General features: G+C 41.3%; 1 protein-coding gene across 1 annotated transcript; it reads left to right on the top strand.

Moving 5' to 3' along the window:
* The first annotated feature begins 26,721 nt into the window (after window positions 1-26,721).
* Window positions 26,722-43,461, top strand: LOC126335194 (uncharacterized). Its single transcript, XM_049998202.1, has 2 exons — window positions 26,722-26,752; window positions 42,528-43,461. The coding sequence occupies exons 1-2, from the start codon at window positions 26,738-26,740 to the stop codon at window positions 43,242-43,244; spliced, it is 732 nt and encodes a 243-aa protein (XP_049854159.1). The 5' UTR covers window positions 26,722-26,737; the 3' UTR covers window positions 43,245-43,461.
* The last annotated feature ends 28,628 nt before the right edge of the window (window positions 43,462-72,089 follow it).

Genomic DNA, 72,089 nt, shown 5'->3' with positions numbered 1-72,089 from the left:
GCCATCCCTGTTTAGCCATTTTGCACTTCCTGTCGATCTCATTTTTGAGACGTTTGTATTCCTTTTTGCCTGCTTCATTTACTGCATTTTTATATTTTCTCCTTTCATCAATTAAATTCAATATTTCTTCTGTTACCCAAGGATTTCTAGCAGCCCTCGTCTTTGTACCTACTTTATCCTCTGCTGCCTTCACTACTACATCCCTCAGAGCAACCCATTCTTCTTCTACTGTGTTTCTTTCCCCTATTCCTTTCAATTGTTCCCTTATGCTCTCTCTGAAACTCTGTACAACCTCTGGTTCTTTCAGTTTATCCAGGTCCCATCTCCTTAATTTCCCACATTTTTGCAGTTTCTTCAGTTTTAATCTACAGGTCATAACCAGTAGATTGTGGTCAGAGTCCACATCTGCCCCTGGAAATGTCTTAGAACTTAAAACCTGGTTTCTAAATCTCTGTCTTACCATTATATAATCTATCTGATACATTTTAGTATCTCCAGGGTTCTTCCACGTATACAACCTTCTTTCATGATTCTTAAACCAAGTGTTAGGTATGATTAAGTTGTGCTCTGTACAAAATTCTACTAGGCGGCTTCCTCTTTCATTTCGTAGCCCCAATCCATATTCACCTACTATGTTTCCTTCTCTCCCTTTTCCTACACTCGAATTCCAGTCACCCATTACTATTAAATTTTCGTCTCCCTTCACTATCTGAATAATTTCTTTTATTTCGTCGTACATTTCTTCAATTTCTTCATCATCTGCAGAGCTAGTTGGCATATAAACTTGTACTACTGTAGTAGGTGTGGGCTTCGTATCTATCTTGGCCACAATAATGCGTTCACTATGCTGTTTGTAGTAGCTTACCCGCATTCCTATTTTCCTATTCATTATTAAACCTACTCCTGCATTACCCCTATTTGATTTTGTGTTTATAACCCTGTAGTCACCTGACCAGTAGTCTTGTTCCTCCTGCCACCGAACTTCACTAATTCCCACTATATCTAACTTTAACCTATCCATTTCCCTTTTTAAATTTTCTAACCTACCTGCCCGATTAAGGGATCTGACATTCCACGCTCCGATCCGTAGAACGACAGTTTTCTTTCTCCTGATAACGACATCCTCCTGAGTAGTCCCCGCCCGGAGATCCGAATGGGGGACTATTTTACCTCCGGAATATTTTACCCAAGAGGATGCCATCATCATTTAATCATACAGTAAAGCTGTATGTCCTCGGGAAAAATTACGGCTGTAGTTTCCCCTTGCTTTCAGCCGTTCGCAGTACCAGCACAGCAAGGCCGTTTTGGTTAATGTTGCAAGGCCAGATCAGTCAATCATCCAGACTGTTGCCCCTGCAACTACTGAAAAGGCTGCTGCCCCTCTTCAGGAACCACACGTTTGTCTGGCCTCGCAACAGATACCCCTCCGTTGTGGTTGCACCTACGGTACAGCCATCTGTATCGCTGAGGCACGCAAGCCTCCCCACCAACGGCAAGGTCCATGGTTCATGGGGGGAGGCTGTAGGGATTACATTTCCAAAAATACCGAAACACGTGTCTCTTTTTCTGACCGAAGAACCAAATATCCAAATATCAGTTTTCATATGTCTAGTTTATAAATTGCCTTAACAGCGAAATATTTTCAAAAAACTTTTCATCCCCTATTTCACCCCCCCCCCCCCTCCCCCTAGGGATGAAATATGAAAAATCTCTTCTTAAGCGACGCATACGGTATAAATTCCACACCCGCTGCAAATTTCTAGTTTCTGTTCTTCTTGGTTTGGGCTGGGCGTCGATGAGTCGGGAGGGACATTGCCTTTTACATATGGAGATTAAAATACCTTTGTGATTGACAAATTGCAGTGGTGGGAGGCAGTGTTGCCTAGACGCAGCCAGCCACACTCGCAAGCCACTGCACGTCCGTACAAAACAGACAACACAGCGAACACGTGACGCTCGAGAAGCAACTACGATTCGCTGGCGGTTGGTCCCTGCCACTCGACTCGGTGAAAAGTCAATCACAAAGTAATTTTAATCGGAGTACAGATGGTAGACAACAACAGTCGGTGAGCAGGCATACGAACTTGAATTAATCTCTCATTAAAGGGTACAGGATTCATCGCCCAACTCATGTACCTCTGCTCTCTATACGTCATAGGACACAGAGATTAGCATTAGAAAGGGTCTCTAGGACGAATCATGGTACACGATGCTACAAGGCAGCGGCAGGGTCTGAGTACTTCGTGAACCACCGGTGGTGATGTATCCTTTCAGGCAGGTGCTGACAGTAATGAAGGTTTTTCTAACAAGACATTTGACCATCAAAGAGCTAACAGTAAGTTTTTACATCCATTTTGTTTAGTAATTGCTTTTAACTTTAACTACAAATGAAGTACTGAAGATCTAATAATATTGATTCATAAGACACTTTTAACAGGATGCTTAAAAAAGGATGCAAAGGCCAAAATTGGACAGAGTACTATAACAAAATAAAAATTGATAGTTGCAGACATCATCAAGTGATTGAAAAATTTCATAGCCTCTTTAAAAGGTCAAAGAAAATTACCATTCAAAAGTGCATGTAAGTACAACTACTGAAATACGTAGGAAATAACACCAGAATAAAGCCGCCATTTTTAGGGATAGCCAAAGTGCTCCAAGTAGTTTGCGGGAGGCTAAGGGATAGACTGTAATGTTAATAATTTGTGTGTAGGTGGACGGATAGAAGAGAGATGCGGCAGTCGACTTCACTATTTTACATGTAACTGACTTTGGACTCAAAATATTTGTTTATTCGACATATATAGTCACAAGAAATGTAAAGCTAAAAGGGTATTTGAAATTTTAATGCTTCGTCAGGATCAATACATATCTCTCGGAAATTAATAATGATGTAATAATAATTAATTATATACAAATTATATAATAATAATCAATTATAATGATTAGCAGGAATGCATATTTATATGAAAGCTTACAGTGATCGGGTCACAACCGTATGTAGGTGTTTCAATGGTTATTTATTAATTTTTGCTATATTTTTCATTACATTACTACGGTTCTAAACCCGACATCTTTATGCAAGTACGGTTAGATTGGGAGATGAACAATGTTAATGATTTAAAAGATGGTAAAAAAATTTGTAACAACACGTTCTTGTTGTTCATTAATAATTGTTTCTGATTGTTTACTTCGATATGTATAAATTTCAGTTTCTCTTAGAATGTCTAATCTATAGCCCTTCCACATGTAGAATTTTTAGATCTTTTGTTCTGTCATTGACCCCGTGATTTAAATTTGTAAGGTGTAACCCCAATGCACTGCTATTTTTGTATGTGTGCTCTTGAAAGCGTGTTGCAAAATCTCTTCCCGTTCGCTCAGCGAAAAAGTTGTCGCAATTACCGCATTTTATCTCGTATACACCAGGCTTTTATATGATTTTTGTTACTAACACCCAACTTGTGACGTAACTGCATGCTCAATTTATTATTGGTTCTATATCCTATATTCATATTTGCATGCTTAAAGATTTTAGCGATCTTTTCAGAAATCGGTCCATGGAAAGATAGCGATGCGTATTTTTTCTTTTTCCTGGCTGCAGAAGATGCAGTTCCTGTCCTATTCTTACCTTTATTTAAACAGATATTACTTTGGTTTCAGAAAAGCCATTAGCTCTAACTACCTCTATTATTTCCTCAGTCTCTTTGGAGATTGCCTCTTCGGACAGATGCAACTTCGCGAGTCTATTCAACAAGGAACGAAATTACGCTAGCTTGTGTACTTTTGGGTGGTCGGACGACGCACCAATAATTGTGCCAGTGGTGGTGGGTTTTATAAACTCGCAAATGGACAGCTGATTCCCATCTTTGGTTAAAGTTAGATCAAGAAAATTTAAGGATTTTTTCTCTTCTAATTCAGCAGATTATTTAATCTTTTCATTCATTTCATTAAGTAATTGCGCAAGATATTTTACGTCGTCTTCGTCCCCTTCCAGCACAACACACACATCATCCACATATCTCCTGTACACCGTAATATTTTCAGCAACAAACGGGTACATCCTAAAAAATTTGTTTCCCAGGTCATTGATGTATATTTCCACCAAAATACCTGACAGTGAGCTTCCCTAAGGCTAAATTCTCTTTCTGATCATAAATTTTATCATTCAAAGAAAAATAATTAAAATAAAGTGAAAACTGTAAAAGATCTATCAATTCACAAATTTATCCTATGGGGTGTTTGTTATATATAACCAGATTTTCCTGATAATTTCAGAAATGTCAGTGATGGGAATTCAGTGGCTCCTAGAGCAGGGATTGCATTGTTCGAATCAGTATCTGTCACATGAATAGCAACTAAACTTTGGTATGTAAAATATATGGCCATAACACACTTGTACAATGCGTTCGCCACTTGTAATTGGTTTTGTATAAACCTCTTTTCAGAATATGATGATATTTTTGAAACACGTCATTAAGAAGAGTATTCGAAAAAATATCTGTGGCTATTTTTCTGTTATCACAGCGACCATGGTAGCTATTCCCGTACACCTGTCTTCTCGGACTTGCCACAAGTTTGTCAGTTACTTTCTTTTCCAACACCTCGCAGTTTTCTTTTACGTAGTTTCGGTATACGCTCATCACGCACAACCCAGTGAGCCTTTCTTTTCCCTTAGTGCTTCTAAGCTACGTGTTAACTCTTCTAAGCGTACTGAAGGATCATTCCACAGTGGCCGTTCTGCATGCAATAGTGCTGAAAATTCTTAATGTTTTTCTCATGCTAGGTAAAATGATATTGATCTCGTTAAACAGTTAACCGACTTCTGCGAGCCTTAATATAATTTCAGATATATTCTTTTTCCTCCATAAATTGTACCATACGTCCAGTTCTCCGGCAGTATCATCCAAACAAAATTTTTTTTAAACCATTCTGTATTTTTATGAAAGTCGGTTATACTAATTTTGCTCAAATTAAAGGATCACAGGCTACTTAGCACTAAACCTGGCGTAGTTTTTTGGTGAAAATCGGATATGTAACAATGACATGAGCGAACGTCTCCAGTGTTCACTGTCATTACCCGATGATGGATTGCTTCTGAACTTTTGCTTGCAAGAAAAATTTGGAGCAAAAACATCTATTTCCAATTCCTCTGCAGTAGCTTGTGCTTTTCCAAGTAATTCGCCTGCTGTTCTGTCTGCTTCTTTTCGGTCATTATTGAGAACAACTAGGATTCCTGTGATATGTTCCCTCACCGTGATCAGATCTATAGACTTAGATTGCAGGACATTAGCTAGTGGTTCCAAAACTGCCGATTGGGGGAAGGTGGAGCGCAGTGTAATACGAAATTTGTTTTCTTAAATTAAATAAGCATTGCTGTTTCATATATCTTTATTTAAGGATCCTTTTACAATGAGGTGAAGCTCACAGACTCAGTGTGGCTTTGAAGCTGGTGTATTTATTGAGCGTATTACATACGAATGTAAACTGTCACACTATATCGCCCCAGTGTGGGACGCAGTGTAACACGTACTGCGCTACAATGTAACAACCATGAAGAACTACAATTTTTGAAAATATTATAATTTTTTTACAATATTTATCGAAGATTAATTTTTTTCGATTGATGTAAAAAGCAATTCATGCTGTCGTTTGGTTTTTTCCGAGGAAACAGGATTTGGTAAGACCATTACTATATTTTTTTCTGACACACATGGCGTATCAGCTACATGAGGATATATCAATGTATTTGGGTTTTTGGCCGCACTGCGGAGAAATGTCACTAAATAGACACTACCAACGTCCTTATTCTTGATCACGCTATCAATATAGTGAACTGGATTCTTGGCATGAAGTTCCACCAAAACACCACCATCTTGAGCTGCTGGCCAATTTTCTTCTTCTTTTCCCTGAGTTTTACCTTTCAGAACTTCATTGTCTGAATAAGCGTAAGGGTCACACATTTTATCCTTCCAAGTTAAGTCAGATTCTTTTAAAAATATTCTTCAGTTGTGTGATTTACATTTCTTTTCCTCTTCCATCTTCCACTGCCTTGGATGTTCTTCAGACACCTCTTTACCTGGGATAAATGTAGCAATGCAACTCAGTCCCATCTTTCTGTTCCTTATCTTGTTTTTCCTTCATCAGCTTTAGAAAAACGTGAAAATATATCAACTGAACCCTGGTATGATGGATCTTCCTCTCGTGGTAAAGTAGAAGGGTTTTCCTGTGGCTCACTTTGACCTTCAGTGGATTCTAGAGCAGGGATTTCACTGTTCGAATCATTATCTGTCATGGGAATACCAACTAAACTATAGAAGCAATTTCAATTAGTGTATTATCAGTTCCTTTAGCAGCAAATACTGTTCTTGGAGTCTGTACTGTTGTACCAGTCTCTCCCAAATTGAAAATCCGTGTTCCATCACTTAATGCTGAATTAAGATTCAAAATAGTCTTCAGATTACTGAAGAATATTCCAACATTAGTTTCACTGAATGAGGTGGCCCTTGATGAACTGCAAGCTTCTGAATGTCGGAGGATAAGTCTTCAATGGCGTTTTCTTAAAGCGCAGAGTCAATCTGTGCCAGCCATATTTCTCTCTTCCCAGTTTCTTGAGACTTCTAGCTTCTTATGTTTAGCCATTTGGAAATCCAAACACCTTACTTCCACACTGTCGAGATCGCAGAAGATTTGGGTATATTTCATCAGGAAGCATACCAAAGGATGACCTTACTCATCATAGTAAATTCGCCAGCAGTTATAATTTGGGCAAATGCGAATTCCTGGTTTTCTGCTTTCCTTAATCTTCTTAACATAACTTGAATATATTGAAATATTTAATGTGTAATTTAAAATTATTTGCTGTTTTTTCATAAAGTGCTGATTTTTTAAAACAAATACTCAACGGACGTTTTATCTGACATTTTTAACTGCAGCTATCTTGCGACGGCTAGTCCCAGAAAGCACCAATTCAGCATCACCCCTCATGACATCCTAAACAAATGGGCAATCTCGGTTTTTCGCTCTCTTTTACGAACCAAATTGATAATATATAACTGAATATCCTTGTTTACAACTACTCTTGTATATTCTGTTCTCATTTGTTTTCATATGTATCATTTTAGAGGCAAATAACTTTTATTTTTTTAACATAGAACTTAATGGGTTACACTATAGGGGTGTTACACTGCGCCGCTCATTGAACTGTTACACTATGCTCCGTACGGCAACTTTATATAATGCTGTAAGTTCTGAAAAATGTGCAGAACATTACATATTTTTTTGAAATGCAGTATGATACACAATATAATACTACGTGAATCATAGCCATAACTACAGCAACTTTTTTTTATTACAGAAAATAGAAAGAAACCTATACAGCGATAAAAATTTACTTCATATATCTCAAAACATGTTGTCTTCGCTACACGTCAAAGGTTCTTGCTTCCAAAGTACACGGCAGAAACGGTCACAAATGACAATTGTAAACTGTTCAAATAAAATCCTGTTAACATTATAACTTTCAGAGAAATCCAAATGTTACATTGTTTCCGTGTTACACTGTACTCCACCGTCCCATGTTTGGCTACTGTTCGTAAAGCTAAGATGAAGACTGGTCTTGTAACGGCTGAATCAACTGATCTCCACGTTTTCTGGTTGCTTAGTTTCCCTCCGTAGACAATTTTTCTAGAGCTCTCGCAACCTATGGGGAATGAGAAAAAATGTGATGGTTTCTTTTTTCTCAGACCATTTCGTCTCCCACATTCGTGATTAATTGGGAGCATATACTCAACGTTTAGTCGAATCTCCAAAAAACTTACAGTGGCAATAGTGTTTCTAATTTCCGATACTACATTTTCATTGTTGAATGAACAATGGTTAGTGGCTTGAGCAATGAGCATATGAGCTTTGAGAATATTTCTTTCTTAAAATGGCCTAAACATCGCTCTCTCTGCCTCCCATTGTAGAACAGCCATCGAAGCCAGATTCTACACAATTTTTTGCTGAAAGAAACTATTAATTGCTTTGGCGATTGATGAGGTATTTTGTGACTTCAGTTCTACGAAACCTACAAACCTCGAATTTTCACTTTCCTAACATTGTAGAATTGCACGCCTGTTGAGAGCTGTTCTTCCCGGCTTTGCCTGCTGTTTCATCACACAAGACTGCGTAAAACATTGTTTTTCTTTTTAAATGTCAGTGGCTATATTCTCCATAATAACATCAATTCTTTTTGTGTTTTCGGCGACGTGAAAACAACTTTGTGGCGATACTTTTCCACATGATTCTTGTCATCGCCAGAATCGTTTTTAAATTCAATAAACCTAATAAAACACTTCCAGCTGCCTGTTTTCATCTACGAGGCATATCATGTATGCCGCAAAAAGTATACATGAAAAAGAATCGATGACAATATTTGTCTGTTTTCATCGACGACTATGTGACGCACATTAAGCATTTATCACTGATGTCTGAAACGAAATGGTCTGAAAAATTCATCACACTTTCTTCTCATTTCTCGGAGGATACGAGAGATCTAGAAAAATTTACTACAGAGGTAAATTATGCAACGAGAAAATTTGCAGATCAGTTGCATTCAGCCATTACGAAACCAGTGGTCATCTTAGCTTTACAAACAATATCTAAAGAGGAGAAGGTGGAGTACAGTGTAACAGGGGAACAGTGTAACATTTGGATTTGTCTGAAAGCAATAATGTTAGCAGCCTTTTGTTTCGACTGTTTACAATCGCCAATTGTGACCGCTTCTGCCCAGTGTACTTTTGCAAGCAAGAAGAATTCAGCTTTGGTGTGTAGTGAACAAAACATGCTTTGAGGTATTTTATGGTCGACATTATGCAGTTGGACGTCCACGGGTACAAGTTCAAGAAAAGTGTTTGCTGCAGCTGACGCTGTTAAGTGAAGCTCGGGCAATCTTCATGCATATTCTTCAATTTTATGAAAGGCCTAATAATAAGTGATCCCTGAATGCCCCTAACAGTGCCAGTGACAGGAGGGGCAAAACACAGTGAATGTATAGGTCACCTTTTTGGTATCTTGGAATGCACTAGCCACGGTGCATATTTATCTGACAAATTATGATTAAATTTTCTTTGCTAATGGCTTACATCACTTTCAAAATCATTATTCTTTGAAGGGATTCAAGGTTTAGTAAGAGCTCCTTCTTCTTTTCCGCTGATAATCTGTCTGGTAGTTAGCACAATATGATTCAGATCACTTTGATTGTGGTGACTTTTAATTGTAATTTCCGAATCGTTTTCTGACATACAAGCTAATCGGGATGTTGAGTGATAATAATGAACAGAAACTGTTATAGTAACAGGAACTGGTGTTGAATTTGATTGTTGTTCATTGTAACATTTAGCTGACGATCATGACACTTCATCGCTTTCATTACCACTATTTAGACTCCTTTCCCTTTCATGAGCAGTAGACCCTGCGAAACGGATAAATGTACTTTTTCCAATTATTTAGCCATAGAATGAAAACAGAGTTAAGATAAATGGAAGGTTGACTTAACTGCAAATATAATGAGCTTCAAGTATCAAGTACCTATATTATTACTTCCAGCCCAGGCTGTGAGCCATAAGAAATTATTATTGTTACTTTGAACGTGTTAACATATCCCTGCCATTTAAATTTCTGGGATTTTTGTGAAGTTCAGGACACAGCAGACAGGATTTGTAATCCAGGCAAAAATCAGTTTATGTATGGACCTAAAGTAATTTCATGTTACAACTCTCTCTAGATTTTTAAAGCAGTTCATTATGTGTTCTCTGTTGCACATTTCATTAGAGCTGTTTGTAATGCGCTAAACCGCCCTCAGCCCGAAAAACGCGCTTCACTTGTTTTTATCGCATCAACTTACTATCGATTTTTATGTTCCAGAAGAATGAAGAGTTTAATTTGTTTGTATAGTTTTCTTATATTTTTGTGTTAAAATGTTGTAGATACGTGACACCTGATAGTCGAGAAAATCTGTGTTGTGTCAAGTCAGCGGAGTTTGCTAGTTGCTACCCCCAGCCGTCTACTGAATCGCGGCGTGCGCCAAAGATGAGAATTACGGAACAGCTGGTCACTAGAAACCCTTGTTGACTGCTAAAAAAGAAATACTTGTCGTTTAAGACAGAATAAACGTGATATGCGTGTTTACAAGGAATGGTTCTTGGCTTGTCCTTTTAGAATTTCAGTAGTGTCCGAGTACTGTCCGAGCAGTGAGCCTCCAGAGAGATCATGTCGAGAGTGGGATCAGATCGACTCACGCGTACGGTAAGTGAATTAATCTGCATAGAATTGAAGTATGTTCAAAGCAGTTCTAAGTGGTTTAGAAAACTTTTCTGCGAAGATTTTAAAAAAAATGGTTCAAATGACTCTGAACACTATCGAACTTAACATCTGAGGTCATCAGTCCCTTAGACTTAGTACTACTTAAGCCTAACTAACCTAAGGACATCACACACATCCAGGCCCAAGGCAGGATTCGAACCTGCGACAGTAGCAGCAGCGCAGTTCCGGACTGAAGCGCCTAGAACCGCTTGGCCACAGCGGCTGGCGCCTGAGAAGATTATCGACTTATGTACAGAATGATTATTTCGTCGATTTTGGTAGAGTGTAGGCTCGACAGGTATAGGAAAACCTCCGATTTTTTGAAGTGTGCGATTAGTTTCTCCTATCTGTGCTTAATAGCTACGCGTTTGTAGGCTTACCGTGTTTCAATATTTCTGGGAGATTTTCCGTTGGATGGTGTATGTGAGGAGACGTGTTCATGTGAAGACGTTGAATTATACTGTGGTTGAGGATAAGCACCCGATAAGATGTAGTAGCGTTGCATCGCATTATTGTGGTTTTATGCGTGTACGCAAGCAGTGAGTAATAGTGCTTAGCGATATTTGGTTAGGATTTATTGTGTGACTTCGATGTGAGCATCGTAATAAAGTAAATTCCGGAAATCTCGTTGGATGCACTGAATGTATAGTGTGTATTAAAGAGAACGATCGTCCTACATAATAGTTATTTATTGAGAAACAATAGGAAGTTTATTGAGAATTTTATAACTTTTCCCCCTGTCCCTAAACGAAAAAATCAAGAACCATTTATCAGAGAACACGCTAATTCTCTTTAAAAGAGGTAATCGAGTGCTGGGTTTTGAATTTAAATGCTAATGGGTCGCGGAAGTCAATGCGTGAAGTGGTTGAGCTTTGTTTGATTATTTAAAGTTTACGCAGTTGGAAAGTGGCGGTGACATTTAGATTTTTTGGTTTTATTTGTTTTTTATTACATTTCCGCTTAGTGGGGTTTGGAACAGAGAACCAGCACTCGTAAAGTACTAGTAAACAAATTAATTGCAGGAAATAAAGAATTAATGGTTTAAAACTAAAATAGCCACTACCCGACATGTCCTTTTAACCCCAAACTATTACAAGAAAAATAAACAAAGGCTTATTTCAAGAAGACTAATATCTCGAATACATATTTTAGTAAAATATAAATCCTTAAGGCCAATAAAGTATGAGATTGGAATGTTGATAACAACTAAGTTCAAAGATATTAAATAGAAGGAACCGTACTTAATAACTTGCAACGGAAAAAATAATTAATCTTTATTAAGATAGGGAAAGCATTTCTTAAATGTTGAGATTGACGAAATAGTTTATCATAAAATTTCAATGAAGTCAAGGATATTGTCGTAGCAAGGCGTTACTTAGAGAGGTCATCGTTGATTGACAACGAAAGATAAACAATATTTAATTATATCTTTGCCTTGTAAACGTGTTCTCCAGTTTGCGTAAAAATTTATGACGTTCACATTGATTGTTTGTATGTGTGATTACTCGTTGAAGCTTTAAAAGAGGAGTAACCACAAGAGGCAACGCATCTATAGGACGTATTTATCAGTTGTATACGAAAGCTGTCGTTTCTGGTACCTAAGTTGTTGAGAAAGTGTTTAGTTGTGTTGTCAGAGTACACAGAGTAAGGTTCGCTACAGGTTGCTGTTATTGGTGAAGTAGATATATCATTCCCACTCCCCATAGTCTCTCGCATTTAGTATTTTTCTGGTGATTGATACTGACTTCGGTGGTTGGTTACCTTTCGAATCTAGTAAACTCTGGTAGATGCGATGTTGTAATTAATATCCTGATAGCTACCACTGATCCCATTATACCACGAAAAGTTTTACTGTGTTCATCCTTTCGTACTTAGTGATGTAGCGAGCTGTAGTGTGATTTATAACGTGAGAAGCTGAAAAACAAATCTTATGTGACGTCGTTGTGTTAGTACAGACGATTATTTGAAGCCACACAGATTGTTGAGTGTAGGCAACGTCTTGTCAGTACACTTTATTGTGAGAGTGAGGTACGTTGTCCGACGTTTTTCACCGACGTATTGCTGTGCTGTTAGAGCCTGTTCATACCGTATGTCTTTTACGAGTTAGTGGTATCTAAAAGAGTGGATCATTATATATTCCAGCTTAAATAGCATCAATTTCTCAAGGAAGTATTATTTGCCCTCTGCTGTTCGTTACCTACATAAATGATTTCAGAAGATCAAAATCAATTGCAGCGGCAATTCACCCTAAACGAGAGAAATACAATGTCATCCACATGAGTACTAAAAGGAATCAGCTGAACGGGTGTTACACGATAAATCACACAAATCCAATTGAAGTGAACTCAAATGCCTAGGGATTAAATTACGAACAACTTAAATTGAACAAATCGCTTGGCGGAACACGGAGGAGACTGAGAGAGTGTTTAAACAATGCTTCTTCGTTCTCTGCCTTAGTATTGCTGTGAGGTGTGGTATCCTTACTAGATAGGATTGACGGAAGACACGAAAAAGTTCATAGAAGGGCTGGTCGTTTTATATTATCGCGAAATATTGGAGATACGGGTCGTATGACTAAAGGGCAATTCTATAGTTACGGCTGTTACATGTACACACCTTGAAATTAGGAAAAATAATGTAAGGAAAAATATTTATTGAATTTAATATTGAAAACTTTTAAGGCTTACATTATGATTCATGTTAGAAGTGTTGATTCTGAAATTGTTTTATTGTTCTCCTGGTTATTAATCAAAAAATTAGTGTTATGGGTGTTGCCAAAAGTAGACCCGTTATGAGTTAGGGAATTCTCAAATTTCTACAAACTTGATGAAGCTTTTATTCTTGTAAAACGACTGTTAAGAGGTATTGCTCCAAATTTTATTTTGAAATATATTTTTTTATATTTTTGGACATCATAACTCAGTATATACATATTTTTTTCTGTTACAGGTGTTACATTAAATGTTACAGGTGTTACATAGCTGCATCAGATTTGATTCTTGAATGAATAAATCTACCTCTTACAATTGCATAAAAAGAAATGAAGTATTGTATTTTATTTCGAATAAAAGTATGTTCTTAAGAAAACATATTTGAAGGATAAAGCTATTTATTACACAAAAAATTTTGTTACAATTTTATAGTACAACTAGGCCAAGCTATCGTTACTTACTTAACATTTACCTCATCCTGTAGGCCTAATAAATTTATGACAAAAATGTTTTATTATCATTGATAGGTTTAAAAACTTCATTTAATAATCTTTTTCAGCAACATCCAACTCAAAATTGAACTCATAGTACAAACGGTTACCTTGTTGTTTGATTTCTGGTGTTGTTACCTTAGATAGTATTTGATTGAATTTCACAAAACAAACATCAGTTTCATCTAGTTTAAAAAGTGTTTTACTTTTTCCACTTACTTCAGAAACATTATTTTCACGTCCTCCTCTTCATCAACCTCACTCTGGCAGATTCCTAAGTAATGCTATCGAATTTTGGATAGGGTTGGCTTCTTTTTGTCACTTGGAATGTCAACCAAGACAAATAACTCAAATTTTAAATCTGACTTTTCAATTTTATTAGGTAGGCTTAACTGACAAGCACTTCCAATATTGTCTTGTGATTCAAACAGTGAAACAGTCTCCTGATCAGAATCATCAGAAGTGCACACTTCATAGAAGTTTATGCATCTTTTGCATGAAATGTTTTAACTTTGGCCTCCTCAGTAGCAAATACTGACACCTTTGTCATTAATGACCCTGCCGTTTTTGAAACTAGCAAATCAGTTGTGTTATAAGGCCGAAAGTGATGGCAGCCCTAGATTTGAGGAATCACTTGTAAATTTATCCAACTTTCATCCAAAATAGAAATGTTATGCTCCACTGTTATCTTATCAACCCATAGTACCTTAATTTTAGAAAAATTCTTCAGAGTGTAAACATAAAATTCAATTGCGTTGCTAATAATAACTTTCTTAGATCTAACAGCTATCCACACACTCCTCTTCAGTGCACGTCCAATGCCATCCATGGCTCCTTTACTATGTGAACTGGAAAAAAATTCAACTCAACTATCAGTCCAAAGTCTCTCTCAAAATAACATAAATTGGACAAAGTATGTTTATTTTTGAACTGCCCGTCACAATTGTCAGAAAATATAAAAACTGTTTTAACTTTATGAAACGATTTTTTAATGTATTTTATAACAGTTCTAAGAAAAGTCTACACAAAATATTTTGTGTGTGAAAGGTCGTTACTGATGACTGCATAGGACCTCACTTCATGGTTTTGCAAACCAAATGCAGAAAGTGCAAATAGTTACTTGTGAATGCACCCAGTGTGCGCTTTGTACCTCATCTTGTGAAATTAGAGCATAATTCTCTGCAAAGTCCATTTGAAGAACACATTCTTCAACGTCAAGGCTGTTTTTATTTCCTTGGAAGAAAGCATTCTGCTTAATCTTCACGTAGCAATGTTTTTTAAACTGAGGCAATTTGTCAACCAGTGATGCTAAGGTATCATCGCAGCTCCCTGAATGTTCACTAAGACAAGGACGATGTTTCGCATGGGATAAATTTGCTCAGTTTAATTTGACATTCCTGGCATGACCCAAAAACACAGTCTTTGTTCTGTGAATTACAACTTAATTCCTTCAAGAATTTCTTGTGATTGCTTGGAACAGATGGAACAGCTTTGCTCAAAGACTTCGGTATACTTATTAAATTGTAGTGGTATATGGTGTATATGATGATAGGAGAACAAAAGGTGGTTGCAGCGAATAAAATGTCGACTTTCCTACAGAAATATCTGGAAGGAATTTTTTGAATTCCTCATAAACCTCTCCTACAGCCAGAAGTAAGTGACGCTTTTGGAATTTCTGCTTACATTCTCCCTTTTTCCATACAGTTACAACGTCTTTACGCCCAGGATCTTGGCGGCTAATGTCGTCCCTAGTGAAGAACTCGTGAATTTTTAGTTTTTCCTCTTCACTTAAGACTGGAGTTCTGGTATGTTTTGTCTCACATATGAAAGTTTCTGAGCCAATTATATCGGAAACTATCTTTTTAATAACAGCAGATTTTTTACTGGGGCTTTTTGGAAGTACCTTTAACACTTTCTTCACAGCTTTACCAAATGTCTGTTTACACTTATAAGTCCCAATAGGAGAAGATTCATTTGGAACTTTTGATCTTGCGAGCTCTAGTTTTTTCTTTTCTCTGAATGCTCTCACTTTCTCTCTTATTTTTCTTCGATTCTTATCTCTAAGATGTTGATTGTTTTTCAATTTTGCTTTAACCTGCCATCTTCTTAATTTGTCTCTTTCTCGTTGTTTCTTCAAGTAAGCTTCTCTGTTTTCTTGGTTTTCTTTCATCTTTTCTCGGTGCTTCTTCACTCATTCCCTTGCTGGTACTGGTGCCATGGTCGGCAAAGACAGAAATCCTGATAATGTAGGCCTATTTATGTATAAACATAACACTGTGTAGAGAGATAAAAGTAAAAGACAATTTTAAACGTAGGCTCTTATGAATCACTAGAATTTGCCTCAGTAAGCAGTTTACTGGGCCTACACAAAATTTAAAACTGAGGTTAGCAATATTGTTGTTCTTGGAAAAGTTAGAAGGAAAACATAAAATATAAGTAACCTAAAGAATTTTGGGCTTAATTAACTTTTTAGGAGAACGTCAGTTGAGTCAGGATAATGCCCTAATTAACTTTTATAATGTAGGTGTAGTGCTTAAAAAATGTATGCAGAGGAATAAAAATTTTAGTTTTGATGCTTAAAACTGTTTTCACACGTAATAAACATAGTAAAAAACCTTTTTTCGTTCATAATAATACCCTTTGGTTATAATTTAAATGGAAGGCCTAGGCCTACTAAAGGTGAAGGTGGCTTTAAACCTTCCAATTCAAGTTACAGGTGTTACGCTTGTTTTAAGTAACTCCCAAAACAAAAATTAGTAACACCCGTAACAGCTCTAAGAGTGTTAAATAAGATTTCAAAATTCCATGTAATGGTATGATAATGCAAAACACGTCCATAACCTCACTTTTACAGAAAGGTATGTACAGAACAAATTTACTAGATTACAAATTAAACTTTCGTATATTTTTTGTTACGGGCGTTACAAGCTGCATATATATTATAAAACTAACAAAATAAAGAAATGCAATTAGCTTATCTCAACAAAACTAATTATTATGAGCTATAACAATGTTGACTTCAATATTCTTTGCAACAATAGAACAATGAGTCATAGATAACACAACTAATACTCATCTGGAAATAGCATAAAACATACCTCTCTGTGGGGCCATAGAGTAGTGCACTTTAAACACTTAGTGAAGGTAGAAATTTAATTTTTTCATATTCATGATTATTTTGCAATGAACAAATATACTTTAACTTGGCATTTTTAAGGTTATATTTGTAATATAGTCATTTTAATTTTTTTGTCACAAAGTCTCTTTAACATGGAAGGGTAGGAGAATATGCTTCAGTTGATAATATTTTCAAACAGTGTGGGAAGTTGTTCAGCGCGAACTGTGGTGTGTGTACTGTAAGACCATCAGTACACACACCATCAGATTATTTGACTTGTTGCTCTAACGAAGTAGGCGAGTCTCAGCAATATGTCTCGTGGTCTTATCGTGGCGTGTTTATCTTCTGCCGTTAGGTCAGACTATAGAAATGCCACTTGCACGCTTAGAGTAGCAGATTGACGGTGACCAACTTTAAACAGGACTTGATTAATTTTCACACACATTTATTAAAATAATAACAACCATAAACCTTACTTAACTTGATTCTGGATGCTATTTACAATTGACAATCTGAAGTTCCTTTGGTCTTGGTACGTTAATCTTATTCTCACATATCTCTGATACTTGACAAAGTGTCCATACATTTCTCTTCATGGCTATGTACAGGGATATGGTAATCTTATTAGGCATAGACTGAAACTTGACTACAGACTAATGCCGACTAATACAGACTGATGCAGACTAACTAATCGGAGGTCTGTACACTCGTTATAATACCTCGAGCGTTCAGGTATCACTGCGCGAGTGTGATCCGCGAGGAGAAAAGATTCTACGTTAGCAGCAATCTCATTGGCTGCGTTACGTATTAATACGCGAATCGGCGGAAGGAGAATTTGGTCCATCTCTAAGACAGCGCCATCTCGTAGTGTGGAGATGAATGAGCGCTGCGCCTGTGCTGTTATGGTTAGCGAGGCGTGTTCTAGTGGGAAAGTTCTGTACGCGCTAACTACGCGGAACTATGTACACAACACGAACATTCTCTGATTTCCTCTGAGGAAAACAAGAGAAGTTTCTCACAAGCAGTGAACATTCCCCGTTTTTTTTTTTTAAAGTGGGCTCTGTAGTGTACTACGAGCTAAGGACTTTCTGTTGAGGTTAAACGTTACCGATTATTTTTTAGTAAAAACGACAATTTAGGTTGCTCGGAAGCCAAAAAAGGGGTACTTAGCCCGAAGAAAAACTGAAGAGAGAAAATTTAGAAGTTGATACGGGTTTAAAAATAAGAACATCATTTGGCTGGCCAACTTCCTTCCCCAAAATCATGAGAGAATAAGGGGAAAAGGGGGCGATCTTTCAAATGAAGCGAAAATTAAAATATTTTTTACTATATAGAAGGTCCAGGTTTTCAGACTGGTGTAGAAGAAGACTTTAACTTATACACTGAACAGTCCACAGCTCATGGTCATGCGGTAGCATTCTCGCTTCCCGCGCCCGGATTCCCGGGTTCGATTCGCGGCGGAGTGACTGGGTGTTGTGTGATGTCCTTAGGTTAGTTAGGTTTAAGTAATTCTAATTTCTAGGGGACTGATGACCATAGATGTTAAGTCCCATAGTGATCAGAGCCATTTGAACCATTTTTTGTATACTGTACAACTGGGTCACTGACATTCCCAGATGCTCTTCATCGTGTTTTCTCACAGCATAAATCTTATGTTTTGTTATGATAGAAATAAGAAGTATTAATAGAAACCTAGCGATCTGTTTATCGAAATGGAAGCGCATGGGCGACCGCTCAAGTATTTGAGACGGGCGAGCGGAGCATTGTGCGTGATATTTAACCAAAATTATCTCGTATTAGTAAACTCTGACAGGATTCTGGTGTGGGGTGGATGCAAATATGACATATTCGTAAGTTTCCCTTCAAATAATGTGTTTACCTAACTTCATTAACAAAATAGTTTACTGCATATCGAAAATTCGGCAACATTGTTAGAAAATTCAGCTTCGTAAACTATTGGTACATCAACTTTATATTTCGTTACCGCACATAAAATTAAAATAGGAACGTAGTGGAACTCTTTCAGATCACATTGATGCCAGTTCCATATTTGTTCACTGAATAGTTTGCTTAATTCAGCGATTCAAATCAAATGTAAGACAACGCGTGTATTCAGTGACGGGAACATTCGAGTGTTCATCTACTGCGCGCGATATTCTGGAGTAGAACGATAGAGAAATAGTCTGAAAATGGTTCGATGAACCATCTGTTAGTCACGAAGTGTGAATTGCACGGTAGTCATGTAGATGTAGAATTTGTTTATGCACTATATTAGATGTCATGTCAGTTTGTATAGATAACATCAAAATACACTCTAAGACGAAATGGGACGGAAATCGGTAGATGTGATGTGCATGTACTGACAAACAAAAAATGGTTTATTCAAGAGAAAGAACGTCAAGTCAATAAAGGGCTGGCCCACCTCTAGTCCTTATGCAAGCAGTTATTCGGCTTGGTACTGATTGGTAAGAGTTTTTGGGTGTCCTCCTGAGGGGGTGTCCTCCTGAGGGATATCGTACCAAATTCTGTCCAACTGGCGTGTTAGATTGTCAAAATTCAGAGATGTTTAGAGACTTGTTCATAATGCTCCAAACGTTCTCAGTTGGAGAGAGAGATTGCAGGCCAAGGTAGGGTTTGGCAAGCACGAAGACAAGTAGAAACGTCGTTTGCAGGCAGGCATTATCTTGCTGAAATGTAAGCCCAGAATAGCTAGCCATAAGGGCAACTAAGAGGGGCGTAGAATATCGTCGACATACTACTGTGCTGTAAGGGTTCCGCGGTGACAACCAAAAGTTTTCTGCTATGAAATGAAATGGCGCCCCAGACCATCAGTCCTGGCTGTCGGGCTGTATTGCGGGCGACAGTTAGGATGGTATTCCACCGGTGTCCGGGGCGTCTCCAGGCAAGTCGTCCGCCGGGAATCTCATTGACTGGAGTAGGATTGTCTTAGGGTACCAAACTGACTGCCGCCCGCCATACAGCCCGACAACCAGTAGTGATGGTTTGAGGTGCCATTTCTTTTCATAGTAGGACCCATTTGGTTGCCATCCGCGGCACGCTTACAGGACAGTGGTACGACGACGATATTATACGCCCCGTTTTGTTGCCCTTCATGACAAGCCATTTTGGGCTTTCATTTCAGCAAGATAATGCCCGCCCGCACACGGCGAGAGTTTCTGCTGCTTGTCTGGCAGAGACCTCCAACCACCTCAGGATTTTGACGATCTAACGTGCCAGCTGGACAGAATTTGGCGTCATATCTCTCAGGAGGACGTCCAACAAGTCCATCAGTCAGTTCAAAGCCATAAACTGGTTGCACGAGGCCAGAGGTGGACTAAGACGTCACTGACGTGCCCAATTTGTGGAGCTCTTTTCTTAGAATAAATCATCAATTTTTTTCTGAAACTGTCATATTTCATTTGTGTGCACATGTACAACACATCTACCGATTTCCGTCCCATTTGGACAACTCCTTCGCGGTGCGTCGTTTTTTTTTTGTCTTAGAGTGTATTAATAATGCAATAGCTGTGTCACACTTTACAATATAATAAAAGAACTATGTGCAGCGCCTACAGAGTAATTCCTCACTGTTTATACAGAAACAATAAAAATTCCTGCAGAACGCGAACGTTCGCCCTTCATGCTGTCGTGAAAAACAAGTATGAAAAACACAAGCCACTCCCCTTGAAATACAAGAAGACGATATTTATCCTGGTAATAGGGTGGAACTGAATAAAAATTTGGGAACGTAAAAGTTCTGTAGAGACCTTGAGTTTACAACGTAATGCAGGCAGTGTAGCTCCTTTAACAAGGTGTGTTTAACCAAGTTTCAAGGAATTGTTCTCTGGAAATGCTTTACTTGGATTTTAGAACATACAGGGCTCGATTATGAGATAAATTTAATGTACATCTCTTGACAATTAATGAAACCGGTCAAGAGGAAAGTAAATGTTTAGGTGGAACTGGTTGCTGTGCCTTGTTCATAGTACTAAAACATCGTCCACAATTATTTTACACCATTAAAAGACGTACAATGCCAAAGCTCGGCATATTTGGCGGTCAGGATGTTATCGTCGTCGGCAAGGTGAACTCGCTTTGTTTCCTTTTAAGTCGTAGTGCGGAAGACTTAATTCCTTGTGTTGACACGTACTTCGTTCCTGAATTTTCAAGTCAACGCTTCGAATTAAAAAGTGGGCCAGTGACAAAATAAATACGTGATTTGATCTGTTACTGGTGTGCTGATATAAGCCTACCACTGAAAACTATGTAATTTTGAAATTAATATTTCAGCACCGAAAATGATTTTACATTTAAAAAAGCTGGGAGAAGCAATGATGCTCACGGTGACGTCACAGTAGCAGAGCGGGTTGGTTATTGCCCAAATTTATTATTTCTATAAACTTCCCTGCCGACAGTAACGTGCCTCTGCGCGGACGAGTTCGAATCTGTTGCGGGCGCGCCCATGCCCCGGTCTCAAGTGAACTCCATTGCATGGTAACCCCTAATCTTACCCGCTACATAATGTTCGTTAGTTCCATGTTCTGAGGATCCTTTGTACGATACATCGTAATGATGTACAACAAGTCATTTTACAATCATATTACACATTCATTTGTAGATATGGCTGGAAGCTGACTGTTTACAAGTGTTGCTTTATTAATACAGATATGAATTAGTAATTCATACCCACCAGCTTTTATGTATTACAAAAGTAGAAATTATTGCACGGAATAGAATTTGTCAAGGATAATGTTTTTCAATTTGTTCTCACATTGGACTTTGCTGTGTGTTAGGTTCTTTATGTCACTGAGTTAAGTGATCAAAAAGTGGCAGCATTGTGCACTGCTTTTTGTGCTAAAGGCGGAATAAGGAAACTCATGTTTTCTTCTGGTATTAGACGAGGGTGTGCAGAAAAATTATACCTCAGAATTTTTTATTCTGTTCTGAATAGCGGTTGAGGTACTCGTCGACTTTTCCGCTTCGTTGACCCAAGTTGCAACCGTCTGCCGCTAGAGTGCTCCGAATAGTAGCACGTAACATGGCGGCGTGTAACGTGACAATGGCAGTGCGTGAGAGAAAAGCCTGTATTCGAGGAGTTCGTCCACATCTGGGGCATCCTCTCTTTCACCATGACAGTGCCAGAACACGCACACGAGCGCTGCAACATCTACAACAATCCGATGTCTTGGATTCACTGCCATCGATTATCCTCCATACGTCCCCGACTTGGCCCCATTCGATTTTCATCTGCTTCCAAAACTTAAAGCACAACTTCGAGGAGTTCACTTTGATAGTGATGAAGCAGTGCAATCAGAGGTGAGGTAGAGGCTGCGTCAACGAAGTCCAACATTCTACAGTGACAGTTTGAATAAACTGGTCTCTTGTTGTAGGAAATGAGATCTTCATTAGGATGACTATGTTGATAAATAAATATGTAGACATGAAGAATAAAGTTATGGAATGTTAATAATGTTTGTTTTATTGAAAAACCTGTAAGAGTCGGAGGCATTATTTTTCAGGACACCCTAGTAAGAATGAACAACGCTGTTCCTTCTGAACTGTACTGTTATTTACAACAAACTTCATGAGGGAATAAAATACTGTGAGGTAGTAGTTAAATGCGCATGAAGTATTCAAGCAATCATTCTTTCTGCACTCAATACGTAAGTGGAACTGGAAAAGGTCATAGTATAACTGATACAATAGCACATACCCTCTAGCATCCACTTCACAGAGGTTTGCAGAGTATAGATGTAAATGCAAATTATTCTTTATATTATGAATGGATAACTGCTGATATTTTTTTTTGTGAAAGCTATTTTCACACTTTGTTTTGAACACATTGCTTACTTAATAGGGTGTACTTCCAAAAAAGGAATGCAAAATGTTTGTTTTCTGTTGTCTACCGTGTGAGCTGTTCCTGCAGGCCGGCCGGGGTGGCCGAGCGGTTCTAAGCGCTACATTCTGGCACCGCGCGACCGCTACGGTCGCACGTTCGAATCCTGCCTCGGGCATGGATGTTTGTGATGTCCTTGGGTTAGTTAGGTTTAAGTAGTTCTAGGGGACTGATGACCTCAGAAGTTAAGTCCCATAGTGCTCAGAGCCATTTTGTTGCTGCAGAGACGGCAACTACATTACAGTGCGCCATCACCTGATTGAGAAATACTTCGTCGTGTGAGGCAGTTCAGTGGGGAAGGAACAGCAGTGATGTCCGACAGCTCCAGTACTCGCTGGAGGAGCTGGCGATATATGCACTGCCCGATGGAAGGATGTGGTCGCGAGAGTGCACCACCACGTCGAGGTCCGGATTCAGCGAGTTTATGTTGAATGGATCGTTATATGCGAGTAGTGCAAGTTGTGTGTGTGGCCGTCCGTCGAAAAGACCTCATGCCATCAAGCTGTTGGTTGGCGGTTTTATACTCCGACGTTTCCCTTGCCTAACTTGATTGGCAACTACCGATGGTTGGTCATTCGGTCGGTCATCTCAGTGGACGACCTGTATCTGGTCTTTCGACCGTTTCTGTGTTCTTAGCGTTCATGTCTACGTGCAATTCGTCTTGATGCTATATAGTGACTATTTTAGCATTGTTTGATTTGTTTGTGGAATTGTCCTTTTCCATGTGCATCTAGTCAGAATTTGATTAGGCAGTTTGGTCTTAACCCTGTCTGCGTACTAGGATTTGCTGGAGCCAACTTGTGTAATTAAATGCTTGTCATTTGTCGGTGTTAACTGTTATTCTACCGCATCTTAGGTGCATTTTACGAGTGTGCTGGTCATCTTCTAAGCTGTTCCTAGTTTGAGTTGCCATCCTGTTAAGTGAGCATAACTCTTGGCTGTCTGTCTCACCGCTTACGGATCTCTAGGGACTTTTCTCAGGTCGATCCTTGGATCACTGTGCATTACTCCCTTCTTCATTTGGTCTGATTGTGTCAATTGTTTAAAAATAATATTTTGTTTAAATTATTCCTACTGCTTGGGGTCTTCAGCTGACAAATCATTTGAATTCTTGTTAATAAGGCCTTCAGTCGTCAGTGTAGCTTGTGTTACAGTCAATTTTTTTAAAATGATTGTTTAAAAAATAGTTATTTCCTTAAATAAAGTGTATGTGTTTACTGTGCAACCACCGGCAGCTGATTAGGTCCCGTTCACATCTTTTCCTGCTATCCCTAAGTTCCACATTTCATTGATATTATTCTCAGCAGTGGATCGCTTTCTACAACGTTTTGAAAGTGGAACTTTAATTGTGGACACCCTGTAGCATGAAACTGAAGCTCAATGTCAACAGCTTTGTTTAATATGGGCTGTTTAGACAAACACGTTTCTCTTAACGGGACATCCAGAACTGTTATTCATTGTCAATGATAAAATCCGCTACAGTTGTAAAAATTATTTACTTTCAAACAGGGAAGCACTATCCAGTTTCTGGATATATGTCCATCTTAAGGTGCATATTAAAATGTGAGTTCACAAAGGATGCATGACTGAGATTAAAATAGGTTAAAATATGTTAAAATAATGTATCGCTGGTACGTGACATGCAAGAGAATGTCCCTGTTCAATCCTAGGTCTGCCAGAAATCTCTCGCTAGGGAAGCTGGTGTGGCATTTCAACTTCCGGCTGGCGTCGTGATGGTCTGGTCGGTGTCTATGAAGTACTGTGTTCGAAAGACCGCCCATCTGCATTCATGCGGATGCACTTTTGGCGCGCCCCTAACCCTTTCAGACCCGATACGCACAATTGTGAGGGTGCGATTTATTTCCGTTGTAGCATCATATTCTTCCGCTATGCAGTTGAGTCCCAAGTCACAAGACTGTGCAGGAATAGCTGTTTCGTATACAACTCGATTTATATCGATATCTCGTTACAGACGCGGGATATTGTCTTAATCTTTAGTAAGATTTTTTTCAGTTAGCATCTGACTGCACTAACAGTTACTACTTTTCGAAGAAAGAGAAGTTGCTTCATACAAATCCTCAAAGATAAAAAAGCTGTATGGCATGCATGTACTTATGGGATGCATTAGATATCCCCGTACACGTATGTGCTGGCAGAAGTCATTGCGTATGCGAGCTATTGCAGATTGTATGCCTAGAGACAAGTTCTTCACTCTCAGAACAGCACTGCATGTTGTGGACACTAACAGCATTCCACGTGAATCAGAAACTAATAGATTGTGGAAAGTACAACCTGCAATTAATGTTGTACGCAGTGCTTGTTTGAGACTTCCACGCCCCTCTGAAAATGATTATTCCATCGATGAGCAAATGGTACCATTTACTGGATGCTGCACATTGTCTCAGTATGTTCCAAACAAACCGCGCCCTTTGGGAATTAAAAACTTTGTTTTAGCAACAACGAAAGGTTTAGTACTCGATTTTGAATTTTATCAAGATAAATGAACTCCTCTGCTAGATGTTGGCCTTGGTCTTGGGCCATCTGTAATACTTCGCGTAGCTCAAACATTACCTCAAGGCGCAAGGCTATATTTTGACAGATATTTTACAGCTTTGCCATTATTGCAACAGTTACTTGGCCTAGGGCTGGAAGGAACAGGAACCATAATGAAAAACAGAGTGAAACCAGTTCATGTGACAGAAGAAACAAGACTGAAGAGAGGAGATATGGAAGAATTCTGCAGGGACGATGATAATATAGTCATTGTCCAGTGGAAAGATTCAAAATCTGTGACCCTTGCCTCTACTTGTACAGGATGTGAACCTGTAAGCAATGTCGAGAGATGGAGTAAACCATAAAAGAAGTACATGTTAGTGCCATGTCCTGCTGTCGTAGTGAAGTGTGTGGGAGGAGTGGACCTCTGCGATCAAATGATGGAGAAGACCTACAGGACTTTCTTGAAGACAAAGTGGACTTTAAAAGTTTTGACTCATCTACTTGATTTGACTTGCGTCAATTCCTTGTTAAAATACAAAGTTGAATGCGAAGCCAATAAAGTACAAAAGAAAAATACTTTAGATCTTCTTGGATTCCGACAAGTGATTGGGGAAGCACTAATTTCTTCTCCAGGACAGGAACATGAAAGTGAATCCGATGAAGAGCCACCAAATAAAATGTACAAACCAACAAACATACCATATGATGAGAAGCGGCTAGACGGCTATCATCACTGGCCAACTGTTGATGATTTGCCTTCAGCTCGTTGCTGCAGCCAAAAAATTGCGAGAAGAGGACGAGAACAAGATGTCTGAAGTGTAATATTTATTTGTTTTTACCAAAAGACAGTAATTGCTTTCGTGAATATCACTACAAGAAATGACATAAATATGTAAGATAATCCCGACCCACACAATCGTGTGGGTTCAAAATTTGTATCAAAATTAAAAAATAAAACTTTCTAAGCAATTGGTCCACGATTCTATATTTTTTAGTTACAAAAATGCATTTATTTCAAAATTTTCATTTCAAGTTTGGGTGAGGGTCTGAAAGGACTAAGCCAGGACCGTTGCCCTCCTCTACGGAAGGCTTACCGGTAGACCTAGGATTGAAGAGAATATTTTCTGACATGTCATGTTCCACGGACGCACTATTTAAACATAGGCCTATTTCAATATGTTTTATCCTTAGTTATCCGTCCTTTGTGGGCTCATCATTTTAACATGCACCTGAAGATGAGACATGTGTCCTGAAAACGGGTAGTGCTTTCCTGTTTATAAATGAATTGCAGCTGTAGCGGGTTTTATCATTAACGGTGTTTAAGAGAAAAAGTGTACTTACAAATTTCGATATGTGCACCTGTTCATTGTAAGCTTCGTCCTGGAAGATAGCAGAAAGAAATACGTTCCAAGTCAGGTAGACCTCCGGTGCGGAAGGTGAAACCGCCGAGCGTCGCGTTGAGACAGAGGAGCATCTGCATACTGCCCACGCGGTGTAGCTGCTGCAGGGCCGGGACTGCAGACGCGACAATGTTTCTGGAAGGCCCGCGGACGGGACGATTAACGTGAATGGTTCATTGTGACAGGCGCGGGACGCTCCTTGCGACAGGTGAGTGCGCGGTGTATATAAGCGGTGGCGGCGACCACGCCTCTCCAAGTCGCAGCCACAGCTGTGCGCTCGCACCATGTCCGTTCTGCAGGTAAGGCACGGGTGCAGGCGTACCGCTTTCCGCTCACACTACTTTTACGAGCTTTTTGCAAATTATCAGTCTTCTGACTGGTTCGAAGCGGCCCGCCACGAAATCCTCTCCTGTGCCAACCTCTCCATCTCAGAGTAGCACTTGATCCCACGTCCTCAGTTATATGCTGAATGTATTCTAAGCCCTATCTTCGACTACAGTTTTTATCCTCTACAACTCCCTCTAGTACTATGGAAGCTATTCTGTCTTAACAGATATCCTATCATCTTATCCTTTCTTTTCAGTGTTTTTCCTAAATATTCCTTTCCTCGCCGATTCTGCGGGAAACTACCTCATTTCTTATCTTATCAGTTCACCTAATTTTCACTATTCTTCTGTAGCACTACCTCTCACATCTTCGATTCTATTCTGTTCTGGTTTTTCCACAATCCACGATACAGTACCATGCAATAATCTATTGCGAACGAATATTCACAAAAATTTCTTCCTCACATTAAGGAAAGTTTTTGTTACTTGCATACTTCTTTCGCCAGGAATTTCCTCTTAAATTGTGCTAATCTGCTTTTTTATGTCCTCCTTGCTTCGTTCGTCCTGTGTTATATTGCTTCCAAGATAGCAAAATTTCTTAACTTCGTCTACTTCGTGATGCTCAATTTTGATATGAAATTTAACAGTAATGTGATTTCTGGTAATCCTCATTACTTTCGTCATTCTTCGGTATACTCTCAGTCCATACTGCATGTTCATTACTCTGTTCATTCCACACTTCTGGTCATTAAAATTGCTACACCGAGAAGAAATGCAAGTGATAAACGAGTATTCATTGGACAAATATGTCATACTAGAACTGACATGTGATTACATTCTCACGAAATTTGGATGCATAGATCCTGAGAAATCAGTACCCAGAACAACGACCTCTGGCCATAGTGACAGGTTTATATATGCCTGGGCATTGAGTCAAACAGAGCTTGGATGACGTGTACAGGTACAGCTTCCCATGCGGCTTCAACACGATATCACAGTTCATCAAGAGTAGTGACTGGCGTATTGTGACGAGCCAGTTCCTTGGCCACCATTGACGTTTTCAATTGGTGAGAGATCTGAAAATGTGCTGGCCAGGGCAGCAGTCGAACATTTTCCCTATCCAGAAAGGCCAGTATAGGACCTGCAACATGCGGTCGTGCATTATTCTGCTGAAATGTAGAGTTTCGCGGGGATCGATTGAAGGATTGAACCACGGGTCGTAACACATTTGAAATGTAACGTTCACTGTTCTAAGTGCCGTCAATGCGAACAACAGGTGACCGAGACGTGTAACCAATGGCACCCCATACCATCGCGCCGGGTGATACGCCAGTATGGCGATGACGAATGCACGCTTCCACTGTGCGTTCACTGCGATGTCGCCAAACACGGATGCGACCATCATAATGCTGTACACAGAACCTGAATTCATCCGAAGAAATGACGTTTTGCCATTCGTGCACCCAGGTTCGTCGTTGAGTACACAATCGCAGGCGCTCCTCTCTGTGATGCAGCGTCAAGGCTAACCGCAGCCATGGTCTCCGAGCTGATAGTCCACACTGCTGCAAACGTTGTCGAACTGTTCCTGCAGATGGCTGCTGTCTTGCAAATGTCCCCTTCTGTTGACTCAGGGATTGAGACGTGGCTGCACGATCCGTTACAGCCATGCGGATAAGGTGCCTGTCATCTCGACTGCTAGTGATACGAGGCCATTGGGATTCAGCACGGCGTTCCGTATTACCCTCCTGAACCCACTGATTCCATATTCTGTCAACAGTCATTGGATCTCGACTAACGCGAGCAGGAATGTGACGATACGATAAACTGCAGTCGCGATAGGCTACAATCCGACCTTTATCAAAGTCGGAAACGTGATGGTAGGCATTTCTCCTCCTTACACGAGGCATCACAACAACGTTTCGCCAGGAAACGCAGGTCAACTGCTGTTTGTGTATGAGAAATCCGTTGGAAACGTTTCTCATGTCTGCACGTTGTAGGTGTCGCCACCGGCGCCAACCTTGTTTGGATGCTCTGAAAAGCCAATCATTTGCGTATCACAGCATCTGCTTCCTGTGTTGCAATTTTAATGGCCAGTAGTGTACTCAAGACGTCCTCTAATTCTTCCTTCTTTCACCAAGTGTAGTAATGTCATCATCGTATCTTATCATTGATATCCTCTCACACTGAATTTTAATCGATCACCTGAACCTTTCTCTTATTTCTGAAATAGCTTATCCGATGTACAGATTGAACAGTAGGCGTGAAAGACGGTAAACGTGTCTTACAGTCTATTTAATTCGAACACTTAGTTCTTGGTCTTTTAGTCTTACACCTTCCGTTTTAGTTATTGTCTATACAGAGTGGTCAGAAACAGTCTGAGAAGCTTGTTAGGGTGTTGTAGAGTAGGTTGTTGCTGACAAACAACGGTTAAGAAAAAAAATCGACACGCCGCCCCGTTTCCGAGTTAATTAACACTGAAGTTAGCCAATCAGGCTTTTGCACGGGCAAATTAAATCAGCCCACCAGAGTCGGTGACGCCAAACGTGGTCTTTGCTTTGTTTCCTAAAACCGAACAATAGAGCGATACAAAAATTGGAAATAGGACGGTAGGAAGGATCTAATCCGAGCGAAAGTCTGAGCAGTCTCGTGCGCTGTCGTCTAAGTTATGATAACAATTGACACCAATTTTATCTGGCGAGTCGCTTTAATTTGCGTGTACGTCGGCCTGATTGGCTAACTTCATTACTAATTAACTCGAAAGTGACACGACGTATCGAATGTCCTTAGCAATTATTTCCCCGTACAGCCTACGCTGCAACACCTTAACAAGTTTTTCAACCTGTTTCTGACATCCTGTATCTATATATTATCCCTATTTATATGTACCCCCCCCCCCCCCCCCCCCCCCCCCGCGAACCATGGACCTTGCCTTTGGTGGGGAGGCTTGCGTGCCTCAGCGATACAGATAGCCGTACTGTAGGTACAACCACAACGGAGGGGTATCTGTTGAGAGGCCAGACCAACGTGTGGTTCCTGAAGAGGGGCAGCAGCCTTTTCAGTAGTTGCAAGGGGAACAGTCTGGATGATTGACTGATCTGGCCTTGTAACAATAACCAAAACGGCCTTGCTGTGCTGGTACTGCGAACGGCTGAAAGCAAGGGGAGACTACGGCCGTAATTTTTCCCGAGGGCATGCAGCTTTACTGTATGATTAAATGATGATGGCGTCCTCTTGGGTAAAATATTCCGGAGGTAAAATAGTCCCCCATTCGGATCTCCGGGCGGGGACTACTCAAGAGGATGTCGTTATCAGGAGAAAGAGCAGATTCAGAAGGATGTAGGTTGCAGTAGGTACTGGGAGATGAAGCAACTTGCACAGGATAGAGTAGCATGGAGAGCTGCATCAAACCAGTCTCAGGACTGAAGACCACAACAACAACAACATTTATATGTAGCTCACCCTAGTTTTCTTTGAGTTTCGGATCTATTGCACCATTTTAAACTGTCAAGGGTTTTTTACAGGTCGAAAAATCCTAAGGATGTGTCCTGATTGTTCTTAAGCCTTGCTTCCATTAAAAATCCCAGCTTCAGAACTCCTCCTCTGGTGGCTTTTGCTTTCCCAGAGCCAAACTGGTCGTTATCTAACGGAACCCCAACTTCCTTTTCCAATCTTCTCTATATTTTTCCTGATTATTCTTGTCTGTAACTTGGATACTTGAGCCATTAAGCTTACTGTGCGATAGTTCTCGCACTTATCTGCCCTTGGTATCTTCGTAATTGTGTGACTGATAGTTGTTTTTTGGAAAGTCTGCATGTCTACAGGCTCAGAGTCTGCGACTCATGGGTTGTTCCAGACGTTAATGCACCCTAAACAGCGACAGTCGTGCTCTCACTGCCTGCTGTTGTTGTTGTCCGAAAACTGATCTGCACGTTAGTACACCATGCGAAAGCCTCTTCATCTCTTCAATTACTTCATGACTCAGCGAGCCTCAAGTTGTACCGTAAATTTATATTCGTCGCATCTATACGCTGTATCTCTTTATCAAATGGCTCTGAGCACTATGGGACTTAACATCTGTGGTCACCAGTCCCCTAGAACTTAGAACTACTTAAACCTAACTAACCTAAGGACACATCCATGCCCGAGGCAGGATTCGAACCTGCGACCGTAGCAGTCGCACGGTTCCGGACTGAGCGCCTAGAACCGCGAGATCACCGCGGCCGGCATCTCTTTATCCATCTGATATTTAGAAAATTTCTGTAAAACGACATTTAAAAAGTTTCATTCTCTTCCACCTTTCGGTGTGGGTAGGCACATATTTTTCCAAGCTTGTTTTCTGTTTCTTACGTTCTATCTTATTGTTTTGAGTCTTTTCTTGACACCCGTCTCAATCTGTTACTGAGCGGGCGCTGAAGACCTTGCCGTCGTGCGCCCATACAACCCTCCCCATCTTCATCACATCTTGTGTTTACCGTACACGTGCAGACGTTCAAAGCTCCACTTCAGATGGCTTCAGAAAATTCTTCTTGACACTTAAGTTACATAGAACATAAAATTTAATTGACTCATGTTAGTACCTCGGTAAAGTACGGAACAGTCCTCAATTAGTCTTACCACTTAAATTGTTCATCCTTTTAGCTGAGTTGACAGTGTCTCAGATCTCCGCGAAAGCTAGAGATTTGGTTTGGGCGAGGGGCGGGAAGAGGAGGGAGTGGGAGATTCGACTGTACTCATGAGGAACTCATTGGAAGATGAGCAGCCGCTCTAAATCAGAAAGCTGACGTTAACGGCCGAGAGAGCAGTGTGATAACGGCACGAGCCTCCAGCACAGGATGAAACAGCAGTCGCCGATAATGTCATCAAGAAGGATCAAAGTCTCGGACTGCGGAAAGATGGGAAAGGAAACCCTCCTTAAAAGATGTAGGGGGGAAAACATGGAGAACCTAATTCTGAGTGGTCGGACACGAATTTCTCACAGTTCTCCTGAATCGAGTCCACGGTCGCACGACTGTGATTCTTCGATCGAGTACTTAAGACCTGTGTGGTCTCATGGTGCCTCAAAGCGAATCCCGCGATTAAACATTGGGCCACACCTATCCGTCTTAAAGAAGTGAGCGAACAACGCGTTGGTGTCGTTTTATCAAAATGAGCGGCAGATACCGTTGTCAAATACCAGGAGGACACCTCAAAATTTAAAAATAATTCAGGTGGAAAATACAGTGTGAAAATAGTTTCCATCTCTTTTTCGCAGACCGGGCAAGATGAAACAGTTGTCAATGTATTGGACACGTGTTTGGGAAGATCTAAAGATTAGGTTTTCTTTCCTTTCCCTAAATAACTTAAGGGGAATACCGAAATTAAACTTTTCAAAAGCCGCCATATTTCTCTTTCCTTTCGAATTTGAGCTCTGCCTACAATGTCTCTTCATTTATCATCTTTTTCATTTTCGTTTTTAATCTGCAGAATATCGCTTGACAGTTATTATGTACTATCTTCTTACGTGTTGTATTTTTTAAACAAAACCAACCTTTTCTAAGTCAATGACTTGATTTTTAAGCATTTCCGTATCGATTGCAACAACACATACGCTATCTGACAAAGCATCACGGGTTGACAGAGTATGTCACTGCAGCGATTACTAAATCGAGTCAAAGTTACAAAGAACCTCTGTCCTGGATTCATGCAGTACTTCGATTGGGTTGGGTACCATTAACCCAGCGTATCCTGCAAGATGACCCGCTGTACCTTAGATATTGGAAGTGGGATGCAACTGACGTCTTGAGCTGACTGGCTACAACTAAACCATAGACATTTCGACCGCCTTTGTACCGGTCTTCTTCAGGGCGGTCAAACTGCAAATCGATCGTTGTTTCAGTGATGTACTACGACGCGGTCTAACATCCAAAACGATTTTACTGAAACTGGCACAGGCGTTTATATATCAAGGGTGTTCACTGACATATGCACTGTTTCTGTACACAATCCTGTCTAGGAGACGTAAGCTTTGTCTGTATTCGTCTTTTGGAGGAATTTGTCTACTATACAGTTCATTTCTTGTCGAATGTTGATTAAGTGTGACACTATACTCGTAGAGACAGGCACTCCTAGTGATGCTATCCTGAGTTATACGTGCTCTTAGTTGTAGTCCATACAGGATAGAACGATGTAGTGAAGATAAGCCTTCTAATTGCCACTGTGGATGCATTTCCCAGAATTAATTATTTTGATCTATGCGAATGTGCCGCGCAAAAGCTATGCCAAAGGCGCATTCTTATTATGGACGAATGGGCGAAAATTGGTTTTTCTCCAATCTGATCTTCTGGAACAAAAGTCTGACCGATAGCGATGAGCTTGTCTTTGTGTCATTGAGATAACTGCCATCCACAGTACCACTCTTAGTATGGCAATGATCGAAAAAAATAGCATGTCAGCGCGATCTCGCACAGAATATAGTGGTAACGCCATCTACAAGCTTATAGAGGGTGATTCACGAAGATATGCAAATAATATAATAATATATAATTCTACAAGTAAAACTAAAGAAAAAGGTTGATATAAACATAGGTCCGCAAATGTTTAGTTACGGAGTTACGGCTAATAAACGATTTTGCCTGAATTTTAGCAACTTCGCTTATATGAAGGCATCTCAAAACTGTATGAGCTTAAAGTAAAACACGATTTCCATTTGATTTGTTGTTATTGATCTGGTGAATTTAATGAAACATGTCCCAGACGTATATCTGCAGTAGTTTTCCAGAACATCCATAGAAGCGAAGATCATTATACAAATAAATTTGTTTACTTTCCATCAAGAATGTAAAAACGTATATGTCATTGTTGGCAGCTGTTCGTGAGTTGTTTCAGTCGTTTCCTGACCTTGAAACGAGTTAGTTTTCTGTATTGCCCAGAGAAAGAACATAATAACATTCAGTGAAAGAACACCCGGAAGATCCTGCCCTTCACATGGAGTTATGCATCTGGTTAAATATTAATCGACAGTTACAAAAATACATTTATTAACTGATGAGGCACAGTTTACTCGAGATGGCAGAATCAAACCCACATGCAACAGTGCAACTCAATTTCCAGTAGCGATTTAGCATAAATGTGTAGTGTGGTATAATCAACACACACTTTATTGAACCATTCATTTTCCCAGGACGTCTAACTAGCGAGACATACTTAAAATTCCTTCAAGAAGATATGCCTCACTTGATCAAAGATGTTCCACTTGCTACGCGATTGCAAATGTATTTCCAACATGATGGCGCTCCTCCACATTTCACCAACGCCGTTACTAGACATTTAAAAGAACATTCTCCCCAGAAATGGATTGGTCGTGGTGCTACACGTCTGTGGCCACCCAGATCGCCCGATTTGACATCAATGGATTTTTGTGTATGGGGATGAATGAAAGACATAGTTTATGAGGACAAAGTCAACACATGTGATACATTACTTGCTAGCATTATTAATGCAATAGATGAAATGAAGAACAACCCTGTGGAACTGATATGAGCAACGTAATCTGTTCATACACGTGCAGCTAAACGCATTGAACCCGGTGGAGACATTTTTGAACATTCATTGTGGATGTATTGTGAAACTGTATGTACACTATACAGCTTCGTTAACACTGTGCTTTGTTTTTTCCGGTTTAACATGAATTCTCGTGTGCTATGGTATTAATAAAAGCAGATTACCTGACACATTCAGACAGTTTCAGTTAATGTTATTACCATCATTTTTACAAAATTAAATTCTTTACAACTTCTTTTTAAAACTTTGTGCGATTGTCTGGCATTTAAAAAAAGCGAATTCGGACAAGTAGTTAATAAATTAAAAATTTTACTAAATTACTTCTTTGTTTCTCTGGATGTTCTGGAAAACTACTGCAGATACACTTCTGGGAGATGTTTTATTAGATTAACCAGATCAATAACAACAAAATAAATGGAAATCGTGCTTTACTTTAACCCCGTGCAGTTTTGCGACGGCTTCATATTAGCGAAGTTTGCTAAATATTTGGCAGAATGTTTTATTAGCCGTAACATCGTTCCTAAAAATTTGCGGGCCTATGTTTATATGACCTTTTTCTTTAGTTTTACTTGTAGACTAACATATTAAAATATTTGCGCCTCTTCGTGAATCACCCTGTATAAGGGAATATTACCCACCTGATTTTTCTTTCATAGGGACATGAAAGGGAAGCAATGGTTGGGAAGCGAGTGAGACAGGGTTGTAGCCTCTCCCCCATTGTTATTCAATCTGTATATTGAGCAAGCAGTGAAGGAAACAAAGGAAAAATTCGGAGTAGATATTAAAATCCATGGAGAAGAAATAAAAACTTTGAGGTTCGCTGATGAGATTGTAATTGTGTCAGAGACAGCAAAGGACTTAGAAGAGCAGTTGAATGGAATGGATAGTGTCTTGAAAGGAGGATATAAGATGAACATCAACAAAAGCAAAACAAGGATAATGGAATGTGGTCGAATTAAGTCGGGTGATGCTGAGGGAATTAGATTAGGAAATGAGACACTTAAAATTGTAAAGGAGTTTTGCTTTTTGGGGAGTAAAATAACTGATGATGGTCGAAGTAGAGAGGATAGAAAATGTAGACTGGCAATGGCAAGGAAAGCGTTTCTGAAGAAGAGAAATTTGTTAACATCGAGTATAGATTTAAGTGTCAGGAAGTCGTTTCTTAAAGTATCTGTATGGAGCGTAGCCATGTATGGAAGTTAAACATGGACGATAACTAGTTTGGAAAAGAAGAGAATAGAAGCTTTCGAAATATGGTGCTACAGAAGAATGCTGAAGATTAGATGGGTAGATCATATAACTAATAAGGAGGCATTGAATACGATTGGGGAGAAGAGTCGTTTGTGGCACAAATTGACTAGAAGAAGGGATCGGTTGGTAGGACATGTTCTGAGGCATCAAGGGATCACCAATTTAGTATTGGAGGGCAGCGTGGAGGGAAAAATTGTAGAGGGAGACCAAGAGATGAATACACTAAACAGATTCAGAAGGCTGTAGGTTGCAGTAGGTACTGGGAGATGAAGAAGCTTGCACTGGCTAGAGTAGCATGGAGAGTTGCATCAAACCAGTCTCAGGACTGAAGACCACATCAACAATAACAACAACAACAGGGTTTGAATGTTGTTTGTTACAAGATACTGTTACGCTTCGCGTAAGAAAGAGAAACATTTACCGTCGGCATTGGCAGGACAGCTCGCGTTGGCCGAGACCTTATGACTGCTATATGGGTTCAGGAAGGTCATACTCAACGCCACGCAGGATCTCGAGGACCCCACGCGACTAGCGCACGACAGGACAGACGCGTACAGCGACGCCACTACCTCGACTCAAGAAATGGGCTTGTTGGCAGCAAGACAAGTATCCGCACAAGCAGTGCGGCGACGCGGATGACACCACATGCTGTCCGCATGACGACTATTGTTGTGGCTCAAAATGGTTCAAATGGCTCTGAGCACTATGGGACCTAACATCTGAGGTCATCAGTCCCCTAGAACTTAGAACTACTTAAACCTAACTAACCTAAGGACATCACACACATCCATGCCCGAGGCAGGATTCGAACCTGCGACCGTAGCAGTCGCGCGGTTCCGGACTGAAGCACCTAGAACCGCTCGGTCACCGCGGCTGGCTGTTGTGGCCCCTCCTGAAGCTTCTGGGAGAGAGGTTCACCTATAGGGGTGCAGCTATCGAGAACACTGGGATCGTGGGGGGCACCACGGCATCGTTTCAGACGAGTCCCGGTTCAGCATACTTCACAATGAGCGTATCTGTTGTGGAGGCTCCAAGGAAAGGTGTGTGATTGCATTCGTCATCGTCATACAGGCTCTGCACTTGTCATGACGGTAAGCGGTTGTCACTGGGTAGACAGCGCTATCACGTCTGCTTCACACAGCTAGTAATGCAGCCAGCAGGTGTATCATTTCTGATGTGTTGAGGCAGGTGGCCCTGTCCTGTCTTCGACGTCTCTGTGACATCAGCTGTCAACAATGTAAAGCAAGTCCACATGATACCTTTGCTATACTGACCCTCCTCGATACAGAGGGTGTCAGCTGTTGTCCAAAGAAGCTTGCATCCCAGATCGCTCAACCACTGATAACATCCGGTGATCGGTTGCCGAGATACGGGCATGCCAGCACTCGCTAGCCACAATGATTGGTGAACTCTACCATAGAGCTGAAGAAGCTTGGTATGACGTAACAGTATCATCCAAACCCTTGTTGCTATCCGCATAGTAAATGCCGTACCGTGTACACATACAACCCACCAACAAATTTAATCACGCATTCTTCCCACTATGCTGTATACGCCCTATATATAAACTTACGTAGCTTGCAATCCTTCCTGCTGTTTCAATTTTAATGGTTATCGTTGTAGTTTCTAAGACTTTAGGTAAAGCATTTCAGCGGTATAATGCACCAAGACGACTAGAAGAGCTTGAAAATGTCTGAAGCAACACCATCAGAACCTCGAAGTATTTTCCTGGTTCCAGAATCTTGAACCACTCGAACGTCTTTGGAACCTCGTCAGTCGCCATATTCGCCACGTGACTGCTACGTCACACCTGCCGCAACAGATGTGGGAAACACTGTAGACAGCGCGGTCTATGTACCCTTGAAGATCTTTCTTCTCGTATAGCTACAAAGTTATGCAGTTAACTTTGGACAACAGTAACAGGTACAAGTAAACAGATAGTTCTCGTCTTCCTAGATTTCTGAATGGTAACAGCACCGTATTGTCGACTACTGACCAATATTCCACTATACGGAGTATCTTCGTAGATGTGTTATTATACCGATGAATTTTTGATTACTAGAACCTGTTACGTTAAACGGGGACGCATTGTTTGGCAGAAATGGGTGTGCCCCAGGAAAGCGTAATAGGACCGCTTCTTAATATTTAGGTATAGGATAGGATCAGCAGCACTCACTGACGGTGTTGTTTTCTATAGGAAAGTATCCTCGTTGGACGATCGTCAGGAAATGCAGAAAAAATCCCAGTTCTTGTGATGAATGTCAGCTGTATTTACATGTGGATAAACGCAAGATAGTTTCTATAACAAAAGAATCACATAGTATACGATCACGAGATTACTGGTGCATATTTTGAGCACGTCACATCTTATAAGTATTTGGGTATAATGCTAAGAAGTGATATTAAAACGGAATATTATGCAACATCACTATTATGGAAGCGAATGTACGACTTAGATTTCTTGTGAGAGTCCTGCGAAAGTGCAATGCATGTGTAAATGAAGTTGCTCACAACGCACTATTGTGACCAATTCTAGAGTTTGTTTCAGCGTTTAGGGTTGCTGTGGTCGTAACAGAACGGTATGACTGTTATGAAGTTGTGAAAGAAGTTCTCGGGGAACTTACACGGGAATTCTTGTAGGAAATATCGCGAAATCTCGAAAAACACTTTTGGGTAAATTTAGAGAACCTGTATTCGAACAACACACTGCTACCACATTGTTGCGACAATTGTATATCTCAACAAGGGATAATGATAACAAGACCGGAGAAATTAGGACGCATACCTGCTGCAATGTTTCCCTCGCTCGATACGGGAATGGAATTCGACAGGGCATCAGTAATATGAGTGTGAAATACCCTCCGCCAAGCACTGTGCGGTGGCATTCGGAGTGTAGATGTAGATACAGAGATCGACAAAGTGAAAGCATGGTGCTTGTGTTAGTGCTTCCAGATTACGGGTATCTGTGAAGGCAGGAAGAATACTTACCGCTTTAGCGTAGTCATAGTACTGACACAAATTTTGTTTTTATTGTAAAGATTACAGGTGCGCATTAACCTATGGCTAGAGTCAACTTGATCTGCAGTTTTGTTTATACTGTTTCGTTCAAACAGATAAAGTGTAATATTTGTCCACTTTAATACAGACTGGAAAGGTTTGTAATCAACAGAAATTCAGCTTGATTTGATGAAGGTTTGCAAGCTGTTTGGCTTCAAACAGCTAAGAAATGTGTGACTCCATTGAAACGTCCCCTAAGTAAACATGAAGGTTAACGCAAGAACATGCCCGAAACTGAACTGACAGGTGTAAATTCGAGAAAGTACACAGTGAACGAAAGATCCATTCGACGAGAAAACCTACAGAAAATTTTACTTGAGTAAATAGCAATTACAGAGCTTTGTGTAAAATGGGTGCCGCATTTGTCGAATGTTGACCAAACGAAAATGCAAACAGGTATCATCGAATGCTTAGTTAGTTTTAGAAAAAAATGCAGCTGATTTTTTCCATGTGGATTATTTTTGCTGTGCACGACGCTAGGGTTCACTGCTTCAGGCGGAAATGAACGACACCCAAACAAAGGGCGAACACTAATAGCCCTCCACCGAATAAGTCGGAGTCGATTTAACGTGCTCAAACATAACTATGACTCTTTTGAGGGGTACAAAAGGGCTTTTCTTACTGATTATTATGAAAAGAGCAAACCAACAGTGTCCAATACTATAACAATCTTAAGGTGCAGTTGGATGAAAACATGTACTGTCTAATAAAATAGTACCCAGACACCTCTTTGTAACTGACGACTATATGTCGCGAAAGCGAGAGCCGCTAGCATAAAAGGAGACGGGAGGTGCTGCGTTCTTAGTAAAGGTACAATAACAGTGGACTGGGTCAGTGACTTCGAATGTGGACTAGTCATTGGATGTCACCTGAGAAACAAATCCGTCGTGGACATTTCAATCCTTCTAAGGCTGCCCAAGTCGACTGTTGTTGATGCGATTGTGAAGTGGAAATGAGAAGGAACAACCATAACTAACCCAAGACCAGACAGATCTCATGTAGTGACGAATAGAGACCTTCGAGCGTTCGGCAGCTGCTGGCTGAAACCAACGGAAGGAATCTTTCGTATCCTGCCTGGAAGGCGGCGGGTGGGTCTGCTCCTATAAACTGAAGGCTGGGCCGAATGTAGGAAGTGAGTAGGATCAGGAAAAGATGAAAATCTCTCGGTACTGCTCTTAGAAATGGTTTTACTATATCACAATATTAACTGAATACATAATAACGCGAATACCTAACTTTGCACTGAGAAGCACGTAGGTGCGAAGCCTTAGACCCGTCGTAAGTAGTGCAAAGTCTCTATATGAAGCGAAGTGTGCCGGCCGTCTGTTCTTGATCGAATGGGCAGAATCTAGAGCGGCTCTCGTAGGGCTGAACAGTGCCTGCTAGAGGGCGCTGTTGTCGGTGTCATTGTGTAGTGCCAACCTATGAACTTGCACCTACGCCGTGGCATCGTAGCCGTCGATACCACAGAATCGTTTATGCTACTCCAGCTAGCTCAATGACTTAGAGAAATTGAGGTACAATGATCGAGCAGCTCGTTAAAAGCGATAGGTTTCTGTAGCCAGAAGGGCGACGGCACAGGAAATGAGTGATTTGGAGTGATTGCCATCACGTGTAATGCCATCAGTGAAGTGTGGAGGAGGTGGTGTTGTGGTGTGGGAGCTTTTTCGTGGTTATGATGTGGTCCATTGCACTAAGGAAAACGCTAAATGCAGGAGGATATGAAGACGTTTTACAGCTTTGAGTGCTACCTGCAGTAGAGGAACGGTACGGATACGATAATTATTTACGTCAGCATCATGTTGTAAAGCATCAACTGCTGTCCACCGTAACATTTATGAAATGGTCTGGTCCGCCCAGAGTCTCGACCTGAAGCTAATGCAACACCTTTGGGGTGAGTCAGAACGTCGACTTCGCTATAAACACTTATGACCAACTTTACCATTTTCTCTGCTTTCAGCTCTTGACGATTAGTGGGGTGCCATTTCTCCATCTCAATGGAAGTGCCCCTAGCAGAGCACAAGAAGTCAAACTTGAAGGGTGCAAAGGAGTTAGGCTATTTAACGGCCACTAATAAGTGTCCTGATACTTTTGAACATATAGCGTATGAGAGAAGAAGCCTGTTAAAGTTAAAAAAATCCTCTTTCGCAACCTCAGACGTGGAGTGAAACAGGCGAAACCTCTGCACTCCACAGGTAGTGCATGGAGTTGTGGGAGGAAGAATGGCTGGCGGTGACGGCCAACAAATTGCGGCTGATGAAGTCAACAACTCGGATATGGCGTTCCTCCTGCCGCTTGCTCAGGCTGATTGGGCACTGTTCTCTCGGACATAGGTTTCTAGTACGGCGGGAGGATCCCGCGTTTTGTGCACATCTCTGTCCGCCACATTTTAACAGACTGCATTTTGTACCGTGACGCAAGGGCAGAAGCACAAGATGATGGGGATCTGCCCCGTGTTTTAGCTAATGATGAGACGTGTGTGTCTGGGGTTTTAAAGTTTTGTGATGTGTCTGGACTTTGGCCTAAACTTATAGGCTGGAGGTTTTAGTGCATTGCAAAGTGGGTGGCTTCTTCCTCTTTTCCTTGCGTGCAGCCGGCCACTTCAATCTGCTATATTGTTTTAGCCCTCTACCAGTTTCTTCCTGTGTTGTCTGTGTTTTACTTCTGACTGTGTGCTTCGTCCTAAGTTTCGGTGTGGGTAGGTGTTGTGTACATAGTTCTGCGTAGTCAGCGCAAACACAACTTTCCCAATAGAGCGCGCCCCGTTAAGCACAACAGCGCAGGCGCAGCGCTCGTCTGTCTCTGCACTACGAGATGGCGCTGCCTAAGAGACGGACCAAATTATGCTTCGGCCGATCCGCATATTAATATATCAGGCAGCTAATGCAATTGCTGCTAACGTAGAACCTTTTATCCTCGCGGATCACACTCACACAGTTATACCTGAATGCGCGAGGTTCAAATGGTTCAAATGGCTCTGAGCACTATGCGACTTAACTTCTGAGGTCATCAGTCGCCTAGAACTTAGAACTAATTAAACCTAACTAACCTAAGGACATCACACACATCCATGCCCGAGGCAGGATTTGAACCTGCGACCGTAGTGGTCGCTCGGCTCCAGACTGTAGCGCCCAGAACTGCACGGACACTACAGCCGGCGAACGCGCGAGGTGTTATAACGAGTGTACCGACGTGCGATTACTCAGTCTGCATTAGTCTGCATTAGTCTGTACCAGTTCTATAGCCAAGTTTCAGTCTGCACTAATAATATTATCATATTCCTGTACATAGCCATGAAGAGAAATGTATAGACACTTTGTCAAGTATCAGAGATACGTGAGAATAAGATTAACGTACCAGTAACAAACGAACTTCAGATTGTCAATTGCAAATAGCATCCAGAATCAAGTTACGCAAGGTTTATGATTGTTATTATTTTAATAAATGTGTGTGAAACTTAATCAAGTTCTGCCTAAAGTTGGTAACCGTCAATCTGCTACTCTAAGCGTGCAAGTGGCATTTCTATCGTCTGACCTAACGGCAGAAGATAAACACGCCACGATAAGACCACGAGACGTATTGCTGACACTCGCATACTTCGCCAGAGCGACAAGTCAAATAATCTGATGGTGTGTGAACCGAAGGTCTTACAGTACGCACACCACAGTAGGCACACATTTTTCCAACCTTGTTACCTGTATTTTACGTTCTGTTTAATCTTACTGTTTTGAGTTTTTTCTTGACGCCCGTCTCAGTCTGTTACTGAGCGGGAGCTGAAGACCTTGCCGTCGTGCGCCCATACAACCCTTCCCATCCACCCATCATCCGCTCCTGCGATCAGCACTAGCGTGCAGTCAGACGGTGGTGCGACCACTTGCTGACGCGGGGCGCACTGTTGCAGATCGCGGTCCTGGCGTGCGCCGTGGCGGTCGCCAGCGCCGGGTTCTACCCCAGCGCCGCCGTCGCACTCACGGCGGCCAGCCTGCAGCAACAGCAGCAGCAGTCTCAGCTGCAGCAGCAGCGCGCACTGGCCGCCGGGGGCGGCGGGGGTGCCTCGTCTGGCGGCGGTGGCGGCGGAGGCGGCGGAAGCGGCGCCGGCGGTGCCGACGGCTCCGGTGCTGCGGGAGGCGGCCAACAGCAGCAGCAGCAGCAAGGCGGGGGCGGCGGCAGCGGGGGCGGCGGCAGCGGGGGCGGCGGCGCGCCGGGGCAGACGCTGACGTACTACACGGCGGGCCCGGTGACGTACCAGCCCGCGGGCCCGCCGGCCGCCATCGCGTACCACCCGGCGGCGCCGCTGGCGTACGCGGCGCCCGCGGCCGCGGTGGCCGTGCACCCTGCGGGCGGCGCCGTCGCCTACCCCGTGGCCGCCTACCACCCCGCCTACCCCGCGCTCACCAAGGAGGGCGTCGCCTTCCACCCGGGCGCGCCGCTCGCGCTGCACCCCGCGGCGCCAGTCGCCTTCCACGCGGCGACGCCGCTGCTGTACCACGTGCCCGCCTCGGCGCACGCGCAGAACGCCGGCTCTTCCCCCGGCAAGGCCGACGGCGGTGGCGGCGACGGTGGCTCCTCCTCCTCGCACTTCACCTTCGACGGCCTCGGGTACAACTACTCCTACTAGGCGCCGCCGGTCGACGCCACAGCTGCCTCCTCTCAACTTCGCTCCCTATTTATTTGTCCCTCTATGCCTTCCGCACTCTGCACGTCACCGACGAGTATTTACATCGCTCACTACCATTCTGAACAAACTACCCCCTATGTCCTGCTTCAGCGTCACTCATTTATTAGCTGCCTCTGTACTGTTCTCTCCCGCTAATAAAATGCTTTATACACAGAAATCACGCTGTTTCTTTATTTTATTCATCGCGTTACACTGCCACAGTGTCCGTCTCTTTAGTTTTCTAGTCATGCCCGTCTGTCACGCGAAGGGCTCGTGATCATTCCTGTTACTTCCAGAGATACGCTACTGCCCATTAAAATGACTGCACCGAGAAGAAATGCATATCATAAATGGGATTTCGTTAGACAAATATACACTCCTGGAAACTGAAATAAGAACACTGTGAATTCATTGTCCCAGGAAGGGGAAACTTTATTGACACGTTCCTGGGGTCAGATACATCACATGATCACACTGACAGAACCACAGGCACATAGACACAGGCAACAGAGCATGCACAATGTCGGCACTAGTACAGTGTATATCCACCTTTCGCAGCAATGCAGACTGCTATTCTCCCATGGAGACGATCGTAGAGATGGTAGATGTAGTCCTGTGGAACGGCATGCCATGCCATTTCCACCTGGTGCCTCAGTTGGACCAGCGTTCGTGCTGGACATGCAGACCGCGTGAGACGACGCTTCATCCAGTCCCAAACATGCTCAATGGGGGACAAATCCGGAGATCTTGCTGGCCAGGGTAGTTGACTTACACCTTCTAGAGCACGTTGGGTGGCACGGGATACATGCCGACGTGCATTGTCCTGTTGGAACAGCAAGTTCCCTTGCCGGTCTAGGAATGGTAGAACGATGGGTTCGATGACGGTTTGGATGTACCGTGCACTATTCAGTGTCCCCTCGACGATCACCAGAGGTGTACGGCCAGTGTAGGAGATCGCTCCCCACACCATGATGCCGGGTGTTGGCCCTGTGCGCCTCGGTCGTATGCAGTCCTGATTGTGACGCTCACCTGCACGGCGCCAAACACGCATACGACCATCATTGGCACCAAGGCAGAAGCGACTCTCATCGCTGAAGACGACACGTCTCCATTCGTCCCTCCATTCACGCCTGTCGCGACACCACTGGAGGCGGGCTGCACGATGTTGGGGCGTGAGCGGAAGACGGCCTAACGGTGTGCGGGACCGTAGCCCAGCTTCATGGAGACGGTTGCGAATGGTCCTCGCCGATACCCCAGGAGTAACAGTGTCCCTAATTTTCTGGGAAGTGGCGGTGCGGTCCCCTACGGCACTGCGTAGGATCCTACGGTCTTGGCGTGCATCCGTGCGTCGCTGCGGTCCGGTCCGAGGTCGATGGGCACGTGCACCTTCCGCCGACCACTGGCGACAACATCGATGTACTGTGGAGACCTCACGCCCCACGTGTTGAGCAATTCGGCGGTACGTCCACCCGGCCTCCCGCATGCCCACTATACGCCCTCGCTCAAAGTTCGTCAACTGCACATACGGTTCACGTCCACGCTGTCGCGGCATGCTACCAGTGTTAAAGATTGCGATGGAGCTCCGTATGCCACGGCAAACTGGCTGACACTGACGGCGGCGGTGCACAAATGCTGCGCAGATAGCGCCATTCGACGGCCAACACCGTGGTTCCTGGTGTGTCCGCTGTGCCGTGCGTGTGATCATTGCTTGTACAGCCCTCTCGCAGTGTCCGGAGCAAGTATGGTGGGTCTGACACACCGGTGTCAATGTGTTCTTTTTTCAATTTCCAGGAGTGTATTATACTAGAACTAACATGTGATTGCATTTTCAAGCAATTTGGGTGCATAGATCCTGAGAAATCAGTACCCAGAACAACGACCTCTGGCCGTAATAACGGCCTTGATATGCCTGGGCATTGAGTCAAACAGAGCTTGGATGGCGTGTACAGGTACACAGCTTCAACACGAAACCACACTTCATCAAGAGTAGTGACTGGCGTATTTTGATGAGCCAGATGCTCGGCCACCATTGCCCAGACGTTTTCAATTGCTGAGAAATTTGGAGAATGTGCTGGCCAGGGCAGCAGTCGAACATTTTCTGTATCCAGAAATGCCCGTACAAGACCTGAAACATGCGGTCGTTCATTATCCTGCTGAAATGTAGGGTTTCGCGGGAACCGAATGAAGGGTAGAGCCAGGGTCGTAACACATCTGAAATGTAACGTCGACTGCTCAAATTGCTGTCAATGGGAACAAGAGGTGACCAAGACGTCTAACCAATGGCACCCCATACCAACACGCCGGATGATACGCCAGTATGGCGATGACGAATACACGCTTCCAATGTGGGTTCACCGCGATGTCGTCAAACACGGATGCGACCATCATGATGCTGTAAACGGAACCTGGACGCATCTGAAAAAACTGACGTTTTGCCATTCGTGCACCCAGGTTCGTCGTTGAGTACACAATCGCAGACGCTCCTGTCTGTGATGCAGCGTCAAGGGTAACCGCAGCCATGGTCTCCGAGCTGATAGTCCATGCTGGTGCAAACGTCGTCGAACTGTTCGTGCAGATGGTTGTTGTCTTGCAAACGTCCCCATCTGTTGACTCAGGGATCGAGACGTGGCTAAACGATCCGTTACAGCCATGTGGATAAGATGCCTGTCATCTCGACTGCTAGAGGCCATTGGGATCCAGCACGGCGTTCCGTATTACCCTCCTGAACCCACCGATTCCATATTCTGCCAACAGTCATTGGATCTCGACCAACGCGAGCAGGAATGTCGCGACACGATAAACCGCAGTCGCGATAGGCTACAATCCGACCTTTATCAAAGTCGGAAACGTGATGGTACGCATTTCTCCTCCTTACTCGAGGCATCACAACAACGTTTCGCCAGGAAACGCAGGTCAACTGCTGTTTGTGCATGAGAAATCGATTGGGAACTTCCTTCCTGTCAGCACGTTGTAGGTGTCGCCACCGGCACCAACCTTGTGTGAATGCTCTGAAAAGCTAATTATTTGCATATCATAGCAACTTCTACCTGTTGGTTAAATTTCGCGTCTGTAGCAAGTCATCTTCGTGGTGTAGCAGTTTTAATGGCCAGTAGTGTATTTACTAGTAGGAGGGCTGGGACGTGATCACACAGCCGCGTGAGACCATTTGAAGGGCCTATTTCAATATTGGTACAAGTCCATTACATCCACTTTTCTGCCTGTAATGCTTCTGAAATTAATGATCCAAACAAACAGAAAGAAAGGTTCACCTCTAGCTAGAAGCCCTATGCTTGAATATTTCTAATACCTCAACTGAAGATTTTTCAGCGCTCATTTAACTTCAGGACACTGTATCGCAAAATGAACAAAAATGGACGTGTACCACTATTGAAATAAGCCCTTCATTTTATCAGCTCCAACGTTTAGAGTAGGGTATTTGATTGTTTTCTCGAAACTGTCTTAAATTATTATTTATGTCATTTTTTGGTCCTAACATGCTTTGTTTTTCTCTTGGCTTTTAATATTCTTTTATAAAAACGGAAATGAAACTCACATAATTTGAATGCTCGCTAAAACGCTCCATTCGAGTCATGTGATGCGGCGACTAGCTCTCTGCTCCTACGTCACAGTGCTAATTCCCTGTGATGTCTTCCTTTGGAATTTATCTTTCGGAAAATGGACAACAGTGGTATGTAGTACCATACTGTACAAATGCATCTACAGAAACTCCTGAAAAAATGTTTTTGAGTGTTCCAGAGAATGAGACAGTGTGTAAACTGTCGTTGCACTGTACCGCCATATTGCCACCACTTTGATGCACTAGTTCAGAAACTAATTAAAAAATGTTTGCACTGTGACGTTAACATTAACTTATCTCTGAGATATGCTCTCCCATTGTCTCCCACTGTTACAGAGAAGGATAACATCATTCAATGACATTAAACTAGCCGTGAAAATTGTCATTTCACCTGCCTACACATCAATTTAATCGGTAGCGCAGTTGTCGGCGGCACCGTAGCTCAGCGTGTTCGGTCGGAGGATTAGTTGCCCTCTGTAATAAAAAAAACTGAGTAAATAGATCAATAACGGACTTCAATGGGCGTCAGGGGACGTCCGCCACGAACAATTGCATGGAACTATAACGAACAAAATTAGATTTAGAAATAAAATTGTTAGAGTTGTGGACCGTCGAATTTTATAAGAGGATGTCCACAAATCGCTGGTTCAAATCCAACGCGAACATTTTAACTTATTTGTAAAACGAATCTTAGTTCTCTCATATGAAAAGCAAATCACAATTGCAAAACTTCACCACACCGATCAGAAACAGAATATTATTGTCTTTACCTTCCTGTTTACATGTGCTTACATTTGATATCGATGCTCACACAAGTCACATTCCAAAAGATATGCCGGCCGGTGTGACTGAGCGGTTCTAGGTGCATCAGTCTGCAACAACGCGACCGCTACGGTCGCAGGTTCGAATCCTGCCCCGGGCATGGATGTGTTTGATGTCCTTAGGTTAGTTAGGTTTAAGTAGTTCTGACTTCTAGGGGACTGATGACCTCAGATGTTAAGTCTCATAGTGCTCAGAGCCATTTGAACCATTTTTTTTACCCAAAAGATGTTTTCTACTTAATGTAACATCACACTTTTTACTATATCCAAAACTATGTTTTCCATCTGCGTACCGTCTAGGTGGGATCTTTATTGTTTAAACTTCTGCAGGTTCGTCATCTTACATGAAGACGAAGTAAGTCCGCTTCAGACGTTAACGTTAGTTTACACCCACAAACATCGTAGCCCTTCCGTTTGTGTCACTTGAATGTTGTACGCGCTTTATATCTCTCCGTACGACCTCATCCTTCTACACCTCGTCGTACTATGGAGGAGGTATGGTTACATTTTCACTTTTAGCGATGCTTTTCAAAAAATTGAGTTGTTTGTTCACAAAAATGCATTTATCCTCTTTTGTCCGTTTCTCAGACCGAGACTTATGTGCAGGTATGTACAATACATCCCACAATCGATACATCCACTACGATCAGTTCTTGCTAAGGCTATTTCGTGAAATTTTTGAAGATACGTGATCCTTCCAAGATATGACTCTTGCACTGCAGTCGAATGCGCTGTACGTTGCGGCACGGAACGCGTGACAGATGCAGTATCTCTGCTGAGTGCCTTTTACACAGGAAATCAGCAATACGTTTTGTTGTTGTTGTTGTGGTGTTCAGTCCTGAGACTGGTTTGATGCAGCTCTCGATGCTACTCTATCCTGTGCAAGCTTCTTCATCTCCCAGTACCTACTGCAACCAACATCCTTCTGAATCTGCTTAGTGTATTCATCTGTTGGTCTCCCTCTACGATTTTTACCCTCCACGCTGCCCTCCAATACCAAATTGGTGATCCCTTGATGCCTCAGAACATGTCCTACCAACCGATCCCTTCTTCTAGTCAAGTTGTGCCACGAACCTCTCTTCTCCCCAATCCTATTCAATACCTCCTCATTAGTTATGTGATCTACCCATCTAATCTTCAGCATTCTTCTGTAGCGCCACATTTCGAAAGCTTCTATTCTCTTCTTGTCCAAACTATTTATCGTCCATGTTTCACTTCCATACATGGCTACACTCCATACAAATACTTTCAGAAATGATTTCCTCACACTTAAATCAGTACTCGATGTTAACAAATTTCTCTTCTTCAGAAACGCTTTCCTTCCCATTGCCAGTCTACATTTTATATCCTCTCTACTTCGACCATCATCAGTTATTTTGCTCCCCAAATAGCAAAACTCCTTTACTACTTTAAGTGTCTCATTTCCTAATCTAATTCCCTCAGCATCACCAGACTTAATTCGACTACATTCCATTATCCTCGTTTTGCTTTTGTTGATGGTCATCTTATATCCTCCTTTCAAGACATTGTCCATTCCATTCAACTGCTCTTCCAAGCCCTCTGCTGTCTCTGACAGAATTACAATGTCATCGGCGAACCTCAAAGTTTTTACTTCTTCTCCATGGATTTTAATACCTATTCCGAATTTTTCTTTTGTTTTCTTTAGTGCTTGCTCAAGAAACAGATTGAATAACATCGGGGAGAGGCTACAACCCTGTCTCACTCCCTTCCCAACCACAGCTTCCCTTTCATGCCCCTCGACTCTTATAACTGGCATCTGGTTTCTGTACAAATTATAAATAGCCTTTCGCTCCCTGTATTTTACCCCTGCCACCTTTAGAATTTGAAAGAGAGGATCCACTCGACATTGTCAAAAGCTTTCTCTAAGTCAACAAATGCTTAAAGCGTAGGTTTGCTTTCCTTAATCTTTTTTGTAAGATAAGTCAGTATTGCCTCACGTGTTCCAGTATTTCTACGGAATCCAAACTGATCCTCTCCGAGGTCGGCCTCTACTAGTTTTTCCATTCGTCCGCAAAGTATTCGTGTTAGTATTTTGCAGCTGTGGCTTATTAAACTGATTGTTCGGTAATTTTCACATCTGTCAACACCTGCTTTCTTTGGGATTGGAATTATTATATTCTTCTTGAAGTCTTGGGGTATTTCGCCTGTTTCATACATCTTAGTCATCAGATGGTAGAGTTTTGTCAGGACTGGCTCTCCCAAGGCCGTCAGTAGTTCCAATGGAATGTTGTCTACTCCTGGGGCCTTGTTTCGACTCAGGTCTTTCAGTGCTCTGTCAAACTCTTCACGCAGTATCGTATCTCCCATTTCATCTTCCTCTAAATCCTCTTCCATTTCCATAATATTGTCCTTAAGTACATCGCCCTTGTATAGACCCTCTATATACTCCTTCCACCTTTCTGCTTTCCCTTCTTTGCTTAGAACTGGGTTTCCATCTGAGCTCTTGATGTTCATACAAGTGGCTCTCTTATCTCCAAAGGTCTCTTTAATTTTCATGTAGGCAGTATCTATCTTACCCCTAGTGAGATAAGCCTCTACATCCTTACATTTGTCCTCTAGCCATCCCTGCTTAGCCATTTTGCACTCCCTGTCGATCTCATTTTTGAGACGTTTGTATTCCTTTTTGCCTGCCTCATTTACTGCATTTTTGTATTTTCTCCTTTCATCAATTAAATTCAATATTTCTTCTGTTACCCAAGGATTTCTACTAGCCCTTGTCTTTTTACCTACTCGATCCTCTGCTGCTTTCACTACTTCATCCCTCAAAGCTGCCCATTCTTCTTCTACTGTATTTCTTTCCCCCATTCCTGTCAATTGCTCCCTTATGCTCTCCCTGAAACTCTGTACAACCTCTGGTTCTTTTAGTTTATCCATGTCCCATCTCCTTAAATTCCCGCCTTTTTGCAGTTTCTTCAGTTTTAATCTACAGGTCATAACCAATAGATTGTGGTCAGAGTCCACATCTGCCCTTGGAAATGTCTTACAATTTAAAATCTGGTTCCTAAATCTCTGTCTTACAATTATATAATCTATCTGATACCTTTTAGTATCTCCAGGGTTCTTCCATGTATACAATCTTCTTCCATGATTCTTAAAACAAGTGTTAACTATGATTAAGTTGTGCTCTGTGCAAAATTCTACCAGGCGGCTTCCTCTTTCATTTCTTAGCCCCAATCCATATTCACCTACTACGTTTCCTTCTCTCCCTTTTTCTACACTCGAATTCCAGCCACCCATTACTATTAAATTTTCATCTCCCTTCACTATCTGAATAATTTCTTTTATTTGATCATACATTTCTTCAATTTCTACGTCATCTGCAGAGCTAGTTGTCATATAAACTTGTACTACTGTAGTAGGTGTGGGCTTCGTATCTATCTTGACCACAATAATGCGTTCACTATGCTGTTTGTAGTAGCTTACCCGCACTCCTATTTTCCTATTCATTATTAAACCTACTCCTGCATTACCCCTATTTGAGTTTGTGTTTATAACCCTGTAGTTACCTGACCAGAAGTCTTGTTCCTCCTGCCACCGAACCTCACTAATTCCCACTATATCTAACTTTAACCTGTCCATTTCCCTTTTTAAATTTTCTAACCTACCTGCCCGATTAAGGGATCTGACATTCCACGCTCAGATCCGTAGAACGCCAGTTTTGTTTCTCCTGATAACGACATCCTCTTGAGTAGTCACCGCCCGGAGATCCAAATGGGGGACTATTTTACCTCTGGAATATTTTACCCAAGAGGACACCATCATCATTTAATCATACAGTAAAGCTGCATGCCCTCGGGAAAAATTACGGCCGTAGTTTCCCCTTGCTTTCAGCCGTTCGCTGTACCAGCACAGCAAGGCCGTTTTGGTTATTGTTACAAGGCCAGATCAGTCAATCATCCAGACTTGCCCTTGCAACTACTGAAAAGGCTGCTGCCCCTCTTCAGGAACCACACGTTTGTCTGGCCTCTCAACAGATACCCCTCCCTTGTGGTTGTACCTACGATACGGATATCTGTATCGCTGAGGCACTCAAGCCTCCCCACCAACGGCAAGGTCCATGGTTCATGGGGGGAAGCAATACGTTTTGTCAAGAATAATTTCATTTTGCTTTGCGTCGTAGCTCACGACTGACAGTCGACAATCTAGTTATAATGTACCTAACCATTTGTGAAAGTTCTACATGTCCTTAGTTTTGAGCGAGTTTAATGATGTTGGAGGGAGCAGGAAAAAGGGTGTCCGTCATTGCACATATCGCCGCTCTAAGTGGGTGGAGGATAAACGCATTAACTTTCGCATGGCTTCCACTATCAGCATTCACAAAATTCCTTTCTATTCTTACTTAAAAGTTGTAGTTGCGTATTCCATCACTAAATAGCGAAACTGTTCGCAGTAAAAGTACGTAAAAACCTCGTAACGTCGGCTAAGCTCCTAAAATAAAAGTGCAGCTCCGTATTACTCCTAGCCTATTACATCATCAGAGCATCAACCAATAACAGAGCGTTTACGATCAAGTGACGAGATATTGATATTTAATGGCTTTTAAGACTTAATTACAAAAAAGTAATAGATATTTTATGAGAATATTGCCCTAAATGCTATTTAAATGTTATAATCAATCATATCTAAGTCATTATAATACACAATTCTACCGTGCTGTAACATCCTTCCTGCTCTGGATTATCTCCAGCAATGTAACCAATTGGATTGATCTCGTAATCTCTCTTTACTGTGGAGTGGTGAGAATAAGAGTCTAATAAACTCCGTCACAGCCAATTCATAAGCTCTTTACTCTCGTCCTTTTCCACATACGTCTTCTTGGAGAAGTCCAACGTCGCCAATTGTAATCTTCTGGCTTCTACCGGGGATCTGCACTTAACTAAAATTCCCGAGTAGCAATAAGTAGTCTTTGCACCAACGATTCCAGAAGCCTTCTGTTAGTTTCTGCAAGGGCTTGAATTTTTTTACCAAGCCAGTTAGCTTTGATGGTTTCCCGACATACGAAATGAACGGGCGCGATCGCTCCCTAATGATCTAGGTGCGACTCAATTATTCTATTACTACATCCGTACTGTTGCCACAAAATTTACTTTGAATCCTTGTAAGTGTATGCTCTCACGGCGATGCCACCGCCGAACATATCAGATTCACCTTTGAGATAGCCTCGAAGGAAGAAACATTTATTAACTGTGGACAAAGGGCTGTCGCTGCCCACCGAACTTTCAAATTGTTCCCAAAATCTAGGTCAGCTATCTACTCCTCAGTAGAGCTTTTATTTAATGGACGATAATCTGACTATCCTAGTAACTGTGCTGGCTGGAGGGACCACATTCTTCGTGCTTGAAAATGACATGGATTCTGAGAGTTTCCTTTCAATACCGTTGGACGCGATGATAAGGGAGCGCTCCGCTTTATCAGTATAATTCTCACTCACTTACAATTACATCGGTACTGAAATCCTCCTCTATCAATACGTAGCGTTTCTGGTCGTCCAGCAGTACAAAAATTGACAGCGTGTCACAACGTGTGTGTGAATTCCTAATGGACCAAATTGCTGAGGTCATCGTTCCCTAGACTTATACACTACTTAAAATAACTTCTGCTAAGAACAATACACACACACACACACACACACACACACACACTCATGTCTGAGGGAGGACTCGAAGCTACGGTGGGAGGGGCCGCGCAATCCGTGACATAGCGCCTCTAACCATGCGGGCACTCCGCGCGGATAGAGCGATTCCTCTAAACGAGTCTTGTAGTGGAGACAGATGTCTCAGCTGAGACTTCTCTGATAACAGTGACGAGTCTTGTAATATTCGATTTCTGATGAGTTCACTTTCTTATCATGAGACGTAATTTTTCTATTGATATACTGCCAGTACTTAATTACCTTCTCACAAGGCCGTAGTTATTGTGCACGAACGGAAATCAAGACAGTAGCAAAAAAAAAAACAAAGAGTGACAGCTGCTGGTGGCAAAAGCACCACGGAAATGATAAAAATCGCAAGCTACACCGGTCTTCTATACACAATATTTGTTGTAAATGTCCCACAGTAATATTAATAGCAGTAATGGGCTTGTAATTTTCGCGAAAGGCAGATGATCGTGAATTACATAACAGGCATGAAATAGTCTGTTTCTGTGAGCGTAAATGTAATGTTCCTCATCATACATTAATATGATTGCGTGGCTGCTCCTTCTTATTAGCAAAGGCAGAAGTGCTGCTCGCGGAAATTCTTTCACGCGTCGGCTGCGACAGTCCCTCTGCCAGGTTTCGGCACCAAAATGTTCTGTGTAACTTTCAAAGCAAGAACTTTTGTTTACTCCAAAAAGAAAAAGAGTCATACGAAGACATTATAATACAAAATTCTACTGTGCCGTGGCAGTACCAGCTCTTAGGATCGTGCGATCCTCGTTACTGCAGGGGAGTTTCTGTGGAGTTTGGAAGGTAGGAGACGAGGTACTGGCGGAATTATAACTGTGAGTCGTGCTTGGGTAGCACAGATGGTACAGCATTAGCCCGAGAAAGGCAAAGGTCCCGAGTTCGAGTCTCAGTCCGGCACACAGTTTTAATCTGCCAGAAAGTTTCATCGAGGTGCTTGATTGCGATTCGTCGATCGCTTCGAATGAGAGTGCCCACATGCTCCGACACTGAAGAATTCACGGCTGCGTGCGACCGGACGGCAAGCGAGAGATCGGATAGGTTTTCGCGACCTTGTTTGGATGATGACAGACGCCTCTCCCAACGACTCTCCGTGCTTTTGTTCACTGCCAGGTCTCCGTAGATATTCTACAAGTGCCTATGAATATCGGCATTGCTCTGTTTTTCCGAGAAAAGAAATTCAATGAACGCCCCCCTCGCCATAGACGTCACTTTGAAAGCTACGTATAGCGCCGCGGCCTATTGGAAGCTCATGAAAATACAGGGGCTGAAGTGGGAATATTCCACGATGTCGCACAACAAATTCCGCGTTTTTTCATCCGAAACTGGCCAGGAGAAAAAAGTTTTGCATCACTTATTGAATGATCCTCGTATTTCATGCACCTTAAGGACAGATGATGTAAGTTGGGTTGTCTATTTGATGAGCACGAAATATTTTACGGGATAGTTTTACCTTGCCGAGCTTGTATAAGCAAGTGAATAGTGATACTACGGTCTGTTACGTCACTTACCTCCGTGTTGTCGTTACATGATTTGACTATTTGTTGAGTATAATGGTGTTAATAGGACATGTTCTTAACGAAAGCCGCTTACAAAAATAGTAAGCCTGATAGACACATAACAGAGCATGATTAACTTGAGACTGAGCTAGAGTGATGTGTCAGTGTGTGCATTCAAGAGGAAAGTGTCCAGTGCGATGAGCGTGGAACAGATGTGATATATGGCTTCAGTGGCAACGATATTTACCAGTAACCGTTTATTTGGTATCCAATAGCTGTAGCTCAACGTGAGAATGCCGCGCTACATTTCTGCAAGGTTTCAGTGCGTGCATTTACTTTACCTTTTGGGTGGCTTTATGTATTCAAATGTAACCCTAGAAAGTATATTTAAAATGTGTACCTCAAAGTTGTGACAACCGAGTGGCAAATGCCCGGAAAAAAACGTAAAAATGCCTTGACTGAAGCGTGGTTCATAGATGTACTCCAAATGGAAATATTTCGTCAGCCATGATCCACTGGCTAGTAACATCACGTGGACAGAACATGCAGCATACGACACGAGATTAAACACCCTTTAAATGCCGCATCATTTCACTCCTGTTAAACAAATTACCCGTCAGCTGTGTCTTCCGCAGAGAGAGTGCCATGAAATAACTAGAATGTGGTATTTGTGCGATGCTAATATTAAAACAAAGAAAGAAATAATGAATTAGGATTTAGCCGTGACTCCATCCTATGGTTTATACATGCACAGGAAAAAGAACCAAGTATTAATAAGAAGTATTAATAACAATTCGTAGATGAAATTATATAAGTGTGTGTATGTATGGGGCTAACTAATGAGGTTTGTTCTTTACTGAAAAAAAGTGTAGTCTACATAAGTAAGGATCTCAATTTGTAAAATGAAAGAAGTGAGATGAAGAAATTCTGCTGATGTAATACTGGATTAGAACATGTTGCGCGTATTTAATTACTATTACAAATAACATGGCTTATTTGTGGTTAAATGTTTGAGTGTAATGAAAACATGACTCACTATAAATTACACAATTACACGAAGAGTGTGAAATGGACAGTTCGGGTATCAAACTGACCAGAGTGATGGCAAGTTTTGAAAAAAAAGGTGTTTATTTTCTTTAAAGGAACCTGGGTAATTAAGAAAAACTTTATTAGTGAATAGAGGGAGAAAAGGTTTGCTCGAATTTTCATTGCTAAACGAAAAATGGAAAATAGTCAAAAGGAGTACCAAAGTGACCAATGTGAAATTTAGTATAGAGTCCATCCCTATTTTGTAATGTAATTATACGGTACGTAACTTTTGCTCAGTAAATTAGACACTATCAGAAGCTAATACTGTACACAATACATCCATGCTGCAAGTCCATCGTCTAGCGTTTGTCTTAAGTAATGAATACTGAATATTCATCTTTCTGGTCTGAGTCTTCATCGAGCAGGATGCAAAATTCGACGGCTCACATCTTTTAAGTCTTAAATATAAAAGAATTGTGTTGATGTACTGACTCGGGAAGGCATCATTCGTGTACCATTATGAGTCTTCAGAAAATCGACTAAGGAAAGTAAAATCTCATCGCGTCAAACATTAACTAATAGTACCTGGCAGCTAATCACAGAAGACCGCGCAGGGTAGCCGCGCCGTCTAAGGCGACTTCTCACGATCCGAGCGGCTATCCCCGTCCTCCCTCGTGCATGGGTTTGTGTGTCGTCCTTAGTATAAGTTAGTTTAAGTTCAATTAAGTAGTGTGTGTAAGCTTAGGGACAGTTGACCTCAGATGTTAGGTCCCGTAAGACCTTACCACAAATTTCCAAACTTCTACTCACGGAGGTCCCGTGTGGGCTGTAATTATCGTATGCCAGCGAAACTTGGTAGATATGCTAACGCGCTGATGCGGAACTAATTTACGTAATAAAAGAAACGTTCCAGTTGTGATCCCTAGACGCAAATCTGGAGCTGTACACTGTTCGTATGATGGTACGACATCCACTCTGTCATTTGACAAGCCATAACGTGCGTGAACAGCATGACTACCGCGAAGAGAGACTGCACTGTTAGTGAACCTATTTTATGTGAAAGACAGCAATTACAGTGCTGCATTGAGAGAGTATCGCCGACTGAAAGGTCTGAAGAAAGGCCCGATGACATTACATGGTTTAAAGAAGGTGCTAATGAAATTCGGAAATACGGGAGAGCTTGGTGTGCCACGTAGAAGAGGAAGGTGTCCTATCTCAGTGGAAATTACTAATGAGTTGCTGTTGCTGTAGTACGTCCATGGGGTAGTTGTAGTTCTAGTGCAGTGTCACGACCATTGTCCATTCCACGGTCAACAGCACGGGAAGTTTTGCAGTCTGTTCGACACTGGTGCCTGTACGAGATCCAGACGGGGCAGCAACAGAAACGTCATGATCCTCAACGACATTCTGAATTTGCTCTCCGGTTTCTGGCATTAATCGAAGTTGATGACACGTGGGCGGGCGATAATCTATGGAGTGACGAGGCATATCTTACACTGCAGGGTGCAGTGAATACACAGAAATGGCGAATATGGAGAACTATTAGACCGCGCATTGTGCAACATAGGTACTGCACTCTCCGTATGCGACTGCGTGGTACGGATTCACAAGCATCTTTATTCTCGGTCCGTTCGTCTTTGAAGAGAACATACCCAGGCGGTCTCTCAGGTGTACCATGACGTCTGCACGTTACCGAGATCTCCTTGTATAGCAAGTGATTCCTGCTTTGAAAGAGCGCAACGTCGGCCGGAGTGGCCGTGCGGTTCTAGGCGCTACAGTCTGGAGTCAAGCGACCGCCACGGTCGCAGGTTAGAATTCTGCATGGATGTGTGTGATGTCCTTAGGTTAGTTAGGTTTAAGTAGTTCTAAGTTCTAGGCGACTGATGACCTCAGAAGGTAAGTCGCATAGTGCTGAGACTCATTTGAACCAAAGAGCGTAACTGTGTGGAAACCACTGCTTTCATGCAAGATGGGGCGAAACCTCATGCTCCTCACTCATTGAAAGATTTGCTTAATACAACCTTCCATAAACGTGTTATCTCCAGAGGTTTTCCAAATGCATGGCCTGCAAGATCACCTGATCTGAACTCAGGTGACTTTTGGCCCTGGGAATACCTAAAAGAAAGCGTTTACCAGAGACACATTTGCTCTCTACCAGAGCTGAAGGTCAGTTTACATGAGCACATTTCTCAGATTCCACTGCGACAGTTGCGAACATGTGTTGACCACGTCGTTTTACGGATGCAGTATTTTTTCGATGACTCCGGTGCTCATGCTCAAAAAACTGTGTAAACGGCTGTTAATAATTAAATCAACATTGCGCTTTTCTCAATTGTTTGATCTTTTCTGCCCACACCCCTTTCCTAATTCATTAGATATGGAAACATTTCTATATATCGTCCTTGCATTTACACAGCTCCTGATTTGCACCTGGTGAACTAATTTTTTGCAGTGTAAGTCGATTCCGCATTAAAGCGTTAGAATATCTACCAACTTTCGCTGCCATATGATAATACAGCCGACACTGGGCCTCTGTGGCAGCTGCACTTTAATTATAACCACCCGGTAGAACTAGACTGGTACCTGGTGTTGCCGGAGTATATGTTTATTCCAATCCTCTATTAATCCAATTCCTCCTTCGACTTCTGCCTCTGACCAATTTCTGCTCCCCCTCTCTCTAACCATCTCCTTCTCTGAGCAGTCCATCTACTCCTATGGCCTCTCACAGTCAATCTTTCCCTCCTCGTCTGTCACTCTCCCCTCTCTCTGCCCATATTCTGCTCCCCATTCTGTTCTTCTGTTTTCTCTCTCTGTCCATCTCCTCCTTCCTCTCTCTTTGTTCATTCCCACCTCCTCTATCCATCTCTTCCTCCCCCTCACTTTGTTCATTCACTCCTCCCCTATCCATCTGCTGCTCCTCCTCTCTCTACCTCCCTCGCTCTGTGCATCTTGTCCTCCCTTCTCTCTCTGCCCCTCTCTTTCTCCCCCATTTCTAAGCTCCTCCTGTATCTCCTCCTCTTCCCTTTCTCTCTCTCTCCATCTCCTCCTCCTATTCGTCTCGTCCTCCACCATCTTTCTGGTCATTTCTTCCTCCCCCTACCCGTGTACATCCCCTTCTCATCTGCAGCTCAGCAGATGGCTCTTACCCCACAGTATTTCTTTTCAGATAGTAACGCGTACCAAGTTTGGTTGATATCGATCCAGAACTTTAGGAGGAGCTTTCTACCCCTTTTCTTAATCCATTTATGTACATGACACACATATTTAACATATTTCACGTATATTTGTACACGTATTTCAACTGTATCTCTAGCGAATTTCGACCATCAGTTTCGTTTTAAAGCAGCTCCTGAATGTATCGTAGAATGATATAATTTTGTAGGTACATTCAGCGATATGTGTGGTTACTGCCTGCGAAATGTGTTCTGAGTAGAGTTAGTAGCAAAGAAGTAATAAATTAATGCGTCAGTTGTACTGCATGGAGAGCGAAAATGTAGTTAGCTTAAACCTTTTTTCCTTTCCTCATTTTGTGGGGCGTTTCAGCGACTGAATGTTTGAAATTATGTGGAAAGTTTGTTTGCAAGTCACCAAGTTCTCTCATTCTCATACATGGAGGAGATGAATTAAGTCTGGGCATCCATGCATCATAGGCTACACTTCCTTTTCATCCAAATCGCCATCCCTCTCATGGGTTGGTTGTCCTTGTCCCCACAGCGCTGCATTCTAGGCATTAAATAGCATGTTTGGTTGAAACCGGTCTAGTGGTTTAGAAGCATATGTTGCACACAGATACACACACACGTTTTTATAATATGTATGGGTAGGCTTGTTCACTCATTGTCACTAATAATATTTGTCTGTTTAAGTTTTATTAATTGCATGAAGCATTTATAAATGGGCTTCCCGCAATGGCGTGATCTATAAAGCAACTACGAGAGTAAGTGTGTGAGGAATGCACGAATATTTTGAAGCTCGCAGAATAGGTGTATTGTTGCTGAACGAAAATTCTGAGATTACACGGTTAGAAATACAAATTTTCGTTGCTATTTTCATCACTATTTATTCACTGACAAATTATTAATTTATTCGTATGAAATAATCGTATGGCATTATTGGCTGAGAGACCTCATCTGGGGTTGTTCGGCTAGATATACACTATTTATTTGTTCACGGGACGCTACAGTAGTTTTGCAAAAAAGTGTTTAAAGTATTGAAAGTAAACAGGATAATTATGAAAACATTAATTACTGATTTAAAGGAAACTTCACAGTCAAACGAAGAGTGGAAAATGGACAAATGGGATAACAAATTGACAATCGTGAGATCATCTTTAAAAAAATATTTCCTAGAAAGTAATCACAGCGGTCAAGAAAAATTTAATTAACGATTTGTGGAAAAATTTCAAATGGATTTTTGTCAAAATTTTCATAGCCACTGTCATCTTGTTAAGGTGTAGGTATTTTGTGCACAAAATGTTGCGCTGGTGTATATTTGATTTTTAAGATCGGTGCTTTCTAATGAAGTACTAAATTTAGGAAATTTAGAGTACAAAAGACTCTAGAATGCAAATGAGGTCTCAAAACGATCATGCTTTGTGAACAAAGCTTAATAACGAAATAAAAAAATACGGCTTTGGAAAATGAAATCAGTCAAATGTTTTTATCTAAAACTGAGAAAAATAACAAATTAGAGAAACGCTTGATGTACCTTTGAATGATGCCCGAAATCAAGTTCAGAATATGAGGAGAAATTGAGGATTTACAGTTCAATGTTCGACATAGAATATCATAATTTTAAAGAGTGCTGGAGCATATTATTGTACTGGATAATGCAGACCGTACAGTCTGCTGCTAAATGGCCTTCAAATATTTCTGTTATCAATGTCTCAGTCTCAAACATTTTTCAATAGAGAAAATCCTCCTTACCAAGAAAGAGGATCCATTGTGTAGTTTTCCCTCAAACCATCAATTTATAAACAAAATGTCCTTCATATATCAAGTAGTATGAGGGAAAATTTTTGTCTGAATTTTCATATACAAAAGAAAAGTGTAATTTGTATCACATTGACTTATATCTATCATTTATGCCCCAAGCTGTAAAAAAGTTCCAACGATTTTTTGAATCTCACTCGACACAGAAATGTCATTCCACTAAACATCTAAACTTTTTTTCATAATATTTTTATATCAAGTGTATATATAACAGCGTAATTACGAATAACTCTGGAATCTTCTGTAACTTAAGTTTTTTACTCAAGTGTGTTTACTTTTGAAGGAATATATTTTCGATTGACATATTTATAAATGTGTACATATTATGATACATTTCATTATAACAGATAACTGTGGGTGGGCTGTTGTTTCGTTTTCAAATACGAGCAGTAGAGAACATGTAAAATGTATGGTTGTTTCATCCAGCGACAGTAGAATTACTCCGCATTGTTCTGTATGTTTGGTTCTGTAGAGACGGGCTGGCTACTTTGGTTTCCACATCCCTAGTTAGTTCGAAGGCATTGCACTGTATTCACCTCGTATGTATGCACCTAATGATTTTCGTTCATAATGTTTATTAATAGATTGAATCAAGTCGCTTACAAAAATTATGAATTCTAATGGTGTTATAGATCTTTCATATATTCATCGACGGAGATACCACAAGCCATTTTCTCCATTTGACCTACTGTTTCCGTAAATTGTTGAAAAATATGAAACAGGAAGAACTAGGCTTTTTTTGTCTGTTGTTACACCACAAGAGTTTGAATATATCGAAAATGTTCTTTCTCACATCATTTTATAGAATAATTGTGGAAACACAAAGAGAATCGTAGTACCATTCTATTTTTTCGATTTTTCAAGTTATCAGCGATGTACAGGACAAACGCGAGTACAACAACAATCACAATTAAACGTACGAACTGTTTTGTGTTCCAGTTAAGTAAACTAAGTATAATATTGGAAACGAGTGTTGTTTTGAAGAGGAACGAAACTTAACTAATGAAATAGGCTTGTATCGGCTGCAAAAGACGGTCTGATGCATCGACATCCACGACTGAACTGAGAATATTCCGCTATGTTTTACGTCTATACTCACAGTCAAAAATTTATCATCTGAGACAGCTCAATAACCTGATTCACGGATAACACGTGCACAAAGGCGGCTTACTTTCCTTCATCGTACTCGTGCCCGAGAAAGAAACGGCTTTCAATTTATCGCGGAGAGAGCTTTTTAATGCCTTTTGTGATGTCAGACGTATCGAGTAGGAGCAAGGAGTAATTCCATGACATGGTTGCATGTTTACGCTGCATTACCTAACGGGTGCGTTATGAAATAATGTTGGCACCACGGTGCTCTGACTTAACAATGAGGCATTGTTCTGTTCGAGAATGGAGCATCCGCCCAGACTATGAGCTGCGGTTACGAAACTGACGTCTTCACTAACGGCAGGCAGCCTAATACTCTTCCAATCCCGTATGGTAATTTGAAAGTGGAGGCATTCTTTGTCGAGTGGGACTGAATGGCCGGATGCAATTCCTGTCGCCACCATTTCCCCTCGAGATGGAATTTGTGTGCCCATTTGTTTGAATCTAGTATCATCTCATCTTCAAATGTGACAAAGTTACCTAACGCAAGCGTACCGTGTATCGGAGGCAGGGCGACCAAGTATTCAACTAACCGATGGTGGAAAACAGCTAAAAACCACATCCAAGCTGGAAGGAACACCAGCCCAATTTTATTTATATATACAGTTTACATTATATATATTTTTCTAACTTCATCAGTTAAAAGTTGTATGTGAAAAATATTTATTTCATTTTATTTTCAGTTTAAAGAAAAAACATTTTAATCATTTTCTCAACTTGTCATTCAGTGTGGAGTTTCAAGAAACAGTTCTTATTTACAGTGAAAAAAAAATGCTCCTCATATTTAATGCACTTCGCTCTAAATATTCCATTGCACAATGCACCCTTGTACATCCTTCCATACCCAAACATGAAAATGTTCTATGCCATCCAGTCGCATTTCTTTTCGAGGCAGTACAGCAGCTGGTCCTTTGCGGTATGGGAGCTCTCAGCAGATCTACTTCTAGGTCTTTCTTGAAATCTTATCTCAGATTTCCTCTGGAACAGGAAACCTTTACGTGAGGCCTTCTTGAAATCGACTAATGCGGGTATGCTTTCCCGATGCATCTGCTCTGCAAAGAAACCAAGCATTCACTACCATCAAATGAAGTATATGAAAAAAATATCCTGCGGTATGATTTTTTTTTTTTTTTTGGACGTTTGTCTATCCTGTATATCACCGACTCCACAAGATCTACACTTCCCGTGAACCGATCATAATGTATAACCGTCCAGGGGCAAGCGACATAACTGATTTCTCCAAATTCCTGTTGTATATTTTTACATCAATCATTGTCATTTTTCCCGCAAAACTGCTGAACAATATCACAAGTTTGTTACCATGCCATTTTACACCGGAGTAATGTATATTTATAATGGCACATTGTTTTTCATCTATTACTCTCTTTCCAGATATCTTCAATTTTTTGTCCCCGTGATAGAAACGTCCATGTTTGAACAGCAGCTAGACTGTAGATACCTCTTTCTGCCAGTGCCATTTGCAAATCATAACTGCTGAAACAGATTTACCAAATATGTTACATTTTTGTGCAATAGTATTACTGGACAGTTTTAGCACATTTCCACAGACACCTACCCCAGGAAGAAATTCACTTTGGCTACTCTTGTCAGAATACAGTTCAAAGTTATATACTAAGCAGTTCACATTAGATAGTGCAAACATCCTGCAACGCCGTCTCTTTTTTTATGGATTGAACTGTTCCACTGAATTACGCCCTCTGAATGATGTAATATGTTCATGAAGGAATTTTTGAACAGTTAACCCGTCTGACTCTTCAACAGTAATGTGCAACACTTCGTTTCCAAAGAATGTTAAAAAATTACGCTTTTGAACATCTTACATGAGAAAGTATGTCAAATGTACCAATCTATTTTGGCAAGAATACGAGTAGGCCTACTTCTTTCGGACATGTTTTTCAACTCCATTAAACTTTATTTATTTGGGATTGGAACACTCCTTTCTTCTGCAGTTACATTGAAATTTAGATGTGACACATTGCTCTCACTTTACTCTTCTTCTTCCTATATTGCTTTATCTTCTTCATCATCGTTATCATTCTGAGAAAGATCCATACTGGTATTTCCAAGAACAATAAGATATCCAGGCGACTCATCATCTTAGTCATCTGGAAATACTTCTTGGTTGTCGCTGTCGCTTCCGAATCGTCTACGGAATAAAGATAATAGCATTGTTCCGAAGCTGCCCGTGTTGGAAAATGTTCACAGCAGTAAGATCACAATGTCGCTCTATAGCAACAAACCGAAAACACTGATTAATTGTTTATAGTTCAGTTCCAGAACAAGAAAACATTGCATATATTAAGCATCATTTTACACACTTGTTCAGATGTGAGCTAAGTGGCGCAAATAATCCATTTTTCCAGCTGCTTCCACATACGTTTACGTACAATCGACCTTCAGCGACATGGCAACAAAATGCTTGTATCAATGGTTTTCTAAACGTTGTACATAAATACGTTGGTTGCCAAATGGCAACACCGTGCAATAGAGGCTTAACAAGTGCTGGAACGCGGGAAGAGGACCGAATGTGCAACAGGCGTCAGCATAATTCGAAAAAAACTAATCGAGACCTTTAGAGCCTTGCGAGAAACTGTTTCTTTCAATAGGCGCTCAACAGCGAATGGATCGAAAAGTCTAATTTGAGGAAACTGTTGAATCATGCGGCAAAAATAAATTTCAAACTGACTGTGACAACGAAGATCACAGTCGCACTGATCTGGAAGACACTCCTGCCAGGAAGAACATGTGAAGTCAACGAAGCCGAACAATTTTTTTTTCATTAATTGTTTCATACGTCACGTTCCATAAATCCATGAAGGAAACACTTTAGGGGGAAGGAACGAGCCACGATATGCATTGACAGGCAGAGGCAACCTCTGCGGCAACTTCCGTATGCTAACAACAAATTATTACCAACACTAATTTACTCAAACTGTTAATTGTGATAATACTAATTCTCTACTACTTTATATACTCAAGGAGGAAAACAGCTAGCACGGAAGAAACCACAGCTCTTCCTCCTGTACTACCTAGCTGCTACTTTTGTTCAGTGGATGAGGTAAATCATTTATATAATTTTGCACAGACCGCTATCGGTTGTCAGCGTATCGGCGAAATCAGGACCTACCTAATATAAATATTACATTTACCTGGAATTTATATTTTTGAGTGCAAGCATTCTGAAGCAGTTATGGAAGAGATGGCTATTGAGGTACTTTTTTTACCATTTTTTAAATACGGGGGGATTTTCATTTTCCTGCTTGATGTGTGTTTTAAAGGGATACTCTTTTTCATAAACGTGCACGCATCTATCTGTATTCTTCAGTTTCCCTGGGTAAAATATGCGTATGTTATTACTGTGTGTCTGCGATAATCTGTAAGATTATATTCTCTTTTTCTCATGTGTACACATTGATTGGGCTGTAGTTATGTGTCATTCACTACGCAGGGTAACGCGGGAGCGCATTGAAGGAAATATTTTATCCAAGAAGGGGAACCTGATATAAGATCGTCTATGATACAGTGGAAAATATGCATGGTTGAAGAAAGTTTGTATTAAATGGGCACCTATTTGACTAAGATGCCAACACTAAGCAGTTTACGAGAAAATGCCGTCGAAGTTACGTCGTAACTTCATCAGTCCGCTCGCATAGCGAGTAACTCAGTTGGTTGCGGGAAAAAAATACATAAATAAGTAAAAAAGGAGAGCAGTGGCTAAGAGCATATCTTCGAACATTCTCACCCCCTGTTCAAATCCAGTTTCATATTCTTTTTTCTCTCCTTTGTGGTTGCGGAAGTATATGACACCAATATTTCTTGTGACATCGAGAGATACAACGGACTTGTTGACAACTGAAATAAGCATTTAAAATATTATTAAAATAGTTTTCACTATCACAGCTGACACGGATTAACACTTTCCAGAATATTGTTACCAAAATTTTTTGTTTGTCTCTAATAATTCAGAGCTACGGTCCAACAAGACGTAAATCAATTAATGGAACAGCAATAGAATGTGTACACAACAGCGACAAAGTCGGGACAGCTCACAAAAGATACGTGTCTTCGGTTTTTGGACAAAGTTTTGCACCTTACATATGAATGGAGCTATTTCTGTACATTATTTGCTCATGGGATGGGCAAAGAGATCACTCCTTGTACGTTGGGCTGTTTGTTGACGAAATTGGAATACCGACGTTTTCATTAAAAGTAACTCCGCTAAAGTGTATGCCTTTTTGTTACTCCTGCTACATGAAGAATGAATTCAAAATGGTTCAAATGGCTCTGAGCACTATGGGACTTAACATCGATGGTCATCAGTCCCCTAGAACTTAGAACTACTTAAACCTAACTAACCTAAGGACATCACACAACACCCAGCCATCACGAGGCAGAGAAAATCCCTGACCCCGCCGGGAATCGAACCCGGGAAGCCGGGCGTGGGAAGCGAGAACGCTACTGCACCACCACAAGATGCGGGCATGAAGAATGATCTTCGCCTGTTACAGAAGAGCCCTATTTTCATCTCACAGCAAAGAGAAATCGCAAGCAGAAGTCATGCAATTAAAATACACAGTTTTATCCATAACAAAAGTACAGGCTCCAGTTGCCGGAAAAAATGCTTCAATATGCTTAGTTTTGCCGGGAAATTGTCGCCGTATCGCCAGGTGTTAGCTACGTTAATGACAGTGTTTTTCTAATTAAATTTAGACTAAATTAAATGGCTGTGCCATGCTTGCCTTCGCTTGTTGCTCCCGGTGCTACGAATTTGTAGACTTTCATTGTTTTTGTAATGGTATCGCCATGGTTGCCTTGAAACAAGAAACTAAAAATTAAAGCAAGAACTAATAGCCTATAAGTTATGTTTTTAATTTTTAATATTCTTTAATTATTGAAGATTCGCGAGGGTAAAGTCTATTTTAATATGATAATTTAATACGACATGAAATGCTAATTTCTTTTGTTAGTAATTCCGCTGTGTTTCACCATGCCACAAAAAATATTGATATAGCATACTTCCGCGACAACAAAAGAGGGAAAAGGGAAATAAGACTGGATTTTAACACGGAGAGCATAAATTCAAAGCTGTGCTCCTGACCAATGCGCTACCAACTCACGTACAGAGGGGCGACCGAAATGATAAAATAGCATCGAAACGTTGAGCGTAATTTTCTGGGAAACTAGTGAGCGTTCGTACGTAAGCCAAAATAGTTGTCCTTTATTTTCACCCTTTTTTCACCCTGCCAAACTTAGACTGTAATGAGAGCGGACTACGGCGAGTTCCCTTTGTAAGTAAAATGTTGGCTAGACTGAATTCTTGCTGTTGAAACCAAAGAGATGGAAACAGTTGAACAAGAGTTGCTGTGTCTGGCGGGAGTGTTGCAGATGGGGTATGTGAATATTTTAATTCGATTTTGAACCATTTTGGTAATGGATTTGAGCTTGGACTGTGAATAGTTTCGGAAGTGGTTCATCAGAGACCCTTTTGGCTGTACTGTACTTTCCTAAGTGAAGACGACGTGTAGGCTGTGGCATAGCGGTTTTGTACGCAGTGTTATTATGCAAAAGGACGTTACTGCTGGGTTAAAATCGGAGGTCATTACAGCTCAACTCCCGTGAATTTGACCTGTGTGGTAGGTGGGAGTTTTGAGAACCGTGCTAATTAGATACGTATCGAAATGTGATTTGTTCTTAACATGTCAAGCAATAGACCAAAGTTGAAAGAGACGGAGCTGACTGATTATATTGACCATTCGCGCTTTTTGCGTGTCGAGTGTGTGTGAAATTACGCAAACTTGGAACAGCCGTGTGTCATTGAGTGTATGCTCTAATGGGATATGCACTAATTAGATATCAAATTCCCATTCTAACACCCATCCGTGATTGCTGAGTCTTTCAGCACGTCGGGAACTGAAACGGTGGACTCCCAGCGCAAAACCTCATCACGCTTAATTTTACTCTGCTGTTTATGGATATTAAAAAACTGGAGATAATTACTAACATCGTCGTTTTTGCTTTGGTGTAGAGGCGGTCGCAGATTTCATTGCACCATCAGCGAGACTACTCATTCGAAAATATGTCTTCTATGACATTAGTCTCATTTTTGACCTAAGTCGGCGGTAAAAGGGAAGACGCCGCAGCTACCTTTGTACGTCAATATTTACGGGAGTTTGCTTTACAGACACCAAAGTAGCATTAGAAGTAAAACTAGCAGAAGAGTAAAAAGTTATCAGTTTCGCGATAAGACCCATTTGTAACAATAAGAAATAGCTTATCTGCCATGGAAAGTTAATTTAAACAATCAACACGCAGAAAGCGAAGTATCTGGCAGACAATTGGTAACGATGTTCGGCAAACTATTCGAACTATGTAGTGCTGCAATATCAATTATTACTGCCTACAGAGCACAAACAGTTCATTTTTACCACGTACTTTCGATTCTCCAGATACTGAATGTCGTACAAAATTACTTTCCGCAGTCGTACGCTATCTCGAGTCTTTATGAAAGTAACTTTCAGAACTACTTTTCTTGCACTCGATAGCTTCTTTCACTAAACCTTGGGTCACTAGTATTTACCATTCTCCGTTACTTAAAAGATGTGGCGGGCTTTACAAGTGTCTTATTGTGTATTGAGCTTGCGAGAGAGAGCGTATGTGTTGTGTACGTGTGTCTGTTACCCGTTACCTTGCCAGGCACGAAATGAATCAAGAATTTCGATACAAAATCTATTTAATGAGGGACGACGCCGTATCTAACAGTCGTTAACATATTGTTCTGCGAGATTCATTATTTTTAGCGTTCCGCACCTTTATCGGTAATATCGGGACCCTTATATCATCAGTTGTCCGTCCGTCTGCACGTCCCGTTGTTAAGACCTCTTTTTCTAAGGAATAAGTGGTAGTATGAAGTTCAAATTTATGTCACATACGAAGGTCTGCGGTCCCGCGGCGATTGAAAACGCTTTAGCTTCTAAGTCAATGCAATCAAAAAATACGGCCATCTATGTCATATTTTGGTACTAGCAAACTCACTCATTAGAACCTTAGGGTGCTTCCTGCTGACTAGAATCATATAATTTAGTAAGAAGCAACGTTTCACAGTACAAGTAAAGCAAAAAATACGGAAATTATTAGTTTGTAATTATATCACATAAAAAATATTTTTTCCCATTTATCATCCGTCTGTCTGATAAGACTGCTTTTTCTCGGGAACAGGCAGAGCTATCAAGCTGAAATTTATGTCAGATACCAAGTGTATGGTCTCTTGGCGATATAAATAATGTAAGCTTCTACGTCACTGCAGTACTAAGATACGGCCATACGGTACGGAACCATCAGAGCGTGACGCCTATTTGCCCTTGTCCGGACTTATTTATTTATTTATTTATTTTACGAGAACAAGCTAATTGGAGAGGGCTCTGCTTCAATTGCCACTAAAAATACATTCGGAAGCGCGAATAATATAACAATGTTTTACAGTGGCAACCTGTGCTCTAATCACCTGGATGTCGACGGAACGTTAAGCCTCCACAAACTATTGTAGACTTTTGCACCAGAACATAAAGCTCAGTTCAAGACAAGGAAGCATGATCTATACAGAAATTATTTCTGTTTCTAGAATTGTGGCTTGAGTTGTTGAATTAATCCTAAATTCAGTCTTGTTTTTAACAACGAATACTATTAGTGAGTACATGTATTGGCATGTAAGTGCAGGAAGCCTTATGTCTTTGATGAGGCTTCTGTAAGATATTGGGGTATCTATATTACACAATATACTTACTGTAAGCTTCTGTAGAATAAATAATGTTTTCACCTTAGTTGCAATGTTCCAGAAGATTGTAAAAACGAGCAGAACTGAGTTAAAGTATGCAAAGTGTACTAGCAATTTCGTCCGCGAGTGAAAATCAGAGGGATCTCTGAGTGCAAAGGAGTCGGAACTGGGACTGTTGGTTATCTGGATACTCTGAAACTACGTGTTACGCCTCATCCATTGTGTGTCTGTTGATCTCTACTTTTAATATCCGCAAGTCACTTATACTTGTTTGAAAATGCGTAATATGGCATTTTGCAAGACTAAGCATTGTGATGTTGGCTGTAAACCCATTACAAGCCTGTTCCATTACTTCCCGGGTTTTGCCTACTGTGGATAGGTTTGAGTGCTTATCAGTACACTTCTGCCACCAACAAAGGCTGCCGTTACTGAAAAGTCCTCAAGTGTCTCAGGTAACTCAGGTTGTAAAACCAAATACAGGAGTGTGCCAAGAGCAGAATCTTGCGGCACGCCATATGCAATATTTCCCGAGTTTGAATTCTACCTTATTCGTGTCATACGATTTTCTGTTACTAGGGTATGACTCCATCCATGCAAGGGGAAGACTTTTTAAGGTCATACCATTTAGTTTCCCTACACAGTCCAAAGCCTTGACAAGAACACAGAACACTTGGAGGGTAAATTTTCTGTAATTCTACTAGTACTGCATTCATAAGATCATACGTTGTATTCTCTATAAAGAAGCCTTTACGAAAGCTGTTGCTACTACATACTTCAGCGTTTCGACTGGTTACGGAAGTACGTCAAGGTGATGCTAGAATGTCAGCATAAGATTTTAGAGCTAGTACCATCTTAACCAGAATACCATCTTAACCAGAATAAGTGGAGTATGGATTCTCCGTCTAAGGAAGTTTGTTGGATTAGATTTTGATTTTTTGCCACCACGTTTTTAGTGTCAGCTAAAAAGAAATCGTTGAATTTGCTAGCTATGATTTTGATTTCGAATCACCTGTGTTGGTGCTCGTTCCATCCGGGAGTTGAGCACCATTTGCCTGAATTGTTTATGCATTTCTAGCATAATGAAACTTCAAGTGGTTTGAAATTTTGAATCTTTTGTACACAGGGCATGATGTTTACATTATTTGTTTTGGTTAGAGCTAGTGCTGTGCATGAAATAACGCTCTCTTCCTAGTACGAGAAATTTTGATTCCACGTCTTAGTCAACTTTTATTCGGCATCATCTGTAAATGTCCGTGACGTGTTTTAAAGGAAAATTGGATTCGTAATGCTGCAAGGAAAGTTTTAGAAAATAATTAAATTTCTCGCCTACTATACAGGCTCGGTGAACTATTTCATCCTGTAAATTATTTCTAATAATGTAACTGCTTAAGCATGTGCAGTTCTAAGAATTTTTTTTCCTTTTACATTAAACCTGATTGACGGGGATGCTTTAATGCTGCTGTTTAACAGTCATGGACCCATAAATCGTTCATCAGAGGCTCACATATATTTCATGAAAAACGGATTTCTAAATAAATTATGATTCGCTTTTGCATTGCGTCCTTCCACTTTTAACTTTTTTTGGGGGGATCTAAAATTTAAAAACCTCTCTCACACCGACCTGATTTAGCTTCACTGCTCAGGATAGTAAAAAAACATGCGTGTATTAAGGGAATTTTCATTCACCAAGCATGCTTATCACATTCACACAGTTCAATACTGTTCTATCCTGATTAAATTGAGCTTAACTTAAATTCCATAATGCAGTGAAGCAATTTCGAAGTCTCGGTGCGACGAAAATTGTCAGTCGATCTCCTAAAAATCATTTGTAATAATTATTAACTTTCGGCGATCACATGGGGGGGACCGGAGATCTGCTGGTAAGACCGTGTTAGCCTATTTATTTGAAGTAATAAACTGGATATCTTGAGCATACAAAATGGCAGGTTCGTCCAGTGTAAATCAGACATTCCCCACTGATCCCGTGCAACACAGCGTAGTAAACAGACACTGTCAATAATAATCAGTTAAATAATACGCGAATACACTTACTTTTTTGTTTAGTTCATGTATTAAATTCCTTCTCATACAAAATATAATCAAGATGGTAACTAGCTCAACAATACATACATATACATCCTCCTTCTTTCACGGCTAATCGGCAAGATCTCGCTCATTCTTTTCATAAGAGAAAACATAGATAGCAGAGAAGCTATTCTATGGAGTAAATGGAGGCTCTAAGGAATAATATGCCTTGAAACT

The sequence above is a fragment of the Schistocerca gregaria genome, chromosome 1, assembly GCF_023897955.1.
Source record: "Schistocerca gregaria isolate iqSchGreg1 chromosome 1, iqSchGreg1.2, whole genome shotgun sequence".
NCBI classification, from domain to species: domain Eukaryota; kingdom Metazoa; phylum Arthropoda; class Insecta; order Orthoptera; family Acrididae; genus Schistocerca; species Schistocerca gregaria.
This window is presented reverse-complemented; position numbering and strand designations above follow the sequence as displayed.